This window comes from Cryptomeria japonica, chromosome 8 (assembly GCF_030272615.1).
Source record: "Cryptomeria japonica chromosome 8, Sugi_1.0, whole genome shotgun sequence".
NCBI lineage: Eukaryota > Viridiplantae > Streptophyta > Pinopsida > Cupressales > Cupressaceae > Cryptomeria > Cryptomeria japonica.
The window spans coordinates 53,325,598-53,397,686 of NC_081412.1; the positions used below are offsets into that span (position 1 = coordinate 53,325,598).

Genomic DNA, 72,089 nt, shown 5'->3' on the forward strand with positions numbered 1-72,089 from the left:
TTTAGGATCAGGTCATTGATTTGTAGTATTGTCCTACAACAGAGCAGGTTGCCGACATCTTTACCAAACCTTTCACTGATAGTAAGTTCCAACAGTTGCGAGCTCTCTTGGGGGTGTGGGATGTCTCATTAGGGGGGGGGCAGCTAACTTCTCCTTCCTCTCTTATGGGGCGTATTTTTTCCTCTGTCAGGTTGTGCCCTTCTTCATTGAGAGTCTTTTGTACCTTCATCTCTCTTTTGGGGGGGATTTTTTCCCCACTGGGTTTTCTCCCTTTCTCCATTTGTGAGAGATTGCATTGCATATTTTGCTTTGATTTGCATATTGTACATGGGTACCTATCATGGACTCGTAGCCAGGACCCATCTTGCATTATTGACTTGAGTCTTCATTCCCCTAAGTTGCACTTAAGGGGGGTATTGGTGTAAATAGATATTCATCATGTATATTATTACACTTTACTTAAGTTAACTTAGGATAATGCATCTCTTCGTAGTTTGGATATGAGACACTTAGGGAAGTGTGCACATAGGGATATGGCTTCTAGGAGAAATTCCACCTTTTGTGGTCTTATCTTGCTGTTACACTCCACATTCGGTGGGTCATCCACCTCTTGTGGAATATTATATTATTTCTCTTACCTACCCCTAGTATTTCTTACCTACCCTTGTTTCTCATTGAGCCACATGTCATGATTGTGTGCTCACATATCCATATGGCCTTGCCTATATAAGCAGGTTCATATTCATTGTATTGGTTAATCCAGTTGATCATTTGCATATTGATGAGAATACAATTTGTTCTTGGCATACTTTTGTCTCTCTTTATGCTTTTCATTGTTTCCTTGACCTTAGCAAAATCTGACACTTTGTGTTGTCTTTTCTTAACTATATCTAATTGCAATTCAAAATAAGACTTGTCACTGCCAAAAACATGCTCGCCCATTACTCGAAGAGAAAGAGGTAAACCTCAACACACTTTGACAAAGCCGTCTACAAGATCCACTTTTACAAGATTGTCTATGAAATGCATGCTAGAAGAAGAGCTCTCTACTATGCTCTAGATTCATTTATTTCATCTTATAATGGACTCTTACTCCAGCCTCTATAAGAAGCCCCTCGTCATGAGTTGTGATACTTACCAAACTTTTGGGATTGAGAACATGTATGGGTATTAGGGCATCTAACCGCTTTTGATTATCAGCATTGTAAATAACTACAAGGAACCTTGATTTGCGTTTCCTTTGAAGGTTATCCTAGATCACGACAATTCCATTTTCTACACTAGAAAACGACTGATGATTTTCAGGAAACAAATCATTTTGAAGCTTACTTTGCAGAGAAGTGAGCGTACCTTTGACATCATTTTCCCGTACATCAAATTGAATAGTTGATCCACTAAATTATGAACTTTTGTGATTAAACAAATATTTGGCGAGAGTGGTCTTGCTAGACCCTCCCATTCCAAAGATGCCAACTATTTTGTCTCTCATCTCCCCATTACACTGGCAATGGCTCTGGAAATCCTTCACAAGCTCATATTTTGTAACTTGGAGAGGAATTTTTCTCTTTTTCTTCTCCTTGACCATCGCCATCACTACATCATAGCACAACTTATTTAGATCACTAAAAATAGGAAAAACAGAAACAAAAAATTGAATTAAGAAGGGTTGCAATTAATTGAGCTAACATTTCATCTTATTTCCTGAACATAATCTCTACTGAGATGTATAAAATCTAATATACTAAATATAAAAAAGATTCTGTCACCAATAAAATTACTTTGTAGAAAATAAAATTTAACAAAATATAAAAAATGTATGTGGAAGGAAAGAAAATGAGGATGTCTTACTCATTCTGTCAGTTGAGTTCGTAGCCCTTGATCCCTGCAACGTTCGAGAGGCAATCTTTTCACTATTGAATGTCATGATTAGGATATGTACCCTTCTCTTCGTAATTGGAAAATGCATCTGCAACTCTATTTTTGATGTGGCGAAAGTTTGGAGGCTGGACATGGTAAAACAAGGGAATAATTCTATCCTTGGTTTGAAACATTAAAGCTAGCTCAGCTAAGCACCAAGCAGACTCTTCATATCGTGGTCATTGTAGGATTTGAGAAATACAAATCCACAGAACCCAAAAGAAACCTGCATGCAAGAAACCTGTCACAGAGAAAGAGAGAGAACGGATACAAGGGTTTTGGCTCTGACAAAGAGAAAAGATGTATTATCAGAGAAAAATGAATCAACAACATGAATAATACAAGAGATCAATCCTTATAAAGGAGATCAACACCAAAAGGAAAACCTAACCCTAAGGTGTGAGCATTTAATAATTAAATATTAATTATTAAATGACTAATGTATGCATAAAGAGAAATCTTAAGAGGAGAGCAAAGTTAATTAATTACTTTACTCTAACACCCCCCCTTAAGATGAGCTACAATGCAGCTACAAACAATGCAGAAGAAAGCAAAGGAACTACAAAGCAAAAGAGGGTCCCGGCAACAAGGCCTGATGAGGTACCCAAATACAAGAAAATCTCTATAAAGTGGAGTAAAGGAGAAAACCCAGTGGGAAAAAACTCCTCTCCAAAAAGAGATAAAGAATCATGCTGAAAAGAAAACATGAAGGAAGGAAGGCCTCACTGAGACCCCCCAAGGACAACTTCCTTCACCCCAAGCATTGAGCGCAACTGAAGATAGCGCAGAGATGCCAAAGGTTTAGTGAAGATGTCAGCAACCTGCTCCTCTGTAGGAATATACTCCAAGATGAGAGAACCATCCTGAATCAACTGTCTGATGAAGTGCATGTGGATTTCAATGTGCTTTGTCCGCTGATGCTCCACTGGGTTGCGAGAAATGTGAATGGCACTCTGGTTGTCACACCAAAGAATAGTGGGACAATCTGGAGGAAACCCAAACTCTGTCATCGACTGCCGAAGCCATAAAACCTCCTGACTAGCTAACACTACTGCACGGTACTCAGCCTCTGTAGATGATAATGCAATAGCAGATTGCTTCTTGCAAGACCATGTGATAGGACCAGAACCAAGGCAAAAAACGAAGCCAGAAGTAGACTTCCGATCATTGACATCACCAGCCCAATCAGAGTCAGTGAAGCCAATGATGTGAGGGGATCCTGAAGAGTAGTGAATGCCATAATGTGTGGTGCCACGAATATATCTCAAAATACGTTTGGCTGCTTGCCAATGGCTCTCATGAGGATCATGGGAGAACCGAGAGACAAGGCCAACCGCAAAGGAAAGATCAGGACGAGAATGTGTCAGGTACAACAGACTGCCAACCAACTGCCTGTATAAAGTGGGGTCTACTGAAGGAGTAGAGCAAGTGGAAGACAAAACAACACCTGACTGAAATGGAGTGGGGGCAGACTTGCAATCAAGCATGCCAAATCACTGAAGCATATCAAGAGCATACTTCTCCTGAAAAATGGAAATCCCATCCGAAGACTGAATAACCTGTAGACCCAGAAAGAAGTGCAAGAGACCAAGATCGGTCATCTCAAACTGCTCCATCAAAGCTCTCTAAACACTCTGAATCATGGAGGATGAGCTACCTGTAATGATGAGATCATCTACATATAGCACTAGAATCAAAAGATCACCCTCCTGATGCTGAATATAGACTGTGTGATCGGAATGACAGCGTGTGAAGTGTGAGGAAAGCAAGAAGGAGTCCATCTTCTCATACCAAGCCCTGGGGGCTTGTTTGAGACCATACAATGAACGTCGAAGTCTGCAAACCAAAGAAGTGTCCTGCACAAAACCCTGAGGCTGCTCCAAATAGATCTCCTCATGTAGGTCTCCATGCAAGAAGGCACTCTTCACATCCATCTGAAACACTGTCCATCCCTGTGAAGCTGCAAGTGAAAGTACCAGGCGTATAGAATTCATCTTGGCGACAGGAGCAAAGGTCTCAGAGTAGTCAATACCCTCTACCTGAGAAAACCCCTTTGCAACAAGACGGGCCTTATACTTATCAATAGAACCATCTGCAGCATACTTGGTACGATACACCCACTTGCACCGAACCAACTTTCTTCCCTTAGGAAGAGGACAAAGATCCCAAGTATGATTCTTCATCAAAGAAGAATACTCCTCATCCATGGCCCTATCCCACTCTGGGTGTCCTGTCGCCTCTGAAAACTTTTGAGGATCATCTAAAAGGGTATGACTCAAAAGACTAGAACCAGATGTCTGAGCACGAGTGCGACGAGTATCTGAAGGATCACCTGCCAAAGAACCAGCTGCATCAACAGTATCACGGGCCCACTTCGGCAAAAACGGAGCAACTGGTGGTGGTGGAGATGGTGGATCATGATCTACATCATCCTCAAGAGATAAGTAATCCTCAAGAGATGAAGAGGAAGGAGTAGGCAATGAGGGAGAAGCTGGTGATGGAGAATCCATCTGAGGATAGCACTCATCAAACTGGACATCCCGTCGAAACAAGACCTCTCTGGAATCAGGATCAAACAACCTGTATGCCTTAACATCCTCACAGTAGCCAACAAATATGAGTGGTCGGCTCTTCCTCTCCATGGCGTTCCGTTGAGCATCAGGAATAAATGCCCAAGCCTCACTACCAAAAACTCGGAATGTAGAAACATCAGGCTTGACATGGGTCCAAGCCTCCTCAGGAGTCATATGTCGTAATGCCTTATGGGGCATCCGATTCTGAATATAATTGGCACAATTGACTGCCTCAGCCCAAAATGAAGAACTCATAGCTCGAGACTGTATCATACAATTTGCCATCTCCCGTAAGGTTTTGTTCTTTCTCTCAGCAACACCATTCTGTTGAGGGGTATAAGGAACTGTAAATTGATGCTGTAAACCATGCTCAATGCAAAAATCTCTAAAAGCCTGATTTACATACTCCCCCCCATTATCTGTGCGTATCCTCCTGATAGAAAGTCCAGATTGCTTCTCCACAAATGTCTTAAACTTCCTGAAAGAGTCAAAGACATCAGACTTGTACTTAAGAAAGTACACCCATGTACGTCTAGAGAAGTCATCAATAAAAGTGAGTACATAATGGGCCCCTGAAAAAGAAGGAGTCGGAAAGGACATAAGATCACTATGTACCAACTCTAGGGCTGCCTTAGCACGAGAGGCTCGACCCTTAGGAAAAGGATCTCGATGATGTTTACCAAGGACACAACCATGACATACACCATCTGTACAAGAAATCTGTGGAAGCCCAATCACAAGTGCTTGTGTACTCATCTGCTGTAGATATCTGTAATTGACATGACCAAAACGCTCATGCCAAAGCCTGCTCACTGAATCTGCATGTGCTATAAGAGAGGAACCAACAGTGTCTGAACTCTCAAAGCCATCAAAACTATATAAGTGAGATGCAGAATCCACACTCCCAGTAGCCACAACCAAGTCAGGATCATGAAGATCTCGAATAACCACATCATGTGGAGAGAACTCAACTGTCTTACCAGAGCCAGAGTGGCAAATCTGATAAACGGATAGAAGGTTTGTCGAAATGTCAGGAACCAAAAGCACATCCTGAAGACAACCACCATCCAATGAAACAGTACCTGAACCCTGAACGGAAAGTTGTGCTGAGTCACCAACTGCAATATGTCTAGTGCCTGTAGGAGCAAGAGCGGTGACCAAATCCTGTGTGTGTGTCATATGGTGAGAGGCACCAGAATCTAGAATCCAAGTGGACGCTAAGGACAATGCTCATGCAGAAAGAGCATGACCTTTCCCTGTGGGCTGTGAAGGAGGCTATGGTGCACTGATATTATGCTACTGCATGGCTTCCTCCAAAGCCTCTAAACGTTTCCAACACCTGGAAACGGGATGTCCTTCCTTGCCACAAAAACTGCAAGGATCACTTGATTTCTTCTTAGTCTTGGAGGAAGACTCACCAGACTTTGAAGATTTGCCCTGTTTAGAATTGAATTGTGGTTTTGAATCAGACTTAGGTGGTGGCTTGGAGGGATTCTCACTAGCCTCTGAATCTTTCTTAGGCTTCGGTTTCTGCTTCTGTTTTCCTTTGGAGGACTGGGCTACCAATGCTTGGTTCTGTGAACCTGAAAGTGAATCCAACTGCTTAAGCTTAGCTTGCTCACGAGTCAGACGATCACAAAAGACCTCAAAAGAAGGCATGACATGTCGAGCACCCAAGGCATCCATGGTGGAATAGAAGGTCGAAGAGAAGATCTGAAATGGACCCTGAAGCTTGGAGAGAATTAGGAAAATGCACTCTGTATCAGTCTTAGTCTTACCACAACCTTGCAAGATAGATCTTTGTTGTTTGAACTTCATCAGAAAGTCCTCAATAGAAGGAAATGAATCAGGTACCAAGGAAGTTAACTCTGCCTCAAGCTGCAAAGCTCTAAACTCGTTGACAGTACCAAAAAGTCCCTCAAACTTGGTCCAAATGGCTCGAGGAGTGATACAACCCTCAAGATAAAACTGGAGACTGTCGGAAATGTGTAAAGCCATCAATCCCATAGCCTGATCCATATTGTTCCTGTGCTGCATAATCTCAAAAGGACGTGTCAACTGAGGCTGAACCTCATCCAAACAGGACCATAACCCTTTTGACTGGAGAAGAGTCATCATGCGACCCTTCCAAGTGTGGTAATTATGCAGTGTGAGAGATTCAATAGGTCTGTCTGCCATCCTGTAAACTGTGCCTCAACTGCTCTGAATTTTTAATTATTATTAAGTGGTCTTTCAGAACTAGACAGAAGATGCAGAAGGGGGTTTGATTTTTTTTTGTATTGGTGTTTGTAAATTCTAGTTTTCTGATGTAAATAACAGAAAGCAAGAGAAAACACCCCCCCACAATGCAAAAAACTAATCCCCAGTACAAACTGAAAGCCAGAAAATGATAGAAAGCAATAACGGGTTGAGACAAAATTTGGAGCACCTGAAGATTTTTCTGATGAAATAGACTGTATATCTGAAAAGAGCACAGAACCACCTTTCCGACGCCTATTCGCTTTCGAAAAACGGAGTCCGTATGCAAAAGATATGGCTCCTGGAGTGCAAAAAACTTGTTCTGACTTCGACTGGCAAAAAATACTACAAAACGGAAAAATCAGAAAAAAAGATCTGCATCTTTTAGATCGGGCTCGGAACCAGCTTTCCAACGCCTATTTTCATTCGAAAATCCAAGCTAAAATGCCCGAGTTATACCCGATTTAGTAAAACTACTCCAAAAGAGCCCAAATAGGCCCTTTAAGCCCTCAAGGGCTTAAAAAAAATAAGCCCCTGGCCCTCTGGGTGACCAGGGGCGGGCGCAGGGGGCGGCGGCGCGGGGGCGGCGCTGTGGTGGCGGGCGGCGCACTGGCTGGGCGCGGGCGGCGCGCAGGCTGGCGGCAGGCGGCTGGCGGCGCGCAGGCGGCGGTTGCTGCATCGGCGGCGCGGCGGAGGATACCGCCGGCGGCGGCGGTGGCCGGGCGGGGGGCCGCCTGGAAGCGCACCGGCTGGGCTGCGCATTTTTAGATTAAAAAACCTGCGTTTTTTATATATATTTTTTTTATTTTTTTTTTATTTTTCCGCCTCGGTTTTCGTGCCCTAGGGCCGTACGGCCTTGGGGCCAAAAAAAATTTGCCTCCTGGTGCAACTGTGTCCAAATCGGACGAATTTTATATGGAAATAGGGGTTTTTGGGTGCTACGAGCTCAACGGTGAGGTCCGTTTGGGCTCAAAGTGCACCGAAAAAAAATACCCCTATTCCAAAATAAAAAACAGAAGACAAACACAGATCTGATGCAACCAAAACCTGGATCTCAAAATCTTTCAAAATTCTGAACAAGCTGCAGCAGATCTAGCTCTGATACCATGTAGGATTTGAGAAATACAAATCCACAGAACCCAAAAGAAACCTGCATGCAAGAAACCTGTCACAGAGAAAGAGAGAGAACGGATACAAGGGTTTTGGCTCTGACAAAGAGAAAAGATGTATTATCAGAGAAAAATGAATCAACAACATGAATAATACAAGAGATCAATCCTTATAAAGGAGATCAACACCAAAAGGAAAACCTAACCCTAAGGTGTGAGCATTTAATAATTAAATATTAATTATTAAATGACTAATGTATGCATAAAGAGAAATCTTAAGAGGAGAGCAAAGTTAATTAATTACTTTACTCTAACAGTCATAAGATGGCTATGTGCACTCTGGAAAAGAATATGGCATTCTTTATCGTAGAGGGAAAATAATCTCCCAGTTCAGTCTCTTCAGAATCTAGATATGCTGAGATCCCAACATTCTGTAGGGAATTGTAAAGCTGCCAAGCCAGAGTTGTTTTGACATCTGGGCCTCGATGGTTGACGAGTACATCAAACTATTTTATAGACAAGGAGGACTTTATCTTTTTGTTTGGACGTTCAACTACTGAAAATGGATCGGATGCCTGTTCTCCTCGACCAGATGTGGAAGTGTGTTAGTGCATGCAATAGTTTGGTGCCCCTAATTTATGGGAAACTCGTGTTCCACCATAATCGACACTCATGTATTGCTAGATTTGTGTCAGCTAACCAAGGAGTGCATTCTTAAACTCTACATCTTCTTCATAATTTCAATTTAACTATTCGTGCATAGCCTCTAGTTTATGGTTCCATCGTAATTTTAGTTCTTTTGGTGGTTCATTCTTTGTATAAAATCATGCTTTCTGACATATTGTAAAACACACAATGAATTAATATAATTTCATTCTTGCAGCTCTATTTTTTCTTCTCTATTTTTGAAAGTTTTGTTTCTTACTTCCTAGCTAGGTCTGTATTCTGCTATGCAGAAAATTTAACATGGTATCAAAGCCCGAGAGCGAGGAGGAAGGACAAATTATTTGCAGGCAGATTTCTAAAGAATGGAAGTTGACGTAAACCTCTGGTCATAGGCCTTGCCTTCATCTTCTTCTTTGTGACACATCATTTCAGTGGACCTGTCTTGTTTCTCCTTTGTCATATTATGAGGGAGATTTTATATTGTTAGTGCTAATGCTTCTTGGTTTTGTTTCAAGTTTGATCAGTTCTCTGTTGGCACCTGTATTTTCAACTAGTAGCTTCTTCTTGCATGGTTGAGTAGTGTCATTGGGGTCACTCATGCAGATTCATGTGCCACGTGCATCTTCAAATGTCAGATGTTTTGCCTTTGTTTGCCATCTGATTATTGTTCGAGTAGTGTCATTGAGGCCACTCATGCAGATTGTTGATCTTGATCATCATCTTGGCTTGTGAGGAGGTTCTTCATTCAACACTTTGGCGGTCATCATTCGACAGTTGTTCACACTTTTCTTGTATCTCAAAGGATATTCTTCTGCACTTCATATAGTTGCATCTCTTGTAATTTTGAGGGGGGGTTTTATTCCCACTGGGTTTTCCTTCTTTCCTCTTTCCTTTCATTAGGTTTATATGTCCTTAGTTAGACTTAAGGGGAGGTGTTAGTGTCTGCAATAGTTTGGTGCTTGTGATTAACGGGAAACTTGTGTTCCACCGTAACCGACATTTGTGCATTGCTAGATTTGTGTCAGCTAACCAAGGAGTGCATTGTTAAACTCTACATCTTCCTCGTAATTTCAGTTTAACTCTTCATGCATATCCTCTAGTTTATGGTTCCACCGTAATTTTAGTTCTTTTGTTGGTTCATTCTTTGTATAAAATCATGCTTTCAGACATATTGTAAAACACACAATGAATTAATATAATTTCATTCTTGTAGCTCTATTTTTCTTCTTTGTTTTCTGGAAGTTTTGTTTCTTACTTCCTAGCTAAGTCTGTATTTTGCTATGCAAAAAATTTAACAAAGTGGAGTCCATTAATAGAAAATTGCTTGTCTGGTTAAAACCAACTGAATCTAGATTTGATATTTTAGAATTGTTGGCAAATAGTTGTAAACAGGGGATTGAGTGCTTCAACGGGTAACATGTATGGAGATAGAAATAGGCGATAAAGAAGGGGTGCGCAAGTGGGGTGTGGTTGCAAATGTTAGTGTCAACGACCGAGTCGACAAAAACAAAATTAGTGACTGTGTTCCCTCCTTGTTGCTTCAACATTACTACGTTGCAATAACCAAGAAAATTCGTTGGCCGTGAAGTTCTCCGAAATCGTGCTTCGACGTTATTGCCTTACACTACCAAGAAAACGATGAAATTGATCGCCGAGTCTCCTAAAAATAAGGCTTACAATTATATAAGTTTCTTTACAATATCATCCTGTCCACAAAAATTCTGCGAGACAGACGAAACACATGATATCTGAGGTCATGATATCCGTCATCTTTTAAAATTAATAATTGATGGAGGTATCAAAAATATCGACGTCTCGATCACTCACAGTTTGATAGTAAGAAAAATCTATCCTGCGGTAAATCATTTTTTCATTGGTAATGATCTATCACGTTATTACTTTCGCCTACTTCTTTAACTATCAACCATTGTAGGTCGACTACAATGTAAGATACAATAAGGTTGGGCTGGTTCATTTTAACATTAACACTATATATATATATATATATATTTAAATTTATTATAAAAATAAATTATCCAGATTTTCAAGGAAGTCAGCCATCTTAATATTAGTTTAATTCAAATGTATTTAATCATTTAATTTCTCCAATATCAGATCAATTTAATTTGTTAGCTTATTTGAAAGTGTCAAATATGACATTTTATCAAATTTCAAATGGATAGTTTTGTAATCCAATGAATTGATGATGTTTCATAAATGGAGTGGTTCACGAAACCCATCTATCATATACATGAATGAATAAATAAGGTAGCAAGTTGAGTGGACTTACGTTTGGGACATAATCCATAATTAAGTATGTTTTAGTCAAAGTATATAATGAAATAACTTTTACAATAGAAAAGTATAAAAGGAATTATGTTGAAATTTTATTGATAATAATATGCCACTTTGAGGGGGATACCTCTACTATTATTCCATAAGAACTGGATACTCAACATGTCGATAATAACTAGCCACTAACTCCTATATATACCTCCTTATGCATTGGCTACACCCTAGCCAACTTAGATACTCAATTATAACACCTAAGAAGGCCCTAATACCTATATAAAATTATAATAATGACTATAAAACTTATTTAAGAGTTAGGATAGCCACAAAATGACTACCCATAAAGAAATACGCACTATAGAGTAATTGCATAACAAAGTAGTATTACTAGTCCCATGAAATAAAAATAAACAAGCATTAATTTTTATACTCAATCACATTTTATAGGATTACAAGTCTTTTACAATAAATTTTGATGTTCTAATTCAAAATAAATTTTAGATAATTATATTATATCTAATTTTTTTTATATAAAAATTTCAAATGTTTATAAATAAATACTTCTTATATTAGTTTATAAGTTATGTAAATCTAGAAATCATTTAATAGTTGTTTAGTAATGAATTAAATATGTTGCCCAAATTCCTATGGTGAAAGTTTAATTTCCTTATGCTTTACTTATGATACATGGAACTAAGTAACCTAACATGCATAACTCTAAAGATAGATCATAAATAAAAAACTGTCACAAGATTTTACAAAAATGTGTATCGGTGAGTTGTGAGTGTGTGCAAGAAGTTAGGAAAACATATAGGGGAAGTCTTGGTTGAAAACAAAATGATAGGAAAGGACACCCATTTAGCATTGGGGACTCAAGCTTGAAATAAAAATGGGTAACAATCACAATTTAGGATGCTGTTTTAAAAAGGTATCTATTTAGTATGGGTATGTGTCTAGAAATGCATACCCATTTGCAAAATGTATACACATTTCTTAATTTTATTATTAAAATTATTGAAAACTTATTTTTTCCTTGTAATAGTTGAAGATAGTGATAGACTCTAGGAATGGGTACCTAATCATGCAATTCCTCCCACCAAATGTTTCCACCTTACACCACCTCTTTCTAGCTTCAGTTTCTAAAGACCTTTTTTTGGCTTTTGTATGTATTTTTATTGGCTTTATGGGTTACATTTAGAGATTAGGGTATTTGTAACTATAATAAAGGAACATTTTTAAAATGAAGTTTGTAATAATTGCAGCATTCACAATATTGATGAAGAAAATATTATATTAAGATGTATTGATATATCTTTTAAAAGATAAACCTTAAAATAGTACTAACCACTTATGAAGATGTATATTCTAAAAATGAAGTTTGTAATAATTGCACCATTCACAATATTAATGAAGAAAATATTATATTAAGATGTATTGATATATATTTTAAAAGATAAACCTAAAAATCGTACTAACCATGATGAAGATGTATATTCTAATTAATATAAACGTTACATCTATTTCGTAACACAAAATTGTTGCGTCCATAATTTTCATCATTGTTAGATACCATATATATTGGATATGGAGTTAATGATTTTGGTTATTATTAATGGAATTATGAGAATAACATATTCATTAGCCAAGAGTAGAGATGTCATATTCAATGAGAAGATTGTGTACAAAGATCAGTTATAGTGAAATAAATAGGAAAATAAAACATAAAATATCTAGTGCTTCATGAGATCCTTGGAAATATAGTTCCAACAGTGCAAAAGATTCAAAATATTCCACAACTAGAAGAATAACAAGCCCATCACATTCTTACCAAAAGAGATACTAGCATTATTAGACCCATGAAAATGACTCTCATTCATTATAATATGTTTTATTGATCAATTTTGGTGAGCCTTATAGTTATGTTTAGGAATAATATGCATAGAAATTATAAAGAAGTGGGAGCACGATATGAGAAAGGAAATAAACTCCTTGACACAAAATTGGACTGAAGAATTGATTCAATTTCTTGAACATAAAAGATAATTGCAAAAAAAAGGGTTTATAAGATATAGGAAAAATATGAAGGAGAAATAAGATACAAGGAATTTACACAAAAGAAAGGTATAGGTTTTGATAAAATAATTTTTGTATTGTAAAAATAATTTAAATCATCTAACTATTATGAGTCTTGTGGCTACAAATACTTGTATCTTGAACAAATAAATGTAAAGAAATTTTTTCTCCATGGACATTTAGAGGAAGAAATATATATGCAAAAACCACAAGAATACAAGATTAAAGGCAAGAAGAAATTATTATGAAGGTTAAATAAGAATTTGTATGGCCTAAAGCAAGCATCCTGAAATGGTATTTAAAATTTGATATTATTATGCTCAAACAAGGTTACCACAAATTTAACTATGATCATTGTGTTTATTTTAAGAGATTGGATAATGGTCACTTTTCATTATCTTATTATTATATGTTGATGAAATCTTTGTTGTCAAATCCAATATGCAAAATATAAATGAGGTTACTAAAAAGAAAATAGTAAAAGTCATTTTTTTTGAAAGATTTGGGTACAAAAATAAAAATATTTGTTATGAGTATAGAAAGAGACATAAAAATCACACATTAACATTTTCTCAAAATGAGTACATGGAGAAGTTATTGAAAAGATTTCAGATGTAGGATGCAAAACTAGTAAGTAAATGTGGGCTTGATCATTTTAAATTGTCTAAAGAGGTGCATCATAAGATGTAAGAGGGGATGCCCTATCAATCTAAATTTTCATACTCTTCAATAATTGGTAGCTTGATGTATGCCCTAGCATGTACAAAGCCAAATATGGCACATATAATGGAATTAATGAGCAGGTATATAAACCATCTCAAAAAAGAGCATTGGAATGTAATTAAGTGATTTCTTAGTTGTTTGAGAGGTACTAATACTCAAGAATTATATTTTGGAGGCTCTAATTTGAAACTATAGGGATATGTTGAGTCATATTTGGAAGGTGATATGGATAGTAAGATGAGAAAAGTAGGGTATGTATTTAGTACAGGTGGAGCAAAAGTCAATTTTATTTGATTATTACAAAAGGTTGTTTCACTTTCAACAATTGAAGCAAAGTATGTTAGTACTATAGAGGCAAGTAAAGATACGAATTGGTTACAAATATTTATGGGAATTTGGAAAGTAGTAGGTGAATAGAAGGTTGTATAGTGATAGATAGAGTATCATTCATCTTGCAAATAGCTTATCCCTTAATTCTAAGACTAAACATATACAAATCAAGTACCATTTCATATGATTAGTTTTAGAAGATGGATAGTTGAAGTTGGAAAACATACACATTATCCAAAATCTTGTAGATATGTTAAAAAGGGTAATAATTCAGGAGAAAATGATTTCATTCTTATCTTTTATTAGTCTTAAAGAATTATAATACTGAAAATGAGAAACAATCTAAGTCTAGGTGCATAAATCTAGTGGGAGCTATAGGTATAATGATATTGTTATAAGAATAATCTCCAAGTGGGGGATTTTTTGGCATGGAGCCTTATTAGTCTCTAATTGGGAGATTGTTGGTTTGTGGCGACTAATCATGTCATCAATCTTAAAATTTGGTTACTTTTTTAGTCACATTTCCCCAGAAAAAAATTATTGGAGAGTGTAGGTACAAATCCCCTCTTACCAAGCCTGAGGAGTTGATCCCCCTAATGAGGGAATAAGAGTGGAGCCCATAGTAGGGGTTGGGGAAATTCCATTAAAGAAAAAATATTCAATTGTTATTTTGGTATTGATATGTGGGAAATAAGAACCAAAATTAGGAATACACACTAAGATCTCAAATCTCCATGGCATATCATTGGAAACATAAATAGTTTAGCTATAGTCCTAATAAGAGAGATGAAAAATTGTGCTTTATGATTCCTTTTATTGTGATGGATTTGATATTGTGAAGTGAGTGTGAATGACCTAGGTTAAATGATACAAAAATGATGGATTTCAATTTAATAACATTGACATACTGAATTGGAAACGAACATAGTAAGTAAGATTTAGAAATGGCACACTGAGAGGAACATGTAACTGCAATATGGAACCAAAAGTGTCAGACACAATAGGAGGGATCCCTAGTCCTATGGGTGTCCAAATTGACATAAAAGTTCAAAAATATAGTCAAGAGGTCTGGTAGCCTTATCTTGCTAAAATCCATCAAAAAAGTATTAGATGCATGTGTTTGGCACCCCAGTCGAGATGTTTCTGCTTGTCCAAAATTTGGAATTGTCTACCTAAGATTGCTCTACACTCCTATAACCTCTTTTGTTGTCAATGTCTAACATACACACATGAAAATAGGGAAAAATGGTTGTGCTATATCATGAACTTGGTTTTCGTTAGGGAGGACAAAGGATAATTAAAAATTGAAATTTTGAATTGACAAGATTATACCTTATGATTGATAATGGTGGTGATGCAATGCTCTTTAAAAAAATCTTCCAAATGTTAATGCAATAAAATGATAAACATAACATAATAAATCATAAATTCATACTTGAATGTAGAGTGTTGTAGCTTACTGCTCAATGTGTTTAGATCTAGAATGCTTTCTTGGTCATATTTTTTGCTGTAGAATAATAGTGACTACATTTAGCTATAAATATAGTGATCAGTATTATATAACATGCTAATTTTCCATCTTTCAATTTCTCAACCCTTTTTTTCTTTATAGAAATGATATGAACTTATATAATTAATTTTTTAAATATTTTATCTTTGTACTAAATGTTTGTTAAAAAATAATTTAATAGATTACAATAACTATCAAATACAAAAAATATTTAAGTACTCTAATAGTTGATAGGTACTTCAAAGTACCCTTTTAAAATTATGTAATATTCTTCACAAAATACTTTAATTTTGTAAGTTCATTCATACCTCATATGTATAGCAACAAAATAGAAGTATATCCCATTGACTAACCATGTATATAACTTTACTTGCAACTAATTTCCCATATTTAATCCTAATAAACAAGAGAGAACATTTATAGGCGACCTTTCTTTTCTAAATTTATTTTTGTCACTTGATCATGAGGTTGGTCATATGTAGAAAGATATAGAGTTATGCCTAAACTAGTACATTTATAATTACAAAGGTATGAATTTTAGCATACAACTAAAATATATTTTGTTCCTATCAATTTATAATATTTCAATAATCCAGAAAGAAACATTTGATGAATTAGTTTTTTGTTTTTTTCTTTACTTAAAAATCACAACATTCAATTTATACTAATTAGAACTTTGCAAATTACAATTAAGATTCAAAATAAATTATTTCATTCCACAATATAATATAATATGTTCCATTTGGTTATTTTGAAAAAAAAAACTACATAAAACAATCTACTTAAAAAGAAAATGTACCTTGTAAGTAGTATTTTTGGCCAAATTTTTGTTTAATGTTTCGCATGTGTAAACGAAACATAAGTAGAATTTTGACTATGATATTTCCTAATCTATAATTGTATTCACCATAAATGCAATCTTGACTAGATTATATTGGATGTAGGTTGATGGTCAATGCACGCTCCATGGTTGCATTCACTTGGAAAGCACTTCGTGTTTTCATCGTTCACGTCTTTGCATGGTCAATGTTACATCTTCTTTATTTTTCTCTCCTCGCGTGTTTTGTTTTCCACGGAGAGCATCCTATCCCTAATTCCTAAATAATTGAAATTGAAAATGTAAAAGTTACATTCATGTCACCAATGACGTGGATCGTAGTGATAAGCATATGTCACTTGATGACGTGTGACTTATAGGGACCATATATTTTGATGAATGTCTCACTTGATTTTGTGGATCCTACAATTTAATGATAATGGCTATTGAGTTGCTAAGACAATGCATATGATATGGTATATTATGAATTAGTTTATACATTAGCTCATCATAGGGGCTAGATAGCCATTTTTCAATTTGATTTGTTTGAGGTCTTTGTGTAATCTGTTCTAATAAATAGTCTGGAAGTCTGGAAGTCCTAACTAGTTTAGACACAATTTCCCATGTTTACTTAGTGTGAATGAGTGGAAGATAGGGGAAAAATTGATTCAAGAACTAACAAATACAACCAACACAAGCTTTTAACATTGTTTACATTCCACAGTTTTCAAGATTAGGTGTCACTGTGATTGCCAGGGTCTGCCGTGGAGCGCACTAGCATTAGTTTTCTTTTTGAATTGTACGAGTCGTCATTGCCAGTCAATGTACTTTTCTTTATGAGATGTAAGTAAATTTAAATTAGTCTTCAAATTCGAAAACTCAACGTGTCTGACGCGCTTCAACTTTTGTGGTTGCAAAACGTTTCACCAACTGTGGTATTTTCTTCAGAAGTCCAGTCATTATATGCTTTTGTATTATTGGTTACTTTCATGGCGTTGATTTTGTGCGGGTTAGAGCAAAATACCTCTAAAATAGTAATATTTTTTAATTAAATAAAACATTCTTAGAATGAAATTCCAATTTCTTGATATTTTTCAGTACATATATTTCCAAGAAAAACAAGTCGAAAGGCCTTCAGTCCATTATTGGCTCGTTTCATGCGCTACATCTACTCTTTAAACGAAAAACAACCTATGCCAAATGAAATTTGACTAGAGATTTGCCACACGATTACGAGCTGTATCCATTCGTAACTTTCTTTCGTCTGAGAGTTTCTTTGCAAACCTGCTCACAAATTACGAAACTGTCATTGATATTCTAATCATCTAATATTTTCGCTGTCTTTCATTTCATAATGTATACATGTTTACCTGATCAAGGCATCGCTGTTGGTACCCTCATTACTAACTGGCTTAAATAATCCCGTCTCTAAATCAACTCTGGAAACAGGCTTGTGCAGAAGTTGTAGGCCTATATCTTCAAGCTTCTTAAGGTTTTGCTCAGTAGAGATATCAACAGAGGCTGCCTCTCCCGTCAATTCGCTTTCCTAAAATAAAACAATTTATGGGTAAACATCACATAAAATTTTATGGGTAAAGAGTTTTTATATATGAAGAAATTTTTATATACCTGAACTCTGAGATAGTTCTGTTCAGATTCAAAGGCTTGGAAGACCACAGAAGCATGAATGTCCACCATATCAGAACTTGATTGCATAAAAGTCTCTAATATTGGCACCCTCCCACTGTTATACAACCATCCCAATAGTCCCCACTTTGCAACATCAGTGGCTTTGTAGGCTGCTGTTTGGTATCCAGTTCCAAGAGATAGCACCAAAAATTTTTGCTTGGCCTAATAAAAAATGCTAACAGTTAATAATTGTTGAATTCCCCAAGTTAAAATAATGTTTTTCTCTTTAATGAATTCACCTTTGCTTTTCCTCGCGATACCCAATCATTGTTGGGCTTGATGGATTCTTTTGTCACTTCATTGATAGCAATTAAAGTCTGCAAATTTTAATTGAAAGTAGAGTAGAAAACATTCGAGTTAGTTGTAGCTAAATAGCAATTGACAAGTACGTAGTGGGGATAGTGGAAAATTTATTACTGGATTGTTAGCAGCCACTCCTCCATCTATGAGGTTGAATTCTCTGGGATTGCCGGATCTATCTTTTGTTTCAAAATGGTGGGCAGGAAGATATGTTGGGGCAGCCGAAGTACTAATGCATATATCTGATAAATATGCATCTTTTGAGATATCGTTTTTTGTCTGCAGATAACAAATGTACCAATGCCAATATATTTATTTAGGAAAAATAATATTATTAGAAGCTGATTAGTGAAAGAAAAAAAAATGTACCTCAAAAGTAGAGAAAATTATAGGCTGCTGTAAATTGGTATCATAGGTTGGGATCACCACATTAGTTAGTAGTTCGTTCAATCGAATGCCACGCAATATTTCTTTAACAAGATTGTGCAGATAATCTCCACTGTATTTGGGTCCTCTCAGTAAAGTGTAAATTGATTGCAACCATCCTGAAGGGCCCCTGGTGATGATTCATTTAACGATTTAGTTTCCTAGTACACATTTTAAGTTGTCCTATTCTACAAAATTACAATGCTTAGAGATTGCAGGGCACTAACTTTCTGTATGGGAAAATTGAAGGGCAATGTTCCAAATAGAACCGTGTAACGTCCTTGGCCGCATACAATGGTTTTTTTCCCTTGCTTGGAGCTGTTAACATTGCGGTAACAAGCCCTCCTGTGCTTGTCCCCGCCATGACATCGAAATAATCAGCTAATCTAGCATCTAGACCATCCAATTTCTGTCAACAGAATCAAGTAATTAATTAAACCAAAACAAAACCTTATTAATGATAAGAACAATAGAAATGATTTAGAATATGTAATGATAGTTGCAGGGATGATCGGAGAGAAATAAATACTTCAAGCTGTGTCTCCAGAAATTCAAGGATAGTTGCAGGGATGATTCCCCGGACGCCTCCTCCGTCAATGCTAAGAATGGTGATCATATCTCCATCACTGGGTGGTAGATTTTTCATGGTTGTCATTGCACTTCTTCAAACCAGTACAACGATTACATGCAAATATTGAATAATATAAGATGATCTGAGATGGAAACATTTTTATAAGCAGTTTTTAGGGTAGTAGGTATATGAAAGTACAATGAAAGCACGAGTGCGTGTTGAAGACGCAAGGGCTGTGAAATTTCGAGACCACAGTAGAACATGAATGAATCTTCTTGTTTAGACTTTGAAGAATTGAAAAATTCCTCTCTACTAGATGGTACAGTTAAGCCAATTTTTTAATTAGGGCAAGTGCTTCACTACAGGCCAAATTTGAACAAAGTTGTCCTCATTTTAACTAAATATCGGTGCAATGGGACCCATCGTTTGACCAACTTAGTAGAGGCATTCAAGGCAAAGTGCATGGTTCATTCTAGGAAATATCATTTTTGGGGGATACATTTTACACTTTCTATTATTTTTCCAGAAGGTTGAAAAGTCGAATTGACTTTATAGACTTTCATTAGGTAGGAAGGGCGTTACGGAATCCTTTCCACCCAAATCAAATCTAGTTTTCTTTGACGTTTTCTAATGCATCAATGTACTTTAATATTTATTTAATGAGGTAGGATATTCTCTCGTCATATAAGGGTATCAAAATTAAATGTTTTTCTAGTATGCTTTCAATTATGTCTTTATCTAAATGTTCATTTAAATTTTTGAGGAGAAAAGTGTGGCAATTTTTTAATTTCTGAATAAGTCTTGATGCTCTATCTATATGGATTTCATGTATGACCTTCTACAACCAAACAATGTCATGGTTATGCCTATGTGGTGGTTGATAGGTTTTAAAAAATGAGAAAGAGTGGATTCAATAGTAATACACAAAGTTTCAACCCATTCAATATGGACTCTACAACATCTTCAAGTATAATAGAGAGAATGCTTCTAATCGCACCTTGTCATCTTTCCCTATGTTACATCTATTTCGTAACGCAAAATTGTTGCATCCATAATTTTCATCATTGTTAGATACATAAAACAATGTACTTAAAACAATCCATAGTTTTCCAATTACTATATTTTGAAAAAAAAACTACATAAAACAATCTACTTAAAAAGAAAATGTACCTTGTAAGTAGTATTTTTGGCCAAATTTTTGTTTAATGTTTCACATGTGTAAACGAAACATAAGTACAATTTTGAGTATGATATTTCCTAATCCATAATTGTATTAAGTATAAATGCACGCTCCATGGTGGCATTCACTTGGAAAGCACTTCGTGTTTTCATCGTTCACGTCTTTGCATGCTCAATGTTGCATCTTCTTTATTTTTCTCTCCTCGCGTGTTTTATTTTCCACGGAGAGCATCCAATCCCCAATCCCTAAATCATTGAAATTGAAAATGTAAAAGTTACATTCATGTCACCAATGACGTGGATCGTAGTTATAAGCATATGTCACTTGATGACGTGTCACTTATAGGGACCATATATTTTGATGAATGTCTCACTTGATTATGCACTTGATTTTGTGGATCCTACAATTTAATGATAATGGCTATTGAGTTGCCAAGACAATGCATATGATATGGTATATTATGAATTAGTTTATGCATTAGCTCATCATAGGGGTTAGATGGTCATTTTTCAATTTGATTTGTTTGAGGTCTTTGTGTAATCTTTTCTAATAAATGTGGCAAGCTAGGAGATATTTAGATTGTTTGAATAAATAGCTAAGTCTGCAAGTCCTAAAGTCCTAACTAGTTTTGACACAATTTCCCATGTTTACCTAGATTTTTTTATGAATGTTTTATCATACTAATAATTAGTTGTGGTGATTTCTAGGTTTTCCAAAGTACTAGTCCAAATTGTTCCATTGGAAGCGAATCTTCCCACAATTTTGAAAAAATATTTTTTTATGAGATTTTGGATGTTCTTATTGGGTTTTGACAATGGTCAAGATATTTCCATAATTAATTTTTCAACTAGGGCATCATAGTCAAGTTTTTCTCATTGATTTTAACCTAGTTGCTTACACTAATTTCTCACTTTGTTTCTTACACTAATTTCACACTTTTCAAAGTCTCAAGCATTTACATGTTTGAGTAACACATGGTTAGGATTTATGATTGGTTAGTATGTTTGCCCTAGTATTTGATACAAATGGTAGAGATTTAGGTCTTTATTTATATGTTCTCAAATCAATGGTATAGTTCATCGTGCATAAAAAATTATTTACTAGTTAAATATCAATTTGGTTTATGTATTGAAATTTAATCAGTTGGAACATGCCCTAATTGATCTTATAACACAAAAGGTGAACAATGTTACGCAAATTTTCCTTTCATCAAGTTGTGCATATAAAAATTGATCTTAGTCTCTTACAATTGAACATGCCCTAATTGATTCTATAGCATAAAAGGTGAAGCATGTTATGGGAATTGTGCTCTCATCAGTTTTGTAGATAAAATTGATCTTAACCCATTACAATGGAACATTCCCTAATTGATCCTATAGCATAAAATGTAAAGAATATTATGTAAATTGTCCTCTCATCATGTTTGTAGATAAAAAATGATGTTAGGCTTTTATAATGGAATATGTATTTTATTGTGGAATTACAGATAACTTTAAATTAGAAGATTTAGTAAAACCAATTAAAAGAAAAGTAAAAACATTATGGCACAAATATGTTTTCTTGTTGACCTTGTTGATGAGGTCACCATTACTATAAGATGAATGCAGGTGGAAACTTAGTGTGAATGAGTGGAATATAGTGGCAAAATTGATTCAAGAACTAACAAATACAATCAACACAAGATTTTAACATTGTTTACATTTTGCAGAGGCTAGTGCTGCCCACTTTGGGTTACACATGGCTAAAAGGGAAGGTTTTAGAAAGGTCTGGTTGGAATCTAACTCACTAAACATTGGTAATTGCTTGAATGGGCATACGAATCCTAGTTGGACTATTGCCAGCCTGATCAAGGATTACTAGGATATGATAGAAGAGTTAAATGAATTCAAAGTTTTGCACATCTTTCGGGAAGGCAATAAGGTGGCGGATTTACTGGCCAATATGGCGGTGGCCTACTTGGTGGCTAAATGGTGGAGTAGTGCGGACTCTTTCCCAAAAAACTTGTGTATTCTGGCTTGTGATGATTCCTACAACTTGCGGTAATTAATGATTTTTAATCATGATTTGATTAATTTGTTGGGGAAATGACTACTGTTTGATTTCGCTACTCTAAGATCTAGAGACTACCCTTGTGCCTGGATTTTCTGTCTTATTGCGTAGCCCATTTCCTGCTACTATTCGGAGACTATGTGGCCCAGTTCCTACTACTGTTCGAAGACTAATTTGGTGTGGCCCATTCCCTACTTTTCTTTGGTGACCCAAATCATTATGGGTGAGGACAAGAATAGGCAAGAGCCGCCCACTTTTGAGAAATGGAAGAAAAAAAAGGAGGTGTGGTAGGAAATCATTGAAGGGGGAATTGTCCCCTTTGTGGAAAGACTCCATGGTCCTTCTCCTCTACTCACAGAAATGTTTGTTAATGGGTGGAAAAAAGGGGTTTTGCGAGCTTATGGTTCTGAATTCAATCGGAAAGATCTTATGGTTTCCTAAGCAGATATAGCCGAATTCATCACGAGGTACATTACGCTTGATGGGAGATATGCCTGTATCTTTTCTTACCATTTTACCATTTTGAATCACTTTAGGCATGGTAAAGTCATTTCTATTCCTTTCTATCTGGCCTCTTCTTTGGAGAAGAGTCTTGAAAAACATGTTGAGAATCCGAATAATCTCGTCCTCCATGAAGGGCTTACTGTACTCATTATGGAGTACGATAAGGCCCATGAAGTTGTGCCCTCTCTCTTTGAGAAAGGCCAAATCCCATATACTAATATTCAGGAAGTCTCTGATTCGGATATAGAAATGGAGGATAGTGGGAGTGCCAAACCTTTTGATGACCCTGATTATAAGTCGGTTGAAGAAGGTGAATTGTTGGTCACCCTTAGAACTAGCAAGAATCCCCCCAGATGGGCGGCCAACAAGTTTAAATCAGCCAACATGCTGATTTATCAGCCTTCTTCTAAAAAGAAGAAGCTTGCGGTTAAGGACTATGGTCCCAAGACCCTGGGATGGGGAATTAAACTGGACATTCCTCTTAATGCCGTGCAGGGAAAATAGGGGACTCTGCCTAAATAAGCGGACAATGGGTTACAAAAGAATAATACTATGATGAACCTGCTGATGAAAGTGACTAGAAGCCAGGAGAGCTGTTGGAAGTTGGTGGAGAAGGAAATTGATAGTCCCAAACCCTATTTATCTTAATAAAAAATTATAGAATATAGTCCCAAACCCTGTTTATTTTAATAAAAAATTACAAAAATTAAACCATAACCATTTTCAGTATGAATTTAAGGTTTCAAGAAACAAATACAAAATCTGTAGGACGCCACAGCCGACAAGGATTGATCATCTCGTTGTCTGCCATATCTCTGCCCAAGTCACGGATGTGGTCGTGCATCCTCAAAACAAATTCTAGGGTGACATCATCCCAATCAAAACAAAGTTACGGGTCAACAAGGCACTTGTCTTTGAGGGTCTGAAGTGCATGTTTGGCTCTCCACCCTGAATCCTTCGATATACTTATGACCTTGCTCGCCTTTTTCCCTATGAGAAAACATACTATATCCATAAAGATCTGTTTCTCAACCTCTTCGAGAGCATCATAGCTTATTTTAAGGGTATCTTTAATGTCTTTGTGTTGGTGTAAATAAATATTCATCATGGATATTATTACACTTTACTTAAGTTAACTTAGGATAATGCATCTCTTCGTAGTTTGGATATGAGACACTTAGGGAAGTGTGCACATAGGGATATAGCTTGTAGGTGAAATTCCACCTTTTGTGGTCTTATCTTGTTGTTACACTCCACATTCGATGGGTCATCCACCTCTTGTGGAATATTATATTATTTCTCCTACCTACCCCTATTATTTCTTACCTACCCTTGTTTCTCATTGAGCCACATGTCATGATTGTGTGCTCACATATCCATATGGCCTTGCCTATATAAGCAAGCTTATATTCATTGTATTGGTTAATCCAGTTCATTATTTGCATATTGATGAGAATACAATTTATTCTTGACATACTTTTGTCTCTCTTTATGCTTTTCATTGTGCCCTTGATCTTGGTAAAATCTCACATGGTATCAGAGCTATTGGGGCTTTCATTGATTGGTTTTGGGAGACATCTTGGAAGACTTCATTTTTTAAATCTGAGGTACTGTGCGTTTTGGAGGCACCCTAGAGCGTTTTTGACCTCACCATTGTGTCTAGGAGGCCATTTCCATAAAAATCGAATATAAGCTCGACCTATTTTGGTGAAAGTCGAATTTTGGGAGTGGAGGATTTTTTTGCCCAACTCAGGCATGGTACGGTACGAAATTTTTGGATTTAAAAAAAACCAAAAAAATTTCAGAATTTTTTTTCGAGTTTGAAATTTTATTTTTGAAAAACAAAATTAAAAAAATGATACAAATTTTTTTTTGGAAATTTTGGGGAGATCCATGACCTACCCCCCCACCGTACTTTGGCCATTGTACTACAGTGTTTGAAGGTTGTACCTATCGGCGGTAGTTCCTTTGGTAGTTACCACCTCCGGTCTCCGCTCCGCAGCTCCCCCGGGTGCAACAACTACCACCGACCTCCGCTTCAAACCGGCCTTAGCGGCCCGTCCAGCCCCGCTGGCCATGCCAGCCCGCCGAACGCCTCTCGCTGGCCCCCCACCACCCACCATATGCCTCCCGTCGGCCACCGGCCACCTCCTGCCGGCCACGTCACCCATCGCGTTTTTTGCCACGTCAGTGACACCCAAATTTTCTGCCCAGTCAACAATACCTTCTGCCACATCAACAACGCCTAGTCAGCCGCCACGTAAGCACCTAGTTAGCCTGGTCTAGGGGTGGAATGACCATATTGACGGTTATACGACCATCAAATTTAACACAATGTTTTGTTGACATCATCATTTTTTGAAATTTTTAGACCCCTCTATGTTGAGCAGTTTGGATTTTTGGGTCAAATTTGGAGGCTCATAACTTGCTCAATTTTGCTCTTTTCTGGGTGCAATTTTTTGTTTATTTGGGCTAATGTTTCATGTTCTTCGCAGTGGTGTGGTTATTTTCTGATTTTGGTGCACATGTTTTTCAGAATTTTTGGATTCTCTCAGCTGTACCTGTCCAATCCTCGATTTTGCAACTTCAAAGGCTTTGTTTGGGCTCATACTACCTCCTTTTCAGGTGTTGTTTTTTTTTAAAGTGCATATTTTTTTCATCTACTTTCATAATCTATTATCATTTTTTAGATATTTTGAGTGGATATTGTACTTTCAGATTTTGGTCTTTTTCTGGCCTATTTGGTACTTGTAATTTGCTTGGATCTTAGTTTAGATCTCTTGCATTAACAGTTTGAGTCTCCTTTGGCCTTATTGAGGCAGTTATAAAGTTGAAATCAAAAGTCCACTTTGCCATTTTTTTGCAAGTGGCCCATTGTACATGGACTAAGTTTAAAGTGTCAAATCATCTTTTTTTTTGGGGGGGGGGGGGGTTCTTTGATTGAGTGAATTTGGGGGGTGTCTTGTGTGATTGCGCCTCTCCTTCCTCATGCTCTTTCATTTTATTTGCAATGAGTCATCATAAATTTCCACCTTTAACTCCACATAATTATGCATCTTAGAAAATTAAAGCATGGAGCAAATTAATGGAAAAAGGTCTCACGCATTACATAGATGGAACAATAGCAGCACCACTAGATCCTAAGACCGAACCTAATGCTCAGTTAGAATGGCTCACTAAAAATCACATGGCTCTTGGAACTTTGCGTAAGTATGTATCAGATGACCTCATTTTTCACATTGAGAAGTGTTCTACAATCAAAGAGGATTGGAATATATTTCAAAAATTTTATGGTCAAGTTGATGAAATCAGAGGTTAAAAGATTGACAATGAGCTCACTAACTTGGATCTTAAGAATTTTGATACAATCCAAGATTATGTCACCAAAGAAAATGAGCTAAGACCAAAGCTTAAGGATTGTGGAATTGACAAAAAGGATGCTCAGTTGATATTCAACTTGTTGGACAAGCTTGTACCAGAATATGTAGCATTTGTTTCTAGCTTCCAAACTCATCGTTTGACACTAGGGAGTTCCTACACTATGCCTTCATTTGACCCTTTCATAGAGATGTTGATGTTGGAACAATCTAAGTTGTTGAAAATGGGGCTTCTCAAGTCTTTCAAGTCCAAGGATTTGGTGGCTAATTAAGGGAATCAAAGAGGTCAAGACAAAGATTCCAACAACAAGAAGAAGCAATCGAATTCAAAGCCACAACAAGAAAAAGGACAATCATCCTCTCCATCACAAGGCGATTTTGCGTCCTCTTCCAAGAAGGGGACTCCACCTAAGAAGGATAAACCAACTTGTGCATATTGCAAGAAGTATGTTCATGATGAATATCGATGCCATGCCAAGAAAGTTGATGAGTTGATGAGTTGATTAAGGCCCGCTATGTCCTCACCTTCATCGACGACTACTCCCGCTTCACTTGGGTCTACTTTCTTATTCATAAGAGTGAAGTGTTTGATAGATTTCAAGACTTTGAGGCTCGTGTGGAGAAGCAATCCGGGAAAGTGGTCAAGATTCTTTGCAGAGATAAAGGATGAGAATATGTGAACAAAAGACTTGAGGATTTTTGTACATTTGAGGGGATTGATCTTCAGCATTCTGTTGCATACACTCCATAGAAGAATGGAGTTGTAGAGTGCAAGAATAGAACTCTCAAAGAAATGGCTAGTTGTATGATACATGCACGTTCTCTTGGTCCCTCCTTTTGGGTAGAGGCTATCAGTTATGCCACACACATCCAAAATCGGGTTCCTCACAAAGCTTTACAAAGTATTACTCCTTTTGTGGCTTGGACTGGTCGGAAACTGATTGTGAGACATTTCAGAGTCTTTGGGTGTCCAGCATGGGCTCACATTCCTCCACAGAAACGCAAGGCATTGAAACCTCAGAATAGGCCTTGTATTTTTGTTGGATATCCTGAGGATGTTAAGGCATATAGATTGATGGATCCTACGATACATGAGGTGTTTATTAAGAGGAGTGTTCACTTTGAGGAAAGCTCTCCTAGCTTAGCCTCTCTACCTCCTCCACCTTCCTCCATTATGGATAGTGATGCCAGTGATTCAGATGCTGAGACTCCTTCAATTTTGACTCTTAGGGTTACACCTCCGCCAGGTCCACTTGCAGTTGAGGAGCCTTGTTCTCCACCTCCACCTAGACCTTGTTGGGCTTGATAGCACTTCACTCAATGGGTTGTCTTGTTTTGAATCCTTTAGATACACGGAGATATCGATCACAGCATTAGGACCTTCCACATGCATTCATTGCTACCGCTTCTAATCTGCAGACATTTCAGGAAGCATCAGGGGTTCTTGAGTGGGACCAAGCTATGGAGGAAGAGTATACTTCCTTGATGAGGAACAACACATGGGAGTTAGTCCCTCTCCCTAAGGGGAGAAAGATGGTTCGATGTAACCAGATCTATTGGACGAAGTTTGCAGCAGATGGTAGTGTGGATAAGTATAAGGCTCGACTTGTTCTAAAAGGTTTCTCTTAGGTTCTAGGTGTTGTCTATACTGAGACCTTTGCCCGTAGCCAACATGAACTTGATTCGCTTGACACTTTCTATTGTCGTAGCTCATGGTTGGGCTGTACATCAGATGGATGTGAAGAGAGCTTTTCTTCAGGGGGGTCTTGATAAGGATATTTATATGGAGTAGCCATAGGGTTTCATCAAAGATTCTTCCTTGGTTTGCAGACTAAGGAAATCTCTCTATGGCGTTAAGCAGGCTCCCAGGGCTTGGTATGCCAAGATGGATTCCTTTCTTCTCTCCAGAGGGTTCACTAGGTGTCATTCTGATCCGAATGTCTACATTTTGTGATAGGATGAATCACACTTGATACTTGTGCTCTATGTTGATGATTTCATCATTATAGGGAGCACCGCATCCATCATTAGTAGTGTCAAATCTGCTTTGCATGACATATTTTCTATGACTAACTTGGGTCTTTTGCACTATTTTCTCGGGATAGAGATTTAATAGTCATCTTCCGGGATCACTCTTTCGCAACCCAAGTATGCTCTTGATATTCTTGCACACTTTCATATGGCTGATTGTAAGCCTGCACCAACTCTCTTTCTTTCAGGAGTCAAATATTGAGGCTCAATGTTCTTCTCCACCAGTTGATGCCACATTGTATCGTCAGCTTGTGGGTAGTCTCATTTACTTGACTCATACATGCCCTAATATTTCATTTATGGTTGGCATGATCATTGCCTGCTTCATGCAGGAACCACATGAGCTTCATTGGAAAGTCACCAAACGCATTCTTCATTACATCCAGGGTACACATCACTATGGGATTCACTATGTAGCAGGCACAAGACTTCACTTGGCTACTTACACAAACTCTGATCGGATTGGCGATCTTCATGATCGTAAGTCTACTTAAGGTTACAACTTTCACCTTGCTTCGGGCCCCATTTGCTGGTAGAGAAAGAAGCAACATGCTATTGTTCTCTCTTCAACTAAGGCTAAGTATCAAGGAGCTGTTAACGTAGCAACTGAGACCATTTGGCTTCAGTAGATTCTCACAGAGTTTGGGTTCACCACTCCACGACCGATAGTTCTACATTGTGACAACCAGAACTTTATTGCAATCTCAAAGAACTCGGTCCAGCATCAGTGGACCAAACACATCAAGATCCATATGCACTATATCCGAGAGTTGATTTAGGATCAGGTCATTGATTTGTAGTATTGTCCTACAACAGAGCAGGTTGCCGACATCTTTACCAAACCTTTCACTGATAGTAAGTTCCAACAGTTGCGAGCTCTCTTGGGGGTGTGGGATGTCTCATTAGGGGGGGGGCAGCTAACTTCTCCTTCCTCTCTTATGGGGCGTATTTTTTCCTCTGTCAGGTTGTGCCCTTCTTCATTGAGAGTCTTTTGTACCTTCATCTCTCTTTTGGGGGGGATTTTTTCCCCACTGGGTTTTCTCCCTTTCTCCATTTGTGAGAGATTGCATTGCATATTTTGCTTTGATTTGCATATTGTACATGGGTACCTATCATGGACTCGTAGCCAGGACCCATCTTGCATTATTGACTTGAGTCTTCATTCCCCTAAGTTGCACTTAAGGGGGGTATTGGTGTAAATAGATATTCATCATGTATATTATTACACTTTACTTAAGTTAACTTAGGATAATGCATCTCTTCGTAGTTTGGATATGAGACACTTAGGGAAGTGTGCACATAGGGATATGGCTTCTAGGAGAAATTCCACCTTTTGTGGTCTTATCTTGCTGTTACACTCCACATTCGGTGGGTCATCCACCTCTTGTGGAATATTATATTATTTCTCTTACCTACCCCTAGTATTTCTTACCTACCCTTGTTTCTCATTGAGCCACATGTCATGATTGTGTGCTCACATATCCATATGGCCTTGCCTATATAAGCAGGTTCATATTCATTGTATTGGTTAATCCAGTTGATCATTTGCATATTGATGAGAATACAATTTGTTCTTGGCATACTTTTGTCTCTCTTTATGCTTTTCATTGTTTCCTTGACCTTAGCAAAATCTGACACTTTGTGTTGTCTTTTCTTAACTATATCTAATTGCAATTCAAAATAAGACTTGTCACTGCCAAAAACATGCTCGCCCATTACTCGAAGAGAAAGAGGTAAACCTCAACACACTTTGACAAAGCCGTCTACAAGATCCACTTTTACAAGATTGTCTATGAAATGCATGCTAGAAGAAGAGCTCTCTACTATGCTCTAGATTCATTTATTTCATCTTATAATGGACTCTTACTCCAGCCTCTATAAGAAGCCCCTCGTCATGAGTTGTGATACTTACCAAACTTTTGGGATTGAGAACATGTATGGGTATTAGGGCATCTAACCGCTTTTGATTATCAGCATTGTAAATAACTACAAGGAACCTTGATTTGCGTTTCCTTTGAAGGTTATCCTAGATCACGACAATTCCATTTTCTACACTAGAAAACGACTGATGATTTTCAGGAAACAAATCATTTTGAAGCTTACTTTGCAGAGAAGTGAGCGTACCTTTGACATCATTTTCCCGTACATCAAATTGAATAGTTGATCCACTAAATTATGAACTTTTGTGATTAAACAAATATTTGGCGAGAGTGGTCTTGCTAGACCCTCCCATTCCAAAGATGCCAACTATTTTGTCTCTCATCTCCCCATTACACTGGCAATGGCTCTGGAAATCCTTCACAAGCTCATATTTTGTAACTTGGAGAGGAATTTTTCTCTTTTTCTTCTCCTTGACCATCGCCATCACTACATCATAGCACAACTTATTTAGATCACTAAAAATAGGAAAAACAGAAACAAAAAATTGAATTAAGAAGGGTTGCAATTAATTGAGCTAACATTTCATCTTATTTCCTGAACATAATCTCTACTGAGATGTATAAAATCTAATATACTAAATATAAAAAAGATTCTGTCACCAATAAAATTACTTTGTAGAAAATAAAATTTAACAAAATATAAAAAATGTATGTGGAAGGAAAGAAAATGAGGATGTCTTACTCATTCTGTCAGTTGAGTTCGTAGCCCTTGATCCCTGCAACGTTCGAGAGGCAATCTTTTCACTATTGAATGTCATGATTAGGATATGTACCCTTCTCTTCGTAATTGGAAAATGCATCTGCAACTCTATTTTTGATGTGGCGAAAGTTTGGAGGCTGGACATGGTAAAACAAGGGAATAATTCTATCCTTGGTTTGAAACATTAAAGCTAGCTCAGCTAAGCACCAAGCAGACTCTTCATATCGTGGTCATTGTAGGATTTGAGAAATACAAATCCACAGAACCCAAAAGAAACCTGCATGCAAGAAACCTGTCACAGAGAAAGAGAGAGAACGGATACAAGGGTTTTGGCTCTGACAAAGAGAAAAGATGTATTATCAGAGAAAAATGAATCAACAACATGAATAATACAAGAGATCAATCCTTATAAAGGAGATCAACACCAAAAGGAAAACCTAACCCTAAGGTGTGAGCATTTAATAATTAAATATTAATTATTAAATGACTAATGTATGCATAAAGAGAAATCTTAAGAGGAGAGCAAAGTTAATTAATTACTTTACTCTAACACCCCCCCTTAAGATGAGCTACAATGCAGCTACAAACAATGCAGAAGAAAGCAAAGGAACTACAAAGCAAAAGAGGGTCCCGGCAACAAGGCCTGATGAGGTACCCAAATACAAGAAAATCTCTATAAAGTGGAGTAAAGGAGAAAACCCAGTGGGAAAAAACTCCTCTCCAAAAAGAGATAAAGAATCATGCTGAAAAGAAAACATGAAGGAAGGAAGGCCTCACTGAGACCCCCCAAGGACAACTTCCTTCACCCCAAGCATTGAGCGCAACTGAAGATAGCGCAGAGATGCCAAAGGTTTAGTGAAGATGTCAGCAACCTGCTCCTCTGTAGGAATATACTCCAAGATGAGAGAACCATCCTGAATCAACTGTCTGATGAAGTGCATGTGGATTTCAATGTGCTTTGTCCGCTGATGCTCCACTGGGTTGCGAGAAATGTGAATGGCACTCTGGTTGTCACACCAAAGAATAGTGGGACAATCTGGAGGAAACCCAAACTCTGTCATCGACTGCCGAAGCCATAAAACCTCCTGACTAGCTAACACTACTGCACGGTACTCAGCCTCTGTAGATGATAATGCAATAGCAGATTGCTTCTTGCAAGACCATGTGATAGGACCAGAACCAAGGCAAAAAACGAAGCCAGAAGTAGACTTCCGATCATTGACATCACCAGCCCAATCAGAGTCAGTGAAGCCAATGATGTGAGGGGATCCTGAAGAGTAGTGAATGCCATAATGTGTGGTGCCCCGAATATATCTCAAAATACGTTTGGCTGCTTGCCAATGGCTCTCATGAGGATCATGGGAGAACCGAGAGACAAGGCCAACCGCAAAGGAAAGATCAGGACGAGAATGTGTCAGGTACAACAGACTGCCAACCAACTGCCTGTATAAAGTGGGGTCTACTGAAGGAGTAGAGCAAGTGGAAGACAAAACAACACCTGACTGAAATGGAGTGGGGGCAGACTTGCAATCAAGCATGCCAAATCACTGAAGCATATCAAGAGCATACTTCTCCTGAAAAATGGAAATCCCATCCGAAGACTGAATAACCTGTAGACCCAGAAAGAAGTGCAAGAGACCAAGATCGGTCATCTCAAACTGCTCCATCAAAGCTCTCTAAACACTCTGAATCATGGAGGATGAGCTACCTGTAATGATGAGATCATCTACATATAGCACTAGAATCAAAAGATCACCCTCCTGATGCTGAATATAGACTGTGTGATCGGAATGACAGCGTGTGAAGTGTGAGGAAAGCAAGAAGGAGTCCATCTTCTCATACCAAGCCCTGGGGGCTTGTTTGAGACCATACAATGAACGTCGAAGTCTGCAAACCAAAGAAGTGTCCTGCACAAAACCCTGAGGCTGCTCCATATAGATCTCCTCATGTAGGTCTCCATGCAAGAAGGCACTCTTCACATCCATCTGAAACACTGTCCATCCCTGTGAAGCTGCAAGTGAAAGTACCAGGCGTATAGAATTCATCTTGGCGACAGGAGCAAAGGTCTCAGAGTAGTCAATACCCTCTACCTGAGAAAACCCCTTTGCAACAAGACGGGCCTTATACTTATCAATAGAACCATCTGCAGCATACTTGGTACGATACACCCACTTGCACCGAACCAACTTTCTTCCCTTAGGAAGAGGACAAAGATCCCAAGTATGATTCTTCATCAAAGAAGAATACTCCTCATCCATGGCCCTATCCCACTCTGGGTGTCCTGTCGCCTCTGAAAACTTTTGAGGATCATCTGAAAGGGTATGACTCAAAAGACTAGAACCAGATGTCTGAGCACGAGTGCGACGAGTATCTGAAGGATCACCTGCCAAAGAACCAGCTGCATCAACAGTATCACGGGCCCACTTCGGCAAAAACGGAGCAACTGGTGGTGGTGGAGATGGTGGATCATGATCTACATCATCCTCAAGAGATAAGTAATCCTCAAGAGATGAAGAGGAAGGAGTAGGCAATGAGGGAGAAGCTGGTGATGGAGAATCCATCTGAGGATAGCACTCATCAAACTGGACATCCCGTCGAAACAAGACCTCTCTGGAATCAGGATCAAACAACCTGTATGCCTTAACATCCTCACAGTAGCCAACAAATATGAGTGGTCGGCTCTTCCTCTCCATGGCGTTCCGTTGAGCATCAGGAATAAATGCCCAAGCCTCACTACCAAAAACTCGGAATGTAGAAACATCAGGCTTGACATGGGTCCAAGCCTCCTCAGGAGTCATATGTCGTAATGCCTTATGGGGCATCCGATTCTGAATATAATTGGCACAATTGACTGCCTCAGCCCAAAATGAAGAACTCATAGCTCGAGACTGTATCATACAATTTGCCATCTCCCGTAAGGTTCTGTTCTTTCTCTCAGCAACACCATTCTGTTGAGGGGTATAAGGAACTGTAAATTGATGCTGTAAACCATGCTCAATGCAAAAATCTCTAAAAGCCTGATTTACATACTCCCCCCCATTATCTGTGCGTATCCTCCTGATAGAAAGTCCAGATTGCTTCTCCACAAATGTCTTAAACTTCCTGAAAGAGTCAAAGACATCAGACTTGTACTTAAGAAAGTACACCCATGTACGTCTAGAGAAGTCATCAATAAAAGTGAGTACATAACGGGCCCCTGAAAAAGAAGGAGTCGGAAAGGACATAAGATCACTATGTACCAACTCTAGGGCTGCCTTAGCACGAGAGGCTCGACCCTTAGGAAAAGGATCTCGATGATGTTTACCAAGGACACAACCATGACATACACCATCTGTACAAGAAATCTGTGGAAGCCCAATCACAAGTGCTTGTGTACTCATCTGCTGTAGATATCTGTAATTGACATGACCAAAACGCTCATGCCAAAGCCTGCTCACTGAATCTGCATGTGCTATAAGAGAGGAACCAACAGTGTCTGAACTCTCAAAGCCATCAAAACTATATAAGTGAGATGCAGAATCCACACTCCCAGTAGCCACAACCAAGTCAGGATCATGAAGATCTCGAATAACCACATCATGTGGAGAGAACTCAACTGTCTTACCAGAGCCAGAGTGGCAAATCTGATAAACGGATAGAAGGTTTGTCGAAATGTCAGGAACCAAAAGCACATCCTGAAGACAACCACCATCCAATGAAACAGTACCTGAACCCTGAACGGAAAGTTGTGCTGAGTCACCAACTGCAATATGTCTAGTGCCTGTAGGAGCAAGAGCGGTGACCAAATCCTGTGTGTGTGTCATATGGTGAGAGGCACCAGAATCTAGAATCCAAGTGGACGCTGAGGACAATGCTCATGCAGAAAGAGCATGACCTTTCCCTGTGGGTTGTGAAGGAGGCTGTGGTGCACTGATATTATGCTGCTGCATGGCTTCCTCCAAAGCCTCTAAACGTTTCCAACACCTGGAAACGGGATGTCCTTCCTTGCCACAAAAACTGCAAGGATCACCTGATTTCTTCTTAGTCTTGGAGGAAGACTCACCAGACTTTGAAGATTTGCCCTGTTTAGAATTGAATTGTGGTTTTGAATCAGACTTAGGTGGTGGCTTGGAGGGATTCTCACTAGCCTCTGAATCTTTCTTAGGCTTCGGTTTCTGCTTCTGTTTTCCTTTGGAGGACTGGGCTACCAATGCTTGGTTCTGTGAACCTGAAAGTGAATCCAACTGCTTAAGCTTAGCTTGCTCACGAGTCAGACGATCACAAAAGACCTCAAAAGAAGGCATGACATGTCGAGCACCCAAGGCATCCATGGTGGAATAGAAGGTCGAAGAGAAGATCTGAAATGGACCCTGAAGCTTGGAGAGAATTAGGAAAATGCACTCTGTATCAGTCTTAGTCTTACCACAACCTTGCAAGATAGATCTTTGTTGTTTGAACTTCATCAGAAAGTCCTCAATAGAAGGAAATGAATCAGGTACCAAGGAAGTTAACTCTGCCTCAAGCTGCAAAGCTCTGAACTCGTTGACAGTACCAAAAAGTCCCTCAAACTTGGTCCAAATGGCTCGAGGAGTGATACAACCCTCAAGATGAAACTGGAGACTGTCGAAAATGTGTAAAGCCATCAATCCCATAGCCTGATCCATATTGTTCCTGTGCTGCATAATCTCAAAAGGACGTGTCAACTGAGGCTGAACCTCATCCAAACAGGACCATAACCCTTTTGACTGGAGAAGAGTCATCATGCGACCCTTCCAAGTGTGGTAATTATGCAGTGTGAGAGATTCAATAGGTCTGTCTGCCATCCTGTAAACTGTGCCTCAACTGCTCTGAATTTTTAATTATTATTAAGTGGTCTTTCAGAACTAGACAGAAGATGCAGAAGGGGGTTTGATTTTTTTTTGTATTGGTGTTTGTAAATTCTAGTTTTCTGATGTAAATAACAGAAAGCAAGAGAAAACACCCCCCCACAATGCAAAAAACTAATCCCCAGTACAAACTGAAAGCCAGAAAATGATAGAAAGCAATAACGGGTTGAGACAAAATTTGGAGCACCTGAAGATTTTTCTGATGAAATAGACTGTATATCTGAAAAGAGCACAGAACCACCTTTCCGACGCCTATTTGCTTTCGAAAAACGGAGTCCGTATGCAAAAGATATGGCTCCTGGAGTGCAAAAAACTTGTTCTGACTTCGACTGGCAAAAAATACTACAAAACGGAAAAATCAGAAAAAAAGATCTGCATCTTTTAGATCGGGCTCGGAACCAGCTTTCCAACGCCTATTTTTATTCGAAAATCCAAGCTAAAATGTCCGAGTTATACCCGATTTAGTAAAACTACTCCAAAAGAGCCCAAATAGGCCCTTTAAGCCCTCAAGGGCTTAAAAAAAATAAGCCCCTGGCCCTCTGGGCGACCAGGGGCGGGCGCAGGGGGCGGCGGCGCGGGGGCGGCGCTGTGGTGGCGGGCGGCGCACTGGCTGGGCGCGGGCGGCGCGCAGGCGGCGGTTGCTGCATCGGCGGCGCGGCGGAGGATACCGCCGGCGGCGGCGGTGGCCGGGCGGGGGGCCGCCTGGAAGCGCACCGGCTGGGCTGCGCGTTTTTAGATTAAAAAACCTGCGTTTTTTATATATATTTTTTTTATTTTTTTTTTATTTTTCCGCCTCGGTTTTCGTGCCCTAGGGCCGTACGGCCTTGGGGCCAAAAAAAATTTGCCTCCTGGTGCAACTGTGTCCAAATCGGACGAATTTTATATGGAAATAGGGGTTTTTGGGTGCTACGAGCTCAACGGTGAGGTCCGTTTGGGCTCAAAGTGCACCGAAAAAAAATACCCCTATTCCAAAATAAAAAACAGAAGACAAACACAGATCTGATGCAACCAAAACTTGGATCTCAAAATCTTTCAAAATTCTGAACAAGCTGCAGCAGATCCAGCTCTGATACCATGTAGGATTTGAGAAATACAAATCCACAGAACCCAAAAGAAACCTGCATGCAAGAAACCTGTCACAGAGAAAGAGAGAGAACGGATACAAGGGTTTTGGCTCTGACAAAGAGAAAAGATGTATTATCAGAGAAAAATGAATCAACAACATGAATAATACAAGAGATCAATCCTTATAAAGGAGATCAACACCAAAAGGAAAACCTAACCCTAAGGTGTGAGCATTTAATAATTAAATATTAATTATTAAATGACTAATGTATGCATAAAGAGAAATCTTAAGAGGAGAGCAAAGTTAATTAATTACTTTACTCTAACAGTCATAAGATGGCTATGTGCACTCTGGAAAAGAATATGGCATTCTTTATCGTAGAGGGAAAATAATCTCCCAGTTCAGTCTCTTCAGAATCTAGATATGCTGAGATCCCAACATTCTGTAGGGAATTGTAAAGCTGCCAAGCCAGAGTTGTTTTGACATCTGGGCCTCGATGGTTGACGAGTACATCAAACTATTTTATAGACAAGGAGGACTTTATCTTTTTGTTTGGACGTTCAACTACTGAAAATGGATCGGATGCCTGTTCTCCTCGACCAGATGTGGAAGTGTGTTAGTGCATGCAATAGTTTGGTGCCCCTAATTTATGGGAAACTCGTGTTCCACCATAATCGACACTCATGTATTGCTAGATTTGTGTCAGCTAACCAAGGAGTGCATTCTTAAACTCTACATCTTCTTCATAATTTCAATTTAACTATTCGTGCATAGCCTCTAGTTTATGGTTCCATCGTAATTTTAGTTCTTTTGGTGGTTCATTCTTTGTATAAAATCATGCTTTCTGACATATTGTAAAACACACAATGAATTAATATAATTTCATTCTTGCAGCTCTATTTTTTCTTCTCTATTTTTGAAAGTTTTGTTTCTTACTTCCTAGCTAGGTCTGTATTCTGCTATGCAGAAAATTTAACATGGTATCAAAGCCCGAGAGCGAGGAGGAAGGACAAATTATTTGCAGGCAGATTTCTAAAGAATGGAAGTTGACGTAAACCTCTGGTCATAGGCCTTGCCTTCATCTTCTTCTTTGTGACACATCATTTCAGTGGACCTGTCTTGTTTCTCCTTTGTCATATTATGAGGGAGATTTTATATTGTTAGTGCTAATGCTTCTTGGTTTTGTTTCAAGTTTGATCAGTTCTCTGTTGGCACCTGTATTTTCAACTAGTAGCTTCTTCTTGCATGGTTGAGTAGTGTCATTGGGGTCACTCATGCAGATTCATGTGCCACGTGCATCTTCAAATGTCAGATGTTTTGCCTTTGTTTGCCATCTGATTATTGTTCGAGTAGTGTCATTGAGGCCACTCATGCAGATTGTTGATCTTGATCATCATCTTGGCTTGTGAGGAGGTTCTTCATTCAACACTTTGGCGGTCATCATTCGACAGTTGTTCACACTTTTCTTGTATCTCAAAGGATATTCTTCTGCACTTCATATAGTTGCATCTCTTGTAATTTTGAGGGGGGGTTTTATTCCCACTGGGTTTTCCTTCTTTCCTCTTTCCTTTCATTAGGTTTATATGTCCTTAGTTAGACTTAAGGGGAGGTGTTAGTGTCTGCAATAGTTTGGTGCTTGTGATTAACGGGAAACTTGTGTTCCACCGTAACCGACATTTGTGCATTGCTAGATTTGTGTCAGCTAACCAAGGAGTGCATTGTTAAACTCTACATCTTCCTCGTAATTTCAGTTTAACTCTTCATGCATATCCTCTAGTTTATGGTTCCACCGTAATTTTAGTTCTTTTGTTGGTTCATTCTTTGTATAAAATCATGCTTTCAGACATATTGTAAAACACACAATGAATTAATATAATTTCATTCTTGTAGCTCTATTTTTCTTCTTTGTTTTCTGGAAGTTTTGTTTCTTACTTCCTAGCTAAGTCTGTATTTTGCTATGCAAAAAATTTAACAAAGTGGAGTCCATTAATAGAAAATTGCTTGTCTGGTTAAAACCAACTGAATCTAGATTTGATATTTTAGAATTGTTGGCAAATAGTTGTAAACAGGGGATTGAGTGCTTCAACGGGTAACATGTATGGAGATAGAAATAGGCGATAAAGAAGGGGTGCGCAAGTGGGGTGTGGTTGCAAATGTTAGTGTCAACGACCGAGTCGACAAAAACAAAATTAGTGACTGTGTTCCCTCCTTGTTGCTTCAACATTACTACGTTGCAATAACCAAGAAAATTCGTTGGCCGTGAAGTTCTCCGAAATCGTGCTTCGACGTTATTGCCTTACACTACCAAGAAAACGATGAAATTGATCGCCGAGTCTCCTAAAAATAAGGCTTACAATTATATAAGTTTCTTTACAATATCATCCTGTCCACAAAAATTCTGCGAGACAGACGAAACACATGATATCTGAGGTCATGATATCCGTCATCTTTTAAAATTAATAATTGATGGAGGTATCAAAAATATCGACGTCTCGATCACTCACAGTTTGATAGTAAGAAAAATCTATCCTGCGGTAAATCATTTTTTCATTGGTAATGATCTATCACGTTATTACTTTCGCCTACTTCTTTAACTATCAACCATTGTAGGTCGACTACAATGTAAGATACAATAAGGTTGGGCTGGTTCATTTTAACATTAACACTATATATATATATATATATTTAAATTTATTATAAAAATAAATTATCCAGATTTTCAAGGAAGTCAGCCATCTTAATATTAGTTTAATTCAAATGTATTTAATCATTTAATTTCTCCAATATCAGATCAATTTAATTTGTTAGCTTATTTGAAAGTGTCAAATATGACATTTTATCAAATTTCAAATGGATAGTTTTGTAATCCAATGAATTGATGATGTTTCATAAATGGAGTGGTTCACGAAACCCATCTATCATATACATGAATGAATAAATAAGGTAGCAAGTTGAGTGGACTTACGTTTGGGACATAATCCATAATTAAGTATGTTTTAGTCAAAGTATATAATGAAATAACTTTTACAATAGAAAAGTATAAAAGGAATTATGTTGAAATTTTATTGATAATAATATGCCACTTTGAGGGGGATACCTCTACTATTATTCCATAAGAACTGGATACTCAACATGTCGATAATAACTAGCCACTAACTCCTATATATACCTCCTTATGCATTGGCTACACCCTAGCCAACTTAGATACTCAATTATAACACCTAAGAAGGCCCTAATACCTATATAAAATTATAATAATGACTATAAAACTTATTTAAGAGTTAGGATAGCCACAAAATGACTACCCATAAAGAAATACGCACTATAGAGTAATTGCATAACAAAGTAGTATTACTAGTCCCATGAAATAAAAATAAACAAGCATTAATTTTTATACTCAATCACATTTTATAGGATTACAAGTCTTTTACAATAAATTTTGATGTTCTAATTCAAAATAAATTTTAGATAATTATATTATATCTAATTTTTTTTATATAAAAATTTCAAATGTTTATAAATAAATACTTCTTATATTAGTTTATAAGTTATGTAAATCTAGAAATCATTTAATAGTTGTTTAGTAATGAATTAAATATGTTGCCCAAATTCCTATGGTGAAAGTTTAATTTCCTTATGCTTTACTTATGATACATGGAACTAAGTAACCTAACATGCATAACTCTAAAGATAGATCATAAATAAAAAACTGTCACAAGATTTTACAAAAATGTGTATCGGTGAGTTGTGAGTGTGTGCAAGAAGTTAGGAAAACATATAGGGGAAGTCTTGGTTGAAAACAAAATGATAGGAAAGGACACCCATTTAGCATTGGGGACTCAAGCTTGAAATAAAAATGGGTAACAATCACAATTTAGGATGCTGTTTTAAAAAGGTATCTATTTAGTATGGGTATGTGTCTAGAAATGCATACCCATTTGCAAAATGTATACACATTTCTTAATTTTATTATTAAAATTATTGAAAACTTATTTTTTCCTTGTAATAGTTGAAGATAGTGATAGACTCTAGGAATGGGTACCTAATCATGCAATTCCTCCCACCAAATGTTTCCACCTTACACCACCTCTTTCTAGCTTCAGTTTCTAAAGACCTTTTTTTGGCTTTTGTATGTATTTTTATTGGCTTTATGGGTTACATTTAGAGATTAGGGTATTTGTAACTATAATAAAGGAACATTTTTAAAATGAAGTTTGTAATAATTGCAGCATTCACAATATTGATGAAGAAAATATTATATTAAGATGTATTGATATATCTTTTAAAAGATAAACCTTAAAATAGTACTAACCACTTATGAAGATGTATATTCTAAAAATGAAGTTTGTAATAATTGCACCATTCACAATATTAATGAAGAAAATATTATATTAAGATGTATTGATATATATTTTAAAAGATAAACCTAAAAATCGTACTAACCATGATGAAGATGTATATTCTAATTAATATAAACGTTACATCTATTTCGTAACACAAAATTGTTGCGTCCATAATTTTCATCATTGTTAGATACCATATATATTGGATATGGAGTTAATGATTTTGGTTATTATTAATGGAATTATGAGAATAACATATTCATTAGCCAAGAGTAGAGATGTCATATTCAATGAGAAGATTGTGTACAAAGATCAGTTATAGTGAAATAAATAGGAAAATAAAACATAAAATATCTAGTGCTTCATGAGATCCTTGGAAATATAGTTCCAACAGTGCAAAAGATTCAAAATATTCCACAACTAGAAGAATAACAAGCCCATCACATTCTTACCAAAAGAGATACTAGCATTATTAGACCCATGAAAATGACTCTCATTCATTATAATATGTTTTATTGATCAATTTTGGTGAGCCTTATAGTTATGTTTAGGAATAATATGCATAGAAATTATAAAGAAGTGGGAGCACGATATGAGAAAGGAAATAAACTCCTTGACACAAAATTGGACTGAAGAATTGATTCAATTTCTTGAACATAAAAGATAATTGCAAAAAAAAGGGTTTATAAGATATAGGAAAAATATGAAGGAGAAATAAGATACAAGGAATTTACACAAAAGAAAGGTATAGGTTTTGATAAAATAATTTTTGTATTGTAAAAATAATTTAAATCATCTAACTATTATGAGTCTTGTGGCTACAAATACTTGTATCTTGAACAAATAAATGTAAAGAAATTTTTTCTCCATGGACATTTAGAGGAAGAAATATATATGCAAAAACCACAAGAATACAAGATTAAAGGCAAGAAGAAATTATTATGAAGGTTAAATAAGAATTTGTATGGCCTAAAGCAAGCATCCTGAAATGGTATTTAAAATTTGATATTATTATGCTCAAACAAGGTTACCACAAATTTAACTATGATCATTGTGTTTATTTTAAGAGATTGGATAATGGTCACTTTTCATTATCTTATTATTATATGTTGATGAAATCTTTGTTGTCAAATCCAATATGCAAAATATAAATGAGGTTACTAAAAAGAAAATAGTAAAAGTCATTTTTTTTGAAAGATTTGGGTACAAAAATAAAAATATTTGTTATGAGTATAGAAAGAGACATAAAAATCACACATTAACATTTTCTCAAAATGAGTACATGGAGAAGTTATTGAAAAGATTTCAGATGTAGGATGCAAAACTAGTAAGTAAATGTGGGCTTGATCATTTTAAATTGTCTAAAGAGGTGCATCATAAGATGTAAGAGGGGATGCCCTATCAATCTAAATTTTCATACTCTTCAATAATTGGTAGCTTGATGTATGCCCTAGCATGTACAAAGCCAAATATGGCACATATAATGGAATTAATGAGCAGGTATATAAACCATCTCAAAAAAGAGCATTGGAATGTAATTAAGTGATTTCTTAGTTGTTTGAGAGGTACTAATACTCAAGAATTATATTTTGGAGGCTCTAATTTGAAACTATAGGGATATGTTGAGTCATATTTGGAAGGTGATATGGATAGTAAGATGAGAAAAGTAGGGTATGTATTTAGTACAGGTGGAGCAAAAGTCAATTTTATTTGATTATTACAAAAGGTTGTTTCACTTTCAACAATTGAAGCAAAGTATGTTAGTACTATAGAGGCAAGTAAAGATACGAATTGGTTACAAATATTTATGGGAATTTGGAAAGTAGTAGGTGAATAGAAGGTTGTATAGTGATAGATAGAGTATCATTCATCTTGCAAATAGCTTATCCCTTAATTCTAAGACTAAACATATACAAATCAAGTACCATTTCATATGATTAGTTTTAGAAGATGGATAGTTGAAGTTGGAAAACATACACATTATCCAAAATCTTGTAGATATGTTAAAAAGGGTAATAATTCAGGAGAAAATGATTTCATTCTTATCTTTTATTAGTCTTAAAGAATTATAATACTGAAAATGAGAAACAATCTAAGTCTAGGTGCATAAATCTAGTGGGAGCTATAGGTATAATGATATTGTTATAAGAATAATCTCCAAGTGGGGGATTTTTTGGCATGGAGCCTTATTAGTCTCTAATTGGGAGATTGTTGGTTTGTGGCGACTAATCATGTCATCAATCTTAAAATTTGGTTACTTTTTTAGTCACATTTCCCCAGAAAAAAATTATTGGAGAGTGTAGGTACAAATCCCCTCTTACCAAGCCTGAGGAGTTGATCCCCCTAATGAGGGAATAAGAGTGGAGCCCATAGTAGGGGTTGGGGAAATTCCATTAAAGAAAAAATATTCAATTGTTATTTTGGTATTGATATGTGGGAAATAAGAACCAAAATTAGGAATACACACTAAGATCTCAAATCTCCATGGCATATCATTGGAAACATAAATAGTTTAGCTATAGTCCTAATAAGAGAGATGAAAAATTGTGCTTTATGATTCCTTTTATTGTGATGGATTTGATATTGTGAAGTGAGTGTGAATGACCTAGGTTAAATGATACAAAAATGATGGATTTCAATTTAATAACATTGACATACTGAATTGGAAACGAACATAGTAAGTAAGATTTAGAAATGGCACACTGAGAGGAACATGTAACTGCAATATGGAACCAAAAGTGTCAGACACAATAGGAGGGATCCCTAGTCCTATGGGTGTCCAAATTGACATAAAAGTTCAAAAATATAGTCAAGAGGTCTGGTAGCCTTATCTTGCTAAAATCCATCAAAAAAGTATTAGATGCATGTGTTTGGCACCCCAGTCGAGATGTTTCTGCTTGTCCAAAATTTGGAATTGTCTACCTAAGATTGCTCTACACTCCTATAACCTCTTTTGTTGTCAATGTCTAACATACACACATGAAAATAGGGAAAAATGGTTGTGCTATATCATGAACTTGGTTTTCGTTAGGGAGGACAAAGGATAATTAAAAATTGAAATTTTGAATTGACAAGATTATACCTTATGATTGATAATGGTGGTGATGCAATGCTCTTTAAAAAAATCTTCCAAATGTTAATGCAATAAAATGATAAACATAACATAATAAATCATAAATTCATACTTGAATGTAGAGTGTTGTAGCTTACTGCTCAATGTGTTTAGATCTAGAATGCTTTCTTGGTCATATTTTTTGCTGTAGAATAATAGTGACTACATTTAGCTATAAATATAGTGATCAGTATTATATAACATGCTAATTTTCCATCTTTCAATTTCTCAACCCTTTTTTTCTTTATAGAAATGATATGAACTTATATAATTAATTTTTTAAATATTTTATCTTTGTACTAAATGTTTGTTAAAAAATAATTTAATAGATTACAATAACTATCAAATACAAAAAATATTTAAGTACTCTAATAGTTGATAGGTACTTCAAAGTACCCTTTTAAAATTATGTAATATTCTTCACAAAATACTTTAATTTTGTAAGTTCATTCATACCTCATATGTATAGCAACAAAATAGAAGTATATCCCATTGACTAACCATGTATATAACTTTACTTGCAACTAATTTCCCATATTTAATCCTAATAAACAAGAGAGAACATTTATAGGCGACCTTTCTTTTCTAAATTTATTTTTGTCACTTGATCATGAGGTTGGTCATATGTAGAAAGATATAGAGTTATGCCTAAACTAGTACATTTATAATTACAAAGGTATGAATTTTAGCATACAACTAAAATATATTTTGTTCCTATCAATTTATAATATTTCAATAATCCAGAAAGAAACATTTGATGAATTAGTTTTTTGTTTTTTTCTTTACTTAAAAATCACAACATTCAATTTATACTAATTAGAACTTTGCAAATTACAATTAAGATTCAAAATAAATTATTTCATTCCACAATATAATATAATATGTTCCATTTGGTTATTTTGAAAAAAAAAACTACATAAAACAATCTACTTAAAAAGAAAATGTACCTTGTAAGTAGTATTTTTGGCCAAATTTTTGTTTAATGTTTCGCATGTGTAAACGAAACATAAGTAGAATTTTGACTATGATATTTCCTAATCTATAATTGTATTCACCATAAATGCAATCTTGACTAGATTATATTGGATGTAGGTTGATGGTCAATGCACGCTCCATGGTTGCATTCACTTGGAAAGCACTTCGTGTTTTCATCGTTCATGTCTTTGCATGGTCAATGTTACATCTTCTTTATTTTTCTCTCCTCGCGTGTTTTGTTTTCCACGGAGAGCATCCAATCCCTAATTCCTAAATAATTGAAATTGAAAATGTAAAAGTTACATTCATGTCACCAATGACGTGGATCGTAGTGATAAGCATATGTCACTTGATGACGTGTGACTTATAGGGACCATATATTTTGATGAATGTCTCACTTGATTTTGTGGATCCTACAATTTAATGATAATGGCTATTGAGTTGCTAAGACAATGCATATGATATGGTATATTATGAATTAGTTTATACATTAGCTCATCATAGGGGCTAGATAGCCATTTTTCAATTTGATTTGTTTGAGGTCTTTGTGTAATCTTTTCTAATAAATAGTCTGGAAGTCTGGAAGTCCTAACTAGTTTAGACACAATTTCCCATGTTTACTTAGTGTGAATGAGTGGAAGATAGGGGAAAAATTGATTCAAGAACTAACAAATACAACCAACACAAGCTTTTAACATTGTTTACATTCCACAGTTTTCAAGATTAGGTGTCACTGTGATTGCCAGGGTCTGCCGTGGAGCGCACTAGCATTAGTTTTCTTTTTGAATTGTACGAGTCGTCATTGCCAGTCAATGTACTTTTCTTTATGAGATGTAAGTAAATTTAAATTAGTCTTCAAATTCGAAAACTCAACGTGTCTGACGCGCTTCAACTTTTGTGGTTGCAAAACGTTTCACCAACTGTGGTATTTTCTTCAGAAGTCCAGTCATTATATGCTTTTGTATTATTGGTTACTTTCATGGCGTTGATTTTGTGCGGGTTAGAGCAAAATACCTCTAAAATAGTAATATTTTTTAATTAAATAAAACATTCTTAGAATGAAATTCCAATTTCTTGATATTTTTCAGTACATATATTTCCAAGAAAAACAAGTCGAAAGGCCTTCAGTCCATTATTGGCTCGTTTCATGCGCTACATCTACTCTTTAAACGAAAAACAACCTATGCCAAATGAAATTTGACTAGAGATTTGCCACACGATTACGAGCTGTATCCATTCGTAACTTTCTTTCGTCTGAGAGTTTCTTTGCAAACCTGCTCACAAATTACGAAACTGTCATTGATATTCTAATCATCTAATATTTTCGCTGTCTTTCATTTCATAATGTATACATGTTTACCTGATCAAGGCATCGCTGTTGGTACCCTCATTACTAACTGGCTTAAATAATCCCGTCTCTAAATCAACTCTGGAAACAGGCTTGTGCAGAAGTTGTAGGCCTATATCTTCAAGCTTCTTAAGGTTTTGCTCAGTAGAGATATCAACAGAGGCTGCCTCTCCCGTCAATTCGCTTTCCTAAAATAAAACAATTTATGGGTAAACATCACATAAAATTTTATGGGTAAAGAGTTTTTATATATGAAGAAATTTTTATATACCTGAACTCTGAGATAGTTCTGTTCAGATTCAAAGGCTTGGAAGACCACAGAAGCATGAATGTCCACCATATCAGAACTTGATTGCATAAAAGTCTCTAATATTGGCACCCTCCCACTGTTATACAACCATCCCAATAGTCCCCACTTTGCAACATCAGTGGCTTTGTAGGCTGCTGTTTGGTATCCAGTTCCAAGAGATAGCACCAAAAATTTTTGCTTGGCCTAATAAAAAATGCTAACAGTTAATAATTGTTGAATTCCCCAAGTTAAAATAATGTTTTTCTCTTTAATGAATTCACCTTTGCTTTTCCTCGCGATACCCAATCATTGTTGGGCTTGATGGATTCTTTTGTCACTTCATTGATAGCAATTAAAGTCTGCAAATTTTAATTGAAAGTAGAGTAGAAAACATTCGAGTTAGTTGTAGCTAAATAGCAATTGACAAGTACGTAGTGGGGATAGTGGAAAATTTATTACTGGATTGTTAGCAGCCACTCCTCCATCTATGAGGTTGAATTCTCTGGGATTGCCGGATCTATCTTTTGTTTCAAAATGGTGGGCAGGAAGATATGTTGGGGCAGCCGAAGTACTAATGCATATATCTGATAAATATGCATCTTTTGAGATATCGTTTTTTGTCTGCAGATAACAAATGTACCAATGCCAATATATTTATTTAGGAAAAATAATATTATTAGAAGCTGATTAGTGAAAGAAAAAAAAATGTACCTCAAAAGTAGAGAAAATTATAGGCTGCTGTAAATTGGTATCATAGGTTGGGATCACCACATTAATTAGTAGTTCGTTCAATCGAATGCCACGCAATATTTCTTTAACAAGATTGTGCAGATAATCTCCACTGTATTTGGGTCCTCTCAGTAAAGTGTAAATTGATTGCAACCATCCTGAAGGGCCCCTGGTGATGTTTCCTAGTACACATTTTAAGTTGTCCTATTCTACAAAATTACAATGCTTAGAGATTGCAGGGCACTAACTTTCTGTATGGGAAAATTGAAGGGCAATGTTCCAAATAGAACCGTGTAACGTCCTTGGCCGCATACAATGGTTTTTTTCCCTTGCTTGGAGCTGTTAACATTGCGGTAACAAGCCCTCCTGTGCTTGTCCCCGCCATGACATCGAAATAATCAGCTAATCTAGCATCTAGACCATCCAATTTCTGTCAACAGAATCAAGTAATTAATTAAACCAAAACAAAACCTTATTAATGATAAGAACAATAGAAATGATTTAGAATATGTAATGATAGTTGCAGGGATGATCGGAGAGAAATAAATACTTCAAGCTGTGTCTCCAGAAATTCAAGGATAGTTGCAGGGATGATTCCCCGGACGCCTCCTCCGTCAATGCTAAGAATGGTGATCATATCTCCATCACTGGGTGGTAGATTTTTCATGGTTGTCATTGCACTTCTTCAAATCAGTACAACGATTACATGCAAATATTGAATAATATAAGATGATCTGAGATGGAAACATTTTTATAAGCAGTTTTTTGGGGGATACATTTTACACTTTCTATTATTTTTCCAGAAGGTTGAAAAGTCGAATTGACTTTATAGACTTTCATTAGGTAGGAAGGGCGTTACGGAATCCTTTCCACCCAAATCAAATCTAGTTTTCTTTGACGTTTTCTAATGCATCAATGTACTTTAATATTTATTTAATGAGGTAGGATATTCTCTCGTCATATAAGGGTATCAAAATTAAATGTTTTTCTAGTATGCTTTCAATTATGTCTTTATCTAAATGTTCATTTAAATTTTTGAGGAGAAAAGTGTGGCAATTTTTTAATTTCTGAATAAGTCTTGATGCTCTATCTATATGGATTTCATGTATGACCTTCTACAACCAAACAATGTCATGGTTATGCCTATGTGGTGGTTGATAGGTTTTAAAAAATGAGAAAGAGTGGATTCAATAGTAATACACAAAGTTTCAACCCATTCAATATGGACTCTACAACATCTTCAAGTATAATAGAGAGAATGCTTCTAATCGCACCTTGTCATCTTTCCCTATGTTACATCTATTTCGTAACGCAAAATTCTTGCATCCATAATTTTCATCATTGTTAGATACATAAAACAATGTACTTAAAACAATCCATAGTTTTCCAATTACTATATTTTGAAAAAAAAACTACATAAAACAATCTACTTAAAAAGAAAATGTACCTTGTAAGTAGTATTTTTGGCCAAATTTTTGTTTAATGTTTCACATGTGTAAACGAAACATAAGTACAATTTTGAGTATGATATTTCCTAATCCATAATTGTATTAAGAATAAATGCACACTCCATGGTTGCATTCACTTGGAAAGCACTTCGTGTTTTCATCGTTCACGTCTTTGCATGCTCAATGTTGCATCTTCTTTATTTTTCTCTCCTCGCGTGTTTTATTTTCCACGGAGAGCATCCAATCCCCAATCCCTAAATCATTGAAATTGAAAATGTAAAAGTTACATTCATGTCACCAATGACGTGGATCGTAGTTATAAGCATATTTTACTTGATGACGTGTCACTTATAGGGACCATATATTTTGATGAATGTCTCACTTGATTATGCACTTGATTTTGTGGATCCTACAATTTAATGATAATGGCTATTGAGTTGCCAAGACAATGCATATGATATGGTATATTATGAATTAGTTTATGCATTAGCTCATCATAGGGGTTAGATGGTCATTTTTCAATTTGATTTGTTTGAGGTCTTTGTGTAATCTTTTCTAATAAATGTGGCAAGCTAGGAGATATTTAGATTGTTTGAATAAATAGCTAAGTCTGCAAGTCCTAAAGTCCTAACTAGTTTTGACACAATTTCCCATGTTTACTTAGATTTTTTTATGAATGTTTTATCATACTAATAATTAGTTGTGGTGATTTCTAGGTTTTCCAAAGTACTAGTCCAAATTGTTCCATTGGAAGCGAATCTTCCCACAATTTTGAAAAAATATTTTTTTATGAGATTTTGGATGTTCTTATTGGGTTTTGACAATGGTCAAGATATTTCCATAATTAATTTTTCAACTAGGGCATCATAGTCAAGTTTTTCTCATTGATTTTAACCTAGATGCTTACACTAATTTCTCACTTTGTTTCTTACACTAATTTCACACTTTTCAAAGTCTCAAGCATTTACATGTTTGAGTAACACATGGTTAGGATTTATGATTGGTTAGTATGTTTGCCCTAGTATTTGATACAAATGGTAGAGATTTAGGTCTTTATTTATATGTTCTCAAATCAATGGTACAGTTCATCGTGCATAAAAAATTATTTACTAGTTAAATATCAATTTGGTTTATGTATTGAAATTTAATCAGTTGGAACATGCCCTAATTGATCTTATAGCACAAAAGGTGAACAATGTTACGCAAATTTTCCTTTCATCAAGTTGTGCATATAAAAATTGATCTTAGTCTCTTACAATTGAACATGCCCTAATTGATTCTATAGCATAAAAGGTGAAGCATGTTATGGGAATTGTGCTCTCATCAGTTTTGTAGATAAAATTGATCTTAACCCATTACAATGGAACATTCCCTAATTGATCCTATAGCATAAAAGGTAAAGAATATTATGTAAATTGTCCTCTCATCATGTTTGTAGATAAAAAATGATGTTAGGCTTTTATAATGGAATATGTATTTTATTGTGGAATTATAGATAACTTTAAATTAGAAGATTTAGTAAAACCAATTAACAGAAAAGTAAAAACATTATGGCACAAATAAGTTTTCTTGTTGACCTTGTTGATGAGGTCACCATTACTAATAGATGAATGCAGGTGGAAACTTAGTGTGAATGAGTGGAATATAGGGGCAAAATTGATTCAAGAACTAACAAATACAATCAACACAAGATTTTAACATTGTTTACATTTTGTAGAGGCTAGTGCTACCCACTTTGGGTTACACATGGCTAAAAGGGAAGGTTTTAGAAAGGTCTGGTTGGAATCTAACTCACTAAACATTGTTAATTGCTTGAATGGGCATACGGATCCTAGTTGGACTATTGCCAGCCTGATCAAGGATTACTAGGATATGATAGAAGAGTTAAATGAATTCAAAGTTTCGCACATCTTTCGGGAAGGCAATAAGGTGGCAGATTTACTGGCCAATATGGCGGTGGCCTACTTGGTGGCTAAATGGTGGAGTAGTGGGGACTCTTTCCCAAAAAACTTGTGCATTCTGGCTTGTGATGATTCCTACAACTTGCGGTAATTAATGAATTTTAATCATGATTTGATTAATTTGTTGGGGAAACGACTACTGTTTGATTTCGCTACTCTAAGATCTAGAGACTACCCTTGTGCCTGGATTTTCTGTCTTATTGCGTAGCCCATCTCCTGCTACTATTCGGAGACTATGTGGCCCAGTTCCTGCTATTGTTCGAAGACTAATTTGGTGTGGCCCATTCCCTACTTTTGTTTGGCGACCCAAATCATTATGGGTGCGGACAAGAATAGGCAAGAGCCGCCCACTTTTGAGAAATGGAAGAAAAAAAAGAAGGTGTGGTAGGAAATCATTGAAGGGGGAATTGTCCCCTTCGTGGAAAGACTCCATGGTCCTTCTCCTCTACTCACAGAAACGTTTGTTAATGGGTGGAAAAAAGGGGTTTTGAGGGCTTATGGTTCTGAATTCTAGCTGGATGAAACCCTAGTAGCTACGGTTACAGGTCTAGCGATGAATGGCAGAAGATTCTATAGAGACAGGAAAACAGGGGAGGAAGACATGGCAAATTTTTTTTGATAAAGATAAGGAGCGTTCAAGAGTTAATAAAATGACTAATGGTGGCTACAATCAGAAAGATCTTATGGTTCCCTAGGCAGATATGGCCGAATTCATCACGAGGTACATTACGCTTGATGGGAGATATGCCTGTATCTTTTCTTACCATTTTACCATTTTGAATCACTTTAGGCATGGTAAAGTCATTTCTATTCCTTTCTATCTGGCCTCTTCTTTGGAGAAGAGTCTTGAAAAACATGTTGAGAATCCGAATAATCTCGTCCTCTATGAAGGGCTTACTGTACTCATTATGGAGTACGATAAGGCCCATGAAGTTGTGCCCTCTCTCTTTGAGAAAGGCCAAGTCCCATATACTAATATTCAGGAAGTCTCTGATTCGGATATAGAAATGGAGGATAGTGGGAGTGCCTAACCTTTTGATGACCTTGATTATAAGTTGGTTGAAGAAGGTGAATTGTTGGTCACCCTTAGAACTAGCAAGAATCCCCCCAGATGGGCGGTTAGCAAGTTTAAATCAGCCAGCATGCTGATTTATGAGCCTTCTTCTAAAAAGAAGAAGCTTGCGGTTAAGGACTATGGTCCCAAGACCTTGGGACAGGGGATTAAACTGGACATTCCTCTTAATGCCCTGTAGGGAAAATAGGGGACTCTGCCTAAATAAGCGGACAGTGGGTTACAAAAGAATAATACTATGATGAACCTATTGATGAAAGTGACTAGAAGCCAGGAGAGCTGTTGGAAGTTGGTGGAGAAGGAAATTGATAGTCCCAAACCCTATTTATCTTAATAAAAAATTATAGAAAATAGTCCCAAACCCTGTTTATTTTAATAAAAAATTACAAAAATTAAACCATAACCATTTTCAGTATGAATTTAAGGTTTCAAGAAACAAATACAAAATCTGTAGGACGCCACAACCGACAAGGATTGATCATCTCATTGTCTGCCATATCTCTGCCCAAGTCACGGATGTGGTCGTGCATCCTCAAAACAAATTTTGGGGTGACATCATCCCAATCAAAACAAAGTTACGGGTCAACAAGGCACTTGTCTTTGAGGGTCTGAAGTGCATGTTCGGCTCTCCACCCTGAATCCTTCGATATACTTATGACCTTGCTCGCCTTTTTCCCTTTGAAAAAACATGCTATATCCATAAAGATCTGTTTCTCATCCTCTTCGAGAGCATCATAGCTTATTTTAAGGGTATCTTTAATGTCTTTGTGTTGGTGTAAATAAATATTCATCATGGATATTATTACACTTTACTTAAGTTAACTTAGGATAATGCATCTCTTCGTAGTTTGGATATGAGACACTTAGGGAAGTGTGCACATAGGGATATAGCTTGTAGGTGAAATTCCACCTTTTGTGGTCTTATCTTGTTGTTACACTCACATTCGGTGGGTCATCCACCTCTTGTGCAATATTATGTTATTTTTCCTACCTACCCCTATTATTTCTTACCTACCCTTGTTTTTCATTGAGCCACATGTCATGATTGTGCGCTCACATATCCATATGGCCTTGCCTATATAAGCAAGCTCATATTCATTGTATTGGTTAATCCAGTTCATTATTTGCATATTGATGAGAATACAATTTATTCTTGACATACTTTTGTCTCTCTTTATGCTTTTCATTGTGCCCTTGATCTTGGTAAAATCTCACATGGTATCAGAGCTATTGGGGCTTTCATTGATTGGTTTTGGGAGACATCTTGGAAGACTTCATTTTTTAAATCTGAGGTACTGTGCGTTTTGGAGGCACCCTAGAGCATTTTTGACCTCACCATTGCGTCTGGGAGGCCATTTCCATAAAAATCGAGTATAAGCTCGACCTATTTTGGTGAAAGTCGAATTTTGGGTGTGGAGGATTTTTTTGCCCAACTCAGGCGCGGTACGGTACGAAATTTTTGGATTTAAAAAAAACCAAAAAAATTTCCGAAATTTTTTTCGAGTTTGAAATTTTATTTTTGAAAAACAAAATTAAAAAAATGATACAAATTTTTTTTTTGGAAATTTTGGGGAGATCCGTGACCTACCCCCCACCGTACTTTGGCCATCGTACTACAGTGTTTGAAGGTTGTACCTATCAGCGGTAGTTCCTTTGGTAGTTACCACCTCCGGTCTCCGCTCCGCAGCTCCCCTGGGTGCAACAACTGCCACCGACCTCCGCTTCACACCGGCCTTAGTAGCCCCTCCAGCCCCGTCGGCCATGCCAGCCCACCGAACGCCTGTCGCTGGCCCCCCATCACCCACCAGATGCCTCCTGTCAGCCGCCGGCCACCTCCTGCCGGCCACGTCACCCATCGCGTTTGTTGCCACATCAGCGACACCCAAATTTTCTGCCCAGTCAATAGTACCTTCTGCCACGTCAACAACGCCTAGTCAGCCGCCACGTAAGCGCCTAGTCAGCCTGGTCTAGGGGTGGAATGACCATATTGGCGGTCATACGACCATCAAATTTAACACAATGTTTTGTTGACATCATCATTTTTTGAAATTTTTAGACCCCTCTACGTTGAGTAGTTTGGATTTTTGGGTCAAATTTGGAGGCTCATAACTTGCTCAATTTTGCTCTTTTCTGGGTGCAATTTTTTATTTATTTGGGCTAATGTTTCATGTTCTTCGCAGTGGTGTGGTTATTTTCTAATTTTGGTGCACATGTTTTTCAGAATTTTTGGATTCTCTCAGCTGTACCTGTCCAATCCTCGATTTTGCAACTTCAAAGGCTTCGTTTGGGCTCATACAACCTCCTTTTTTGGTGTTGATTTTTTTTAAAGTGCATATTTTTTTCATCTACTTTCATAATCTATTATCATTTTTTAAATATTTTGAGTGGATATTGTACTTTCAGATTTTGGTCTTTTTCTAGCCTATTTGGTACTTGTAATTTGCTTGGATCTTATATTAGATCTCTTGCATTAACAGTTTGAGTCTCCTTTGGCCTTATTGAGGCAGTTATAAAGTTGAAATCAAAAGTCCACTTTGCCATTTTTTTGCAGGTGGCCCATTGTACATGGACTAAGTTTAAAGTGTCAAATCATCTTTTTGTTTTTGGGGGGGGGGTTCTTTGATTGAGTGAATTTGGGGGGTGTCTTGTGTGATTGTGCCTCTCCTTCCTCATGCTCTTTCATTTTATTTGCAATGAGTCGTCATAAATTTCCACCTTTAACTCCACATAATTATGCATCTTAGAAAATTAAAGCATGGAGCAAATTAATGGAAAAAGGTCTCACGCATTACATAGATGGAACAATAGCAGCAACACTAGATCCTAAGACCGATCCTAATGCTCAGTTAGAATGGCTCACTAAAAATCACATGGCTCTTGGAACTTTGCGTAAGTATGTATCAGATGACCTCATTTTTCACATTGAGAAGTGTTCTACAATCAAAGAGGATTGGGATATATTTCAGAAATTGTATGGTCAAGTTGATAAAATTAGAGGTTACAAGATTGACAATGAGCTCACTGACTTGGATCTTAAGAATTTTGATACAATCCAAGATTATGTCACCAAAGAAAATGAGCTAAGACCAAAGCTTAAGGATTGTGGGATTGACAAAAAGGATGCTCAGTTGATATTCAACTTGTTGGACAAGCTTGTACCAGAATATGCAACATTTGTTTCTAGCTTCCAAACTCATCGTTTGACACTAGGGAGTTCCTACACTATGCCTTCATTTGACCCTTTCATAGAAATGTTGATGTTGGAACAATCTAAGTTGTTCAAAATGGGGCTTCTCAAGTCTTCCAAGTCCAAGGATTTGGTGGCTAATTAAGGGAATCAAGGAGGTCAAGACAAAGATTCCAACAAGAAGAAGAAGCAATCGAATTCAAAGCCACAACAAGAAAAAGGACAATCATCCTCTCCATCACAAGGCGATTTTGCATCCTCTTCCAAGAAGGGGACTCTACCTAAGAAGGATAAACCAACTTGTGCATATTGCAAGAAGTATGTTCATGATGAATATCGATGCCATGCCAAGAAAGTTGATGTGTTGACAAATATTCTTAAGAAAAATAACAAAGGAGAAATTTTCTTCATTGGAACCATCTAATGTACCTCACATTTACATAGGTGATGATACACAAGTTGAGGTTGAAGGGAAAGGTTTAGTTGTCATGCATGATGGAACATTTGAGAATGTTCTCTATGTTCCTAACTTGTCTACCAATCTTCTTGTTATCTACCAAATCACCCACTATGGGAATGGGAAAAAGTTTGAGTTTACACCTGATTCAGTTGTGGTAAAGGAACTTGATAATGATGCGTTGGTAGTAGTGGGACAAGTCAATGACAACTCAAGGCTTTTTTCATTCTCCCACTTTGTGCCAAGTTCTCCTTCTAGGGCCTTGCTTACTCATTCAAATTAAGAAAGTAAGCTATGGCATGAGCGGTTTGGTCACCTCAACAATTGCTATCTTCAACAGCTCAACACTAAAGACATTGTCACAAGTCTATCTCAAATCAGTTTTTCAGAGGGTGTATGTTGAGGATATTCAATGGGAAAGCATCCCAAGGAGAAGTTTGATAAGGGGAAAGCTTGGAGAGCTTTGGAAATTCTTCAACTTGTTCACAACGATGTAGCAGGTCCATTTCCATCACCTTCATTTAGTAAGGCCCACTATGTCCTCACCTTCATCGATGACTACTCCCGCTTCACTTGGGTCTACTTTCTTATTCATAAGAGTGAAGTGTTTGATAGATTTCAAGACTTTGAGGCTCGTGTGGAGAAGCAATCCGGGAAAGCGGTCAAGATTCTTTGCAGAGATAAAGGATGAGAATATGTGAACAAAAGACTTGAGGATTTTTGTACATTTGAGGGGATTGATCTTCAACATTCTGTTGCATACACTCCATAGAAGAATGGAGTTGTAGAGTGCAAGAATAGAACTCTCAAAGAAATGGCTAGTTGTATTATACATGCACGTTCTCTTGGTCCCTCCTTTTGGGTAGAGGCTATCAGTTATGCCACACACATCCAAAATTGGGTTCCTCACAAAGCTTTGCAAAGTATTACTCCTTTTGAGGCTTGGACTGGTCGGAAACTGATTGTGAGACATTTTAGAGTCTTTGGGTGTCCAGCATGGGCTCACATTCCTCCACAGAAACGCAAGGCATTGAAACCTCAGAATAGGCCTTGTATTTTTGTTGGATATCCTGATGATGGTAAGGCATATAGATTGATGGATTCTAAGATACATGAGGTGTTTATTAAGAGGAGTGTTCACTTTGAGGAAAGCTCTCCTAGCTTAGCCTCTCTACCTCCTCCACCTTCCTCCATTATGGATAGTGATGCCAGTGATTCAGATGCTGAGACTCCTTCAATTTTGACTCTTAGGGTTACACCTCCGCCAGGTCCACTTGCAGTTGAGGAGCCTTGTTCTCCACCTCCACCTAGACCTTGTTGGGCTTGATAGCACTTCACTCAATGGGTTGTCTTGTTGGGAATCCTTTAGATACACGGAGATATCGATCATAGCATTAGGACCTTCCACATGCATTCATTGCTACCGCTTCTAATCTGCAGACATTTCAGGAAGCATCGGGGGTTCTTGAGTGGGACCAAGCTATGGAGGAAGAGTATACTTCCTTGATGAGGAACAACACATGGGAGTTAGTCCCTCTCCCTAAGGGGAGAAAGATGGTTCGATGTAACCAGATCTATTGGACCAAGTTTGCAGCAGATGGTAGTGTGGATAAGTATAAGGCTCGACTTGTTCTAAAAGGTTTCTCTTAGGTTCTAGGTGTTGTCTATACTGAGACCTTTGCCCGTAGCCAACATGAACTTGATTCGCTTGACACTTTCTATTGTCGTAGCTCATGGATGGGCTGTACATCAGATGGATGTGAAGAGAGCTTTTCTTCAAGGGGGTCTTGATAAGGATATTTATATGGAGTAGCCATAGGGTTTCATCAAAGATTCTTCCTTGGTTTGCAGACTAAGGAAATCTCTCTATGGCATTAAGCAGGCTCCCAGGGCTTGGTATGCCAAGATGGATTCCTTTCTTCTCTCCAGAGGGTTCACTAGGTGTCATTCTGATCCGAATGTCTACATTTTGTGATAGGATGAATCACACTTGATACTTGTGCTCTATGTTGATGATTTCATCATTATAGGGAGCACCGCATCCATCATTAGTAGTGTCAAATCTGCTTTGCATGACATATTTTCTATGACTAACTTGGGTCTTTTGCACTATTTTCTCGGGATAGAGATTTAATAGTCATCTTCTGGGATCACTCTTTCGCAACCCAAGTATGCTCTTGATATTCTTGCACACTTTCATATGGCTGATTGTAAGCCTGCACCAACTCTCTTTCTTTCAGGAGTCAAATATTGAGGCTCAATGTTCTTCTCCACCAGTTGATGCCACATTGTATCGTCAGCTTGTGGGTAGTCTCATTTACTTGACTCATACATGCCCTAATATTTCATTTATGGTTGGCATGATCATTGCCTGCTTCATGCAGGAACCACATGAGCTTCATTGGAAAGTCACCAAACGCATTCTTCATTACATCCAGGGTACACATCACTATGGGATTCACTATGTAGCAGGCACAAGACTTCACTTGGCTACTTACACAAACTCTGATCGGATTGGCGATCTTCATGATCGTAAGTCTACTTAAGGTTACAACTTTCACCTTGCTTCGGGCCCCATTTGCTGGTAGAGAAAGAAGCAACATGCTATTGTTCTCTCTTCAACTAAGGCTAAGTATCAAGGAGCTGTTAACGTAGCAACTGAGACCATTTGGCTTCAGTAGATTCTCACAGAGTTTGGGTTCACCACTCCACGACCGATAGTTCTACATTGTGACAACCAGAACTTTATTGCAATCTCAAAGAACTCGGTCCAGCATCAGTGGACCAAACACATCAAGATCCATATGCACTATATCCGAGAGCTGATTTAGGAGCAGGTCATTGATTTGTAGTATTGTCCTACAATGGAACAGGTTGCCGACATCTTTACCAAACCTTTCACCGAGAGTAATTTCCAACAGTTGCGAGCTCTCTTGGGGGTGCGGGATGTCTCATTGGGGGGGGCAGCTAACTTCTCCTTCCTCTCTTATGGGGCGTATTTTTTCCTCTGTCAGGTTGTGCCCTTCTTCATTGAGAGTCTTTTGTACCTTCATCTCTCTTTTGGGGGGGCTTTTTTCCCCACTGGGTTTTCTCCCTTTCTCAATTTGTGAGAGATTGCATTGCATATTTTTCTTTGATTTGCATATTGTACATGGGTACCTATCATGGACTCATAGCCGGGACCCATCTTGCATTGTTGACTTGAGTCTTCATTCCCCTAAGTTGCACTTAAGGGGGGTATTGGTGTAAATAGATATTCATCATGTATATTATTACACTTTACTTAAGTTAACTTAGGATAATGCATCTCTTCGTAGTTTGGATATGAGACACTTAGGGAAGTGTGCATATAGGGATATAGCTTCTAGGAGAAATTCCACCTTTTGTGGTCTTATCTTGCTGTTACACTCCACATTCGGTGGGTCATCCACCTCTTGTGGAATATTATATTATTTCTCCTACCTACCCCTAGTATTTCTTACCTACCCTTGTTTCTCATTGAGCCACATGTCATGATTGTGTGCTCACATATCCATATGGCCTTGCCTATATAAGCAGGTTCATATTCATTGTACTGGTTAATCCAGTTGATCATTTGCCTATTGATGAGAATACAATTTGTTCTTGGCATACTTTTGTCTCTCTTTATGCTTTTCATTGTTTCCTTGATCTTAGCAAAATCTGACACTTTGTGTTGTCTTTTCTTAACTATATCTAATTGCAATTCAAAATAAGACTTGTCACTGCCAAAAACATGCTCGCCCATTACTCGAAGAGAAAGAGGTAAACCTCAACACACTTCGACAAAGCCGTCTACAAGATCCACTTTTACAAGATTGTCTATGAAATGCATGCTAGCAGAAGAGCTCTGTACTATGCTCTAGATTCATTTATTTCATCTTATAATGGACTCTTACTCCAGCCTCTATAAGAAGCCCCTCGTCATGAGTTGTGATACTTACCAAACTTTTGGGATTGAGAACATGTATGGATATTAGGGCATCTAACCGCTTTTCATTATCAGCATCGTCAATAACTACAAGGAACCTTGATTTGCGTTTCCTTTGAAGGTTATCCTAGATCACGACAATTCCATTTTCTACACTAGAAAACGACTGATGATTTTCAGGAAACAAATCATTTTGAAGCTTACTTTGCAGAGAAGTGAGCGTACCTTTGACATCATTTTCCCGTACATCAAATTGAATTGTTGATCCACTAAATTATGAACTTTTGTGATTAAACATATATTTGGCGAGAGTGGTCTTGCTAGACCCTCCCATTCCAAAGATGCCAATTATTTTGTCTCTCATCTCCCCATTACACCGGCAATGGCTCTGGAAATCCTTCACAAGCTCATATTTTGTAACTTGGAGAGGAATTTTTCTCTTTTTCTTCTCCTTGACCACCGCCATCACTACATCATAGCACAACTTATTTAGATCACTAAAAATAGGAAAAACAGAAACAAAAAATTGAATTAAAAAGGGTTGCAATTAATTGAGCTAACATTTCATCTTATTTCCTAAACATAATCTCTACTGAGATGTATAAAATCTAATATACTAAATATAAAAAAGATTCTGTCACCAATAAAACTACTTTGTAGAAAATAAAATTTAACAAAATATAAAAAATGTATGTGGAAGGAAAGAAAATGAGGATGTCTTACTCATTCTGTCTGTTGAGTTCGTAGCCCTTGATCCCTGCAACGTTCGACAGGCAATCTTTTCACTATTGAATGTCATGATTAGGATATGTACCCTTCTCTTCGTAATTGGAAAATGCATCTGCAACTCTATTTTTGATGTGGTGGAAGTTTGGAGGCTAGACATGGTAAATCAAGGGAATAATTCTATCCTTGGTTTGAAACATTAAAGCTAGCTCAGCTAAGCACCAAGAAGACTCTTCATATCATGGTCATAAGATGGCTATGTGCACTCTGGAAAAGAATATGGCATTCTTTATCGTAGAGGGAAAATAATCTCCCAGTTCAGTCTCTTCAGAATCTAGATATGCTGAGATCCGAACATTCTGTAGGGAATTGTAAAGCTGCCAAGCCAGAGTTGTTTTGACATCTGGGCCTCGATGGTTGATGAGTACATCAAACTATTTTATAGACAAGGAGGACTTTATCTTTTTGTTTGGAGGTTCAACTACTGAAAATGGATCGGATGCCTGGTCTCCTCGACCAGATGTGGAAGTGTGTTAGTGCATGCAATAGTTTGGTGCCCGTAATTTATGGGAAACTCGTGTTCCACCATAATCGACACTCATGTATTGCTAGATTTGTGTCAGCTAACCAAGGAGTGCATTCTTAAACTCTACATCTTCTTCGTAATTTCAATTTAACTATTCGTGCATAGCCTCTAGTTTATGGTTCCATCGTAATTTTAGTTCTTTTGGTGGTTCATTCTTTGTATAAAATCATGCTTTCTGACATATTGTAAAACACACAATGAATTAATTTAATTTCATTCTTGCAGCTCTATTTTTTCTTCTCTATTTTTTGAAAGTTTTGTTTCTTACTTCCTAGCTAGTTCTGTATTCTGCTATGCAGAAAATTTAACATGGTATCAGAGCCCGAGAGCTAGGAGGAAGGACAAATTATTTGCAGGCAGATTTTTGAAGAATGGAAGTTGACGTAAAGCTCTGGTTACAGGCCTTTCCTTCATCTTTTTCTTTGTGACACATCATTTCAGTGGAACTATCTTGTTTCTCCTTTGTCATATTATGAGGGAGATTTTATATTGTTAGTGCTAATGGTTCTTGGTTTTGTTTAAAGTTTGATCAGTTCTCTGTTGGCACCTGTATTTTCAACTAGCAGCTTCTTCTTGCATGGTTGAGTAGTGTCATTGGGGTCACTCATGCAGATTCATGTGCCACGTGCATCTTCGAATGTCAGATGTTTTACCTTTGTTTGCCATCTGATTATTGTTCGAGTAGTGTCATTGAGGCCACTCATGCAGATTGTTGATCTTGATCATCATCTTGGCTTGTGAGGAGGTTCTTCATTCAACACTTTGGCGGTCATCATTCGACAGTTGTTCACACTTTTCTTGTATCTCAAAGGATATTCTTCTGCACTTCATATAGTTGCATCTCTTGTAATTTTGAGGGGGGGTTTTATTCCTACTGGGTTTTCCCTCTTTCCTCTTTCCTTTCATTAGTTTATCTCTCCTTAGTTAGACTTAAGGGGAGGTGTTAGTGTCTGCAATAGTTTGGTGCTTGTGATTAACGGGAAACTTGTGTTCCACCGTAACTGACATTTGTGCATTGCTAGATTTGTGTCAGCTAACCAAGGAGTGCATTGTTAAACTCTACATCTTCCTCGTAATTTCAGTTTAACTCTTCATGCATATCCTCTAGTTTATGGTTCCACCGTAATTTTAGTTCTTTTGTTGGTTCATTCTTTGTATAAAATCATGCTTTCAGACATATTGTAAAACACACAATGAATTAATATAATTTCATTCTTGCAGCTCTGTTTTTCTTCTCTGTTTTCTGGAAGTTTTGTTTCTTACTTCCTAGCTAAGTCTGTATTCTGCTATGCAGAAAATTTAACAAAGTGGAGTCCATTAATAGAAAATTGCTTGTCTGGTTAAAACCAACTGAATCTAGATTTGATATTTTAGAATTGTTGGCAAATAGTTGTAAACAGGGGATTGAGTGCTTCAACAGGTAATAGGTATGGATATAGAAATAGGCGATAAAGAAGGGGTGCGCAAGTGGGGTGTGGTTGCAAATGTTAGTGTCAACGACCGAGTCGACGAAAACAAAATTAGTGACTGTGTTTCCTCATTGTTGCTTCAATGTTACTACGTCGCAATAAACAAGAAAATTCGTTGGCCGTGAAGTTCCCCAAAGTCGTGCTTCGACGTTATTGCCTTACACTACCAAGAAAACGGTGAAATTGATCGCCGAGTCTCCTAAAAATTCTGTAAGTTTCTTTACAGAATTATGTAAGTTTCTTTACAATATCATCCTGTAAGTTTCTTTACAGAATTCTGTAAGTTTCTTTACAGAATTCTGTAAGTTTCTTTACAGAATTATTGGCTTACAATTATGTAAGTTTCTTTACAATATCATCCTGTCCACAAAAATTCTGCGGGACAGACGAAACACATGATATCTAAGGTCATGATGTCCGTCATCTTTTAAAATTAATAATTGATGGAGATATCAAAAATATCGACGTCTCAATCACTCACAGTTTGATAGTAAGAAAAATCTATCCTACGGTAAATCATTTTTTCATTGGTAATGATCTATCACGTTATTACTTTCGCCTACTTCTTTAACTATCAACCATTGTAGGCCGACTACAATGTAAGATACAATAAGGTTGGGCTGGTTCATTTTAACATTAACACTATATATATATATTTAAATTTATTATAAAAATAAATTTTCTAGATTTTCAAGGAAGTCAACCATCTTAATATTATTTTAATTTAAATGTATTTAATCATTTAATTTCTCCAATATCAAATCAATTTAATTTGTTAGCTTATTTGAAAGTGTCAAATATGACATTTTATCAAATTTCAAATGGATAGTTTTGTAGTCCAATGAATTGACGATGTTTCATAAATGAAGTGGTTCACGAAACCCATCTATCATATACATGAATGAATAAATAAGGTAGCAAGTTGAGTGGACTTACATTTGGGACATAATCCATAATTAAATATGTTTTATTCAAAGTATATAATGAAATAACTTTTACAATAGAAAAGTATAAAAGGAATTATGTTGAAATTTTATTGATAATAATATGCCACTTTGAGGAGGATACCTCTAATATTATTCCATAAGAACTGGATACTCAACATGTCGATAATAACTAGCCACTAACTCCTATATACACCTCATTATGCATTGGCTACACCCTATCCAACTTAGATACTCAATTATAACACCTAAGAAGGCCCTAATACCTATATAAAATTATAATAATGACTATGCAACTTATTTAAGAGTTAGGATAGCCACAAAATGACTACCCATAAAGAAATACGCACTATAGAGTAATTGCATAACAAAGTAGTATTACTAGTCCCATGAAATAAAAATAAACAAACATTAATTTTTATACTCAATCACATTTTATAGGATTACAAGTCTTTTACAATAAATTTTGATGTTCTAATTCAAAATAAATTTTAGATAATTATATTATATCTAATTTTTTTTATATAAAAATTTCAAATGTTTATAAATAAATACTTCCTATATTAGTTTATAAGTTATGTAAATCTAGAAATCATTTAATAGTTGTTTAGTAATGAATTAAATATGTTGCCCAAATTCCTATGGTGAAAGTTTAATTTCCTTATGCTTTACTTATGATACATGGAACTTAGTAACCTAACATGCATAACTCTAAAGATAGATCATAAATTTAAAAAACTATCACAAGATTTTACAAAAATGTGTATTGGTGAGTTGTGAGTGTGTGCAAGAAGTTAGGAAAACATATAGGGGAAGTCTTGGTTGAAAACAAAATGATAGGAAAGGACACCCATTTAGCATTGGGGACTCAAGCTTGAAATAAAAATGGGTAACAATCACAATTTAGGATGCTGTTTTAAAAAGGTATCTATTTAGTATGGGTACGTGTCTAGAAATGCATACCCATTTGCAAAATGTATACACATTTCTTAATTTTATTATTAAAATTATTGAAAACTTATTTTTTCCTTGTAATAGTTGAAGATAGTGATAGACTCTAGGAATGGGTACCTAATTATGCAATTCCTCCCACCAAATGTTTCCACCTTACACCACCTCTTTCTAGCTTCAGTTTCTAAAGACCTTTTTTTGGCTTTTGTATGTATTTTTATTGGCTTTATGGGTTACATTTAGAGATTAGGGTATTTGTAACTATAATAAAGGAACATTTTTAAAATGAAGTTTGTAATAATTGCACCATTCACAATATTGATGAAGAAAATATTATATTAAGATGTATTGATATATCTTTTAAAAGATAAACCTTAAAATAGTACTAACCACTTATGAAGATGTATATTCTAAAAATGAAGTTTGTAATAATTGCACCATTCACAATATTAATGAATAAAATATTATATTAAGATGTATTGATATATATTTTAAAAGATAAACCTTAAAATAGTACTAACCACTGATGAAGATGTATATTCTAATTAATATAAACGTTACATATATTTCGTAACACAAAATTGTTGCGTCCATAATTTTCATCATTGTTAGATACCATATATATTGGATATGGAGTTAATGATTTTGGTTATTATTAATGGAATTATGAGAATAACATATTCATTAGCCAAGAGTAGAGATGTCATATTCAATGAGAAGATTGTGTACAAAGATCAGTTATAGTGAAATAAATAGGAAAATAAAAAATAAAATATCTAGTGCTTCATGAGATCCTTGGAAATATAGTTCCAACAGTGCAAAAGATTCAAAATATTCCACAACTAGAAGAATAACAAGCCCATCATATTCTTACCAAAAGAGATACTAGCATTATTAGACCCATGAAAATGACTCTCATTCATTATAATATGTTTTATTGATCAATTTTGGTGAGCCTTATAGTTATGTTTAGGAATAATATGCATAGAAATTATAAAGAAGTGGGAGCATGATATGAAAAAGGAAATAAAATCCTTGACACAAAATTGGACTCAAGAATTGATTCAATTTCTTGAACATAAAATAAAATTGCAAAAAAAAGGGTTTATAAGATATAGGAAAAATATGAAGGAGAAATAAGATACAAGGAATTTACACAAAAGAAAGGTATAGGTTTTGATAAAATAATTTTTGTATTGTAAAAATAATTTAAATCATCTAACTATTATGAGTCTTGTGGCTACAAATACTTGTATCTTTTACAAATAAATGTAAAGAAATTTTTTCTCCATGGACATTTAGAGGAAGAAATATAAATGTGAAAACCACAAGAATACAAGATTAAAGGCAAGAAGAAACTATTATGAAGGTTAAATAAGAATTTGTATGGCCTAAAGCAAGCATCCTGAAATGGTATTTAAAATTTGATATTATTATGCTTAAACAAGGTTACCACAAATTTTACTTTGATAATTGTGTTTATTTTAAGAGATTGGATAATGGTCACTTTTATTATCTTATTATTATATGTTGATGAAATATTTGTCGTCAAATCCAATATGCAAAATATAAATGAGGTTACTAAAAAGAAAATAGTAAAAGTCATTTTTTATGAAAGATCTGGGTACAAAAATAAAAATATTTGTTATGAGTATAGAAAGAGACATAAAAATCACACATTAACATTTTCTCAAAATGAGTACATGGAGAAGTTATTGAAAAGATTTCAGATGTAGGATGCAAAACTAGTAAGTAAATGTGGGCTTGATCATTTTAAATTGTCTAAAGAGGTGCATCATAAGATGTAAGAGGGGATGCCCTATCAATCTAAATTTTCATACTCTTCAATAATTGGTAGCTTGATGTATGCCCTAGCATGTACAAAGCCAAATATGGCACATATAATGGAATTAATGAGCAGGTATATAAACCATCTCAAAAAAGAGCATTGGAATGTAATTAAGTGATTTATTAGTTGTTTGAGAGGTACTAATACTCAAGAATTATATTTTGGAGGCTCTAATTTGAAACTATAGGGATATGTTGAGTCATATTTGGAAGGTGATATGGATAGTAAGATGAGAAAAGTAGCGTATGTATTTAGTACAGGTGGAGCAAAATTCAATTTTATTTGATTATTACAAAAGGTTGTTTCACTTTCAACAATTGAAGCAAGGTATGTTAGTACTATAGAGGCAAGTAAAGATATGAATTGGTTACAAATATTTATGGGAATTTGGAAAGTAGTAGGTGAATAGAAGGTTGTATAGTGATAGATAGAGTATCATTCATCTTGCAAATAGCTTATCCCTTAATTCTAAGACTAAACATATACAAATCAAGTACCATTTCATATGATTATTTTTAGAAGATGGATAGTTGAAGTTGGAAAACATACACATTATCCAAAATCTTGTAGATATGTTAAAAAGGGTAATAATTAAGGAGAAAATGATTTCATTCTTATCTTCTATTAGTCTTAAAGAATTATAATATTGAAAATGAGAAACAATCTAAGTCTAGGTGCATAAATCTAGTGGGAGCTATAGGTATAATGATATTGTTATAAGAATAATCTCCAAGTGGGGGATTTTTTGGCATGGAGCCTTATTAGTCTCTAATTGGGAGATTGTTGGTTTGTGGCGACTAATCATGTCATCAATCTTAAAATTTGGTTACTTTTTTAGTCACATTTCCCCAAAAAAAAATTATTGGAGAGTGTAGGTACAAATCCCCTCTTACCAAGCCTGAGGAGTTGATCCCCCTAATGAGGGCATAAGAGTGGAGCCCATAGTAGGGGTTGGGGAAATTCCATTAAAGAAAAAATATTCAATTGTTATTTTGGTATTGATATGTGGGAAATAAGAACCAAAATTAGGAATACACACTAAGATCTCAAATCTCCATGGCATATCATTGGAAACATAAATAGTTTAGCTATAGTCCTAATAAGAGAGATGAAAAATTGTGCTTTATGATTCCTTTTATTGTGATGGATTTGATATTGTGAAGTGAGTGTGAATGACCTAGGTTAAATGATACAAAAAAGATGGATTTCAATTTAATAACATTGACATACTGAATTGGAAATGAACATAGTAAGTAAGATCTAGAAATGGCACACTGAGAGGAACATGTAACTGCAATATGGAACCAAAAGTGTCAGACACAATTGGAGGGATCCCTAGTCCTATGGGTGTCCAAATTGACATAAAAGTTCAAAAATATAGTCAAGAGGTATGGTAGCCCTATCTTGCTAAAATCCTTCAAAAAAGTATTAGATGCATGTGTTTGGCAGCCCAGTCTAGATGTTTCTGCTTTTCCAAAATTTGGAATTGTCTACCTCAGATTGCTCTACACTCCTATAACCTCTTTTGTTGTCAATGTCTAACATACACACATGAAAATATGGAAAAATGGTTGTGCTATATTGTGAGCTTGGTTTTCGTTAGGGAGGACAAAGGATAATTAAAAATTGAAATTTTGAATTGACAAGATTATACCTTACGATTGATAATGGTGGTGATGCAATGCTCTTTAAAAAAAATCCTCCAAATGTTAATGCAATAAAATGATAAACATAACATAATAAGTCATAAATTCATACTTGAATGTAGAGTGTCCTAGCTTACTGCTCAATGTGTTTAGATCTATAATGCTTTCTTGCTCATATTTTTTGCTGTAGAATAATAGTGACTACATTTAGCTATAAATATAGTGATCAGTATTATATAACATGCCAATTTTCCATCTTTCAATTTCTCAACCCTTTTTTTCTTTATAGAAATGATATGAGCTTATATAATTTTTTTTTTTTTATATTTTATCTTTGTACTAAATATTTGTTAAAAAACAATTTAATAGATTACAATAACTGTCAAATACAAAAAATAATTAAGTACTCTAATAGTTCATAGGTACTTCAAAGTACCCTTACAAAATTATGTAATATCCTTCACAAAATAGTTTAAATTTGTAAGTTCATTCATACCTCATATGTATAGGAACAAAATAGAAGTATGTCCCATTGACTAACCATGTATATAACTTTACTTGCAACTAATTTCCCATATTTAATCCTAATAAACAAGAGAGAACATTTATAGGTGACCTTTCTTTTCTAAATTTATTTTTGTCACTTGATCATGAGGTTGATCATATGTAGAAAGATATAGAGTTATGCCTAAACTAGTACATTTATAATTGCAAAGGTATGAATTTTAGCATACAACTAAAATATATTTTGTTTCTATCAATTTATAATATTTCAATAATCTAGAAAGAAACATTTGATGAATTAGTTTTTTGTTTTTGTCTTTACTTAAAAATCACAACATTCAATTTATACTAATTAGAACTTTGCAAATTACAATTAAGATTCAACATAAATTATTTCATTCCACAATATAATATAATATGTTCCATTCGAATACTAATTTTTCCAATCACTATATTTTGAAAAAAAAAATACATAAAACAATCTACTTAAAAAGAAAATGTACCTTGTAAGTAGTATTTTTGGCCAAATTTTTATTTAATGTTTCACATGTGTAAACGAAACATAAGTACAATTTTGACTATGATATTTCCTAATCTATAATTGTATTAAGCATAAATGCAATCTTGACTAGATTATATTGGATGTAGGTTGATGGTCAATGCACGCTCCATGGTTGCATTCACTTGGAAAGCACTTCGTGTTGTCATCGTTCACGTGTTTGCATGGTCAATGTTGCATCTTCTTTATTTTTCTCTCCTCAAGTGTTTTTTTTTCCACGGAGAGCATCCAATCCCCAATGTCTAAATCATTGAAATTGAAAATGTAAAAGTTACATTCATGTCACCAATGACGTGGATCGTAGTTATAAGCATATTTCACTTGATGACATGTGACTTATAGGGACCATATATTTTGATGAATGTCTCACTTGATTGTGCACTTGATTTTGTGGATCCTACAATTTAATGATAATGGCTATTGAGTTGCTAAGACAATGCATATGTTATGGTATATTATGAATTAGTTTATGCATTAGTTTATCGTAGGGGCTAGATAGTCATTTTTCAATTTGATTTGTTTGAGGTCTTTGTGTAATCTTTTCTAATAAATGTGGTAAGCTAGGAGATATTTAGATTGTTTGAATAAATAGCTGGATGTCTGGAAGTCCTAAAGTCCTAACTAGTTTAGACACAATTTCCATGTTTACTTAGATTTTTTTATGAATGTTTTATCATACTAATAATTAGTAGTGGTGATTTCTAGGTTTTGCAAAGTATTAGCCCAAATTGTTTCATTGGAATCGAATCTTCCCACAATTTTGAAAAAATATTTTCTTATATGTTTTTGGATGTTCTTATTGGGTTTTGACAATGGTCAAGATATTTCCATAATTATTTTTTCAAATATTGCAACAATAGTCAAGTTTTCATTCATTGATTTTAACTTAGTTTCTTACACTAATTTCTCACTTTTTTGCTTACACTAATTTCACATTTTTGAAAGTCTCAAGCATTTACATGTTTAAGTAACACATGGTTAGGGTTTATGATTGGTTAGTATGTTTTCCTTAGTATTTGATATAAATGGTAGAAATTTAGGTCTTTATTTATATGTTCTCAAATCAATGGTATAATTCATCGTGCATAAAAGGCTATTTACTAGTTCAATATCAATTTGGTCTATGCATTGAAATAATCAGTTGGAACATGCCCTAATTGATCTTATAACACAAAAGGTGAACAATGTTATGCAAATTTTCTTTTCATCAAGTTGTGCATATAAAAATTGATCTTAATCTCTTACAATTGAACATGCCCTAATTGATTCTATACAATAAAAGGTGAAGCATGTTATGGGAATTGTGCTCTCATAAGTTTTGTAGATAAAATTGATCGTAATCCATTACAATGGAACACTTTGATGACAAATATGTGATCATGAATTTTTCAGAATTTGTTGGCATAGGTAGAGTTTGTGTTGGCAGACTTTGATGACAAATATATGATACAGTTCTTATCGATGATGGTTGTATTTTCTTTGGGTTTTAGATGTCCAACTTTTTTGGTTTCTAATGTCTACACTCAATTTGAGATGTTGTATTGCTACTAGAAAATCTATAGTGATGCTATTGTTTGTATCTTTCCTTGAAGAAATGTGCTTCAGCCTACAAGTCCTTTGTATCTTTCCCGATAGCAGTGTGCTTCAGCCTATAAGTCCTTTATATCTTTACTTTGGATAGTGCATCTCAGCCTACAAGTCTTCTAGGTGGCAGTGTGCTTACTTGACAAACTTTTTCCTAAAATATATTTGTAATGATGTCATATATTCTGAGTTAACTCTCACCATGGTTTCTTCATGTTTAGGTTTTTTCATGTCAATTTGGTGTTCTCTCATGTATTGTGTTTTTTTCATTTCGTGTTTCGTTGTTTCTAATAAGATTAAAGATATGTTAATTGTGTTTTCGAGATTAATTTTTTGTAAGATAAAAGCATTTTAAGGTTTGGACTAATTCACACCCCCTCCCCCTCTTAGTCATAGAGGGTGTTCAACATCATATATATTTGATACCCTAGAAAAAAATTTAAAATGATCTTTTGATCATAATTTTTTTGTAATATACAGAACTAGAAAATTAAAATAGCTAACTATGACTAATACAAATTAAGTAATCTCTTCTTTCTTTCTATGTATCCACTTAACCAGGTATTCTATGTAGTAGAATATTAAAATTTATATCTACATGATAATTCTTTAGTTTAAAATTTAAAATTTTTCTCTCTACTTTTGTTGCATCCCTAAAATTTAATCTAAATAGTATAAGTTTTCATACTATTTACCTTCTTTACCCACTTCTCTATTATAAATACATAGGATTTCCCTATTAAAATGGGTGAACTATATATATCCACTAATAACTTTATCTCACAAGCATGAGTTAAGTTATGTTTATGATTTTCCATGGTTCAAATTTTGTTCTTTGTTCAGTACTTCATTGGAATGTTTCCTTATTGTAATGTGCTAGGAAAAAAATATTTTTTGGAAAGTATTTTACTCGACTCTTTTAATCTGCATGATCCTTATACCATTTGACAATTTTTCTCAATTTTATTTGTAGATGTCTTTGTGCACTTATTTCACATGTGGATTAGATTTTACTACTTCCACAATTCTATAACTTGCCTCTACTATTTATTTTTTACACTCTTCTAAGATTACAACCATACACCACAAGAAATGGTATCTTTCTAATACTCTAATTTTGTTGATAGCATTAAATCCTCTTGAATGGATTATCTCCCTCTTTGCATCATAGCATGCTACTTTTGTTAAATTTAGCATGTTCCTTAATTTTCCCATCAATATATGGATGGTAAATTGGGTTAAATTTTTGAATAGTAAGAAGAAAATTTCACAGTATTCTAAAAATTGACAAACTAATATTTTTCCTATGTAAAAAATTATGCTTATTGGTAAAAAAATATAATATTATTATCTTCTTAAATAATAAACAAGCAATGTGCATAAAACATACCTTATTCTTCTAAAACTCTATGGGGTGTGTCATTTCTAAACAATCTATCAAACATCGCTTAGACA

At 36.0% G+C, this 72,089-nt stretch overlaps 2 protein-coding genes across 2 annotated transcripts; both read right to left on the minus strand.

Moving 5' to 3' along the window:
* Positions 1 to 17,275: 17,275 nt before the first annotated feature.
* LOC131857978 (patatin-like protein 2) lies at positions 17,276 to 19,396 on the minus strand. The gene is made up of 8 exons (XM_059210805.1): positions 19,193 to 19,396; positions 18,891 to 19,072; positions 18,607 to 18,793; positions 18,355 to 18,516; positions 18,177 to 18,254; positions 17,878 to 18,099; positions 17,619 to 17,794; positions 17,276 to 17,532 (listed from the first exon to the last, which is right to left on the minus strand). Exons 1-8 carry the CDS (start codon positions 19,316 to 19,318, stop codon positions 17,460 to 17,462), a joined length of 1,206 nt encoding a protein of 401 aa, XP_059066788.1. The 5' UTR covers positions 19,319 to 19,396; the 3' UTR covers positions 17,276 to 17,459.
* Positions 19,397 to 46,393: 26,997 nt separating this feature from the next.
* On the minus strand, positions 46,394 to 48,485 carry LOC131857974 (patatin-like protein 2). The gene is made up of 8 exons (XM_059210793.1): positions 48,293 to 48,485; positions 47,991 to 48,172; positions 47,725 to 47,911; positions 47,473 to 47,634; positions 47,295 to 47,372; positions 46,996 to 47,217; positions 46,737 to 46,912; positions 46,394 to 46,650 (listed from the first exon to the last, which is right to left on the minus strand). The coding sequence occupies exons 1-8, from the start codon at positions 48,416 to 48,418 to the stop codon at positions 46,578 to 46,580; spliced, it is 1,206 nt and encodes a 401-aa protein (XP_059066776.1). The 5' UTR covers positions 48,419 to 48,485; the 3' UTR covers positions 46,394 to 46,577.
* Positions 48,486 to 72,089: the final 23,604 nt, after the last annotated feature.

Excerpts from the sequence above, each read along its gene's own strand:
- LOC131857974 (XM_059210793.1), bottom strand. The coding sequence starts at position 48,418 with ATGACAACCATGAAAAATCTACCACCCAGTGATGGAGATATGATCACC. Across the intron at positions 47,218-47,294 it reads TATCGCGAGGAAAAGCAAAG|GCCAAGCAAAAATTTTTGGT; the intron begins GTGAATTCATTA and ends ATTTTTTATTAG. Across the intron at positions 46,913-46,995 it reads AGAACTATCTCAGAGTTCAG|GAAAGCGAATTGACGGGAGA; the intron begins GTATATAAAAAT and ends GTTTTATTTTAG.
- LOC131857978 (XM_059210805.1), bottom strand. The coding sequence starts at position 19,318 with ATGACAACCATGAAAAATCTACCACCCAGTGATGGAGATATGATCACC. Across the intron at positions 19,073-19,192 it reads TTCTGGAGACACAGCTTGAA|AAATTGGATGGTCTAGATGC; the intron begins GTATTTATTTCT and ends TTCTGTTGACAG. Across the intron at positions 18,794-18,890 it reads TCAATTTTCCCATACAGAAA|GGGCCCTTCAGGATGGTTGC; the intron begins GTTAGTGCCCTG and ends AATCATCACCAG.